General features: G+C 36.7%; 1 pseudogene; it reads right to left on the bottom strand.

Moving 5' to 3' along the window:
- Nucleotides 1-996: 996 nt before the first annotated feature.
- On the bottom strand, nt 997-19,088 carry LOC104877788 (uncharacterized; annotated as a pseudogene).
- Nucleotides 19,089-60,948: the final 41,860 nt, after the last annotated feature.

Here is a 60,948-nt window from a genome sequence, read left to right as displayed (position 1 = left end):
TTATTTTGAATTTTGTAAAAGTTAGTCGAGTTTGCATGCGTGTACGCAGGGAGGGGGGGACCCCCTACGTAGGATGTGTGTGCGAATGCAACGTGCATTAAAAAACTCTGGCCCAACCAGCTTAAAGCCCACTCAAATGGGCGTGGGCCCCATGGGCACGCAAGGCTCTCCTACACCTCTCCACAAGCCCATTAGGCTAAGAAAAGTGGATTAGATAATATACCCACTAAAGGGGTTACTATCTTTCCAATGTGGGACAAGTTAAAACACTTAAAACACAACTTCACATTTACACTCTTTCTACACAAGCTACTCAACTTCTTCTCCTAAACCCAAAATCTAGTTAGCTCCAACCTTTGCTTCTATTCGTTCTTCTCTGACAGCTCAGCTTACTCTCTCTCTCAACCTCTCAAACTCTTCTTACTTTCTCTCGTGAGTTCTCCAACTCTTCTTACTTTCTCTCATGAGTTCTCCAACTCTTCTTACTTTCTCTCCTAAGCTCTCCAACTCTTCTTACTTCCTCCCCCCAAGCTTTCCACCTCTATAACCGTCTTCCCTCTTGTTGCTGCTAGTCCCTCAAAATTGAGAATCTCTTAAAATGTATTACTTTGCTAAACATTTCCCTATTAGTCCACTATCCATAACCCACCTACTGCCAAAACCTCTTCCCACCAAGTGCCTTGACAGTCACCACACCAAAAATCCCCTAACAAACCTGTTTTTTTTTTATTATTTTAATGCTCTCCTACCAAAGTCTCCTAAAAGGTGATAAAAGGGTGGCCCCTAAAATATCCAAACCCTCTAGACCCAAAATGAGGGTCTACACTATGGCACAATATATGATCTTGCCATGAACTTCATCTTTTTCCATAAAATTATGTGTGACCAAATATCATTTTTAGTCATAAATTTACTTTTTGTCTTAAAATTATGACAAAAATAATTCCCACATAATATATGACATTCTACTTTGAACTTCATGTTTTAGTACAAGATTATTTATAATAAAAATCATATAAAAAAGACTTACAAACTTCATTTTTTATTCCAATTTTTTTCCATAATTTTTTTTTGCCATGATAATGTTTACAAATTTTTTGGTATTTTATTTAACTCACTCATTTATGAGATGCAGAAAGCTCCAAGAACTGGGGAACTAAGCTCCAAGAATTGGGAAACTAGTTATAATGAGGATAAAAGAAAAGAAGCCTTTTGTAGTGGTAAGAGTTGTCTTTGGTATGTATACTAGATTTGATTCAATATATAATGTCTGCACAAGTCCAAGCTTCAACTCCAATATGTCGCTAATAGTTTATATGCTAATGGACTTAATTTAATCAGTTTCAATGGATGGAAATAAACTATCTCATAAGGTATATTTCAAATTTGATCAGTGGAGCTACATTCATCCATGAGATAACAGTTACATAGAAGTAAGTTTGTCATCTTTGCTACCATCTTTGTTAAACTACAAGGATACAATTATTTAGGAATTGCTTGTATACATTCAATTTCCAAAGGTGGAATGGGCAAACATATAGTGTGTATATATAGGCCTTTTTTTTCCTATCATTTCTTCTTCCTATTTCTTTAAGCCCATTCTTTCTCTTTTAATGGCTATCAAGTATAATGTAATTATGGATTTGTGGACCCGCATTTTTCACGTGCGTCCCCACTCGATCGGCGAGACTCGCTTTTTATTTGTGAAAAATTAATTCTTGGAAAAAGTTGGAGTTGCCACTTATTTTATTTTTATTTTAAAGGGAAAATAAAACAAGAAAGAAAAACCCTAAAATGTGACTCCATAATTTTTGGAAAAAGCATGTCTTTGAAAAACCCGAGTCTAAATCCGGGGATCAAGTTACCTATTGGGAAGGTACCTTTAAAAGGTAGCACCCCTCTAAGCCCTGTAAAGGTCTCTACTAACTAACTTAAGGGGAATGTGGCAATTAATCGATTTAATTATGGATACCTAAGTAGGCTAGGTGGTTCCAAAAAAATAGCATGTCAAACAAGATCAAATCATAATAAAGGAAGGTTAGGATGCGTACCCGGACCGCTTCTCAAATGCTATCATAAAACATAAGAGATTAGTTTGGAAATACGACACATTATATGTATTTTATCAAAGATGATTAAACAAGCATCAAATCAATCAATCATGCCATCAAACAGGATCATAGCTCATGATAACGTACACATTCATAGAATTTTAGAGTTTGTAGGGTGGGAAGAGCATACCTGATTAGTGAGCATCCACACATCTTATAGGAACAAGGGCATCTCAACAATAAATATTAAGTGAATTCAAGTATTTCGTCAAGCAGAATCAAAAATCAACATATCAAGCAAACAATATTGAAGAAGGTATCATGAATGTCGGGCCCCCACCAAAGCCCTAATTAATTTCGCATGAGTTGATCCTATGAATTCCATTGTTTTGGAATCATGGAGTTTGTTCATGCTTGTTGAAAATCGAGAAAATCATGAAAATAGTTGAAAATAAAAGAAAATAGTGAAAATGCATGCCTAGAGGAAACTGGCAGCATATTTACTAAAATCTGGATTTAAGTGACTAGAAAGACTCTAAAGATGGATTTTTCAAAGCTGGAAATGTTTAGTTAAAAAAAATGATTTAAAAATTCAATTTAAAACAATAAATTCTCAATCAAAGAAGCAAAAGGAAGAAGAGGTGTGTGTAGCAAGGTAGATATGATGGAGTGGAGTCTGGGAGGTTTAGCTATATCTAGATTGCTGATGGTTGTGTGAAGAGACCTTTGTACATTGTTAGCATGTTTGGAGAAGAACTGACCATATTCATTTCAGAGCACGTGCTCACTTGCTGCCACTCATTCTCAAGCTTCAAATATTCTTTCAGATGTTCATCTGATTTATCAATTTTCTTATAGTTCACTTCCGGATTTTTCTGTAGTTCAGAATCTGAGTTTTCCAGCTCATCACAACTTCATCCTTTGCCTTTTCTGTAGTACTAATTGATCTTCTTTAGCTCGCATAGGGAAATTCACTGATGTAGCTTTTCGAATAAATACATGGACTGTTGCAACATCTCCAAGCTGTATGTGTGTGGTGCCCCTTTTGAATTTTGGCAAGTGCTTTAAAGCTCATTTTCTTTTAAGGCGAATTCCAATGCTAAGTGGTCCGAAGGTTGGATCAATTCTCTCTGTAAGGATGCAAGAGCGTGTCTTGAAGTTATATCTTCAACAGTTTGTACAAGTAAGAACAGATTCAAACCATCTCTTCCTCTGAAGGTTTGCTTGAAGATTCTTTTAGACAAGATTTTGAAGGAGTATCAAAGCAAATTTCTTGTTCTATACGATTCGAAGTATCGATTTGCGGAATCCGTTGAGAAATCAGTGGTGTAAAGCACAAGATTCTGGTCAGTATACAATATAATCATGGATCTTCCTCTCGAGTTATTCACCTCTGAGAAACGTGCAACAAGTTTACTGCCTTGATTCGGCATCTGATCAGATAGATAGTATTGTGTCTGTTGGAGGATTAAAACTCTGCCAGAAATAGGTGGGATCGCAGCCCGCAAGCATAAGATTGCCAATGTCCAGCATGGTAGCATAGGTGACTTCAGTACCATTCAAATCAGCCTTTGAACATGAGAGAGAGAGAGCATCATAAATTCTATTTTGATTTTCCCATTTCTAATAGCATTTGCCTCAGCTTTTGGAGAAGAGCTTCATCATTTGACCTGGCCGTTTGCAATGCTTCCAAGAAATTCTTGCAGCCTGCATCATCTTGATCGCCTGGTTCGCTTTCCACATCGTCAAAAATGACCTTCAATAAATTTAGAAGCTGCTCCAGATGAGCCATATTCCTCAAATAAAAGGGTTGTTTCAAGAGGATCAACAACAAAGCGATAGATAAGTATCCTTCATAATGCAGCCTTTTATCTACAACTTCATCCTCAAAGAATAAATAGCACTCATAAATCATTTTTTATGCTTCATTGAACCGTATTCTTCTCTCTTCGGGCGCATTGGAAATATGTATTCTGGTTGCTGGCATAGTAGAGTAATTCACCAAAATTTCTCATGAGCATGTTGGGCAAGATTCACAAAGGCGACCTTATTGAGAGGCTCTTTATGTTTCACCTTCAGAAAATTATCTATACTAGACATTAATTCAACACATTGGTAAGAGTTCAAGATGAATCTGCATGTCCACTTTTGAATGACTCAAAGATGACCCCGTCTGAAACTCAAAGCCAGTAGAATTCTCCAACAACATCTTCTAATAGCTTATCCTGCTCATTAGTTGCTTCTCTGCCACTCCTTGCATAGAGCTTCTTAATATTCCAGAGCCTATTCATGACTTATCTCAAACGCAAACAAAATAGAGAATCAGGACCTTCACTTGATGCCTGCGTTCAGAAGCTGTAACTGGGCATCAAAATCATCTAGGCATAGATCACAACCCTCAACATGATCAGTTGTAGGTGATCGAGCAGCCAATTCATCATTGAGCAAATCAATAAAAGCTTGGATATCATTGCCGGGTGGCCTAAAATCATTGGATAAATCATTAAAGTCATTAAGTATATTACTGATCTCCATGAAAACCCTTCTCCTTGCTTCTATAGAGCGAACACAAGCTGCCACTAAAATTGGTTAGCCCGGATTGCTAATTTATGCCTCCAATCACTATCGATTTTTCTTTTCCTTTTTAGAACTTCTGGAATATGGATGAAACATGTGAAGGATACGGTGGAATTGCAAGTTTTGGGTTCGAAATCCAGCAGAACTTTGTTACTTTTCCTGCAGCTGCTATGCGTACTTCAGCCTCATTGTCATGAAGCAACCAAACATATGCAGGAACCAAGTCTGACCTAGTAGACTCAGGACCAACAGCTTCACATAGCTCATATAATTGATTTGCAACCATATAGCGAACACGCCAGGACTTATCCTGAGAGAAATTCATAATTTATGGGAGGAATATGTGCTACACAATCTTGAGGTTCCAACAATTTTCCGAGAGCTGCACAACCCTTAACAGCCAATAACCTAACAGAATCTTGATCATCCTGTGTCAGATCCTCAAATATTGACATGATGTCAGCCTTTGAATGAGCAGCTTCAACAGTAGCAGCAAACTTTCCCAGATTTGATGCAGCAGATCTCTTTACCATTGGCATGTCATCTTGACAAAGCTGGCTATATATTGCTATTCTGAAGTAGATGACGTATTCTGGAAAACTGTGCTTGTCAACTGGAATAATTTTTCACGACATTTAGAGGAACCGTGTACTTTTTCATTTGAATCTTCCCACCAGGCATTTAATTGAATTCTGGATTCTTATATTACCAATAGGATAAACAAACCAATTCTTATAGCTTCACTTACAAAATCGTAAATACCTTGCTGCCATGTGTTCAATATTAGTCCTGTTTCTATCTTTTAGAGCATATATAGAGACATGCTTTAGGAAGTCCTGCATTATTTGCATTTCGCTTAGTTTCTTGCTCAGTAATTCAATCTGAATATGGGGTTGAGGCATCTAGGATGCAAAGATGACTATGGATTGTGCATTTGCTTGTTTGTCCTCTTATCGTTTTCTGAATCAAATCATCTGCTGCTGTGTCCTCTGAAGCTGTAGCCTCATCCAACAATCTCTCAAAAGCATAAACACCAGATTCTACAGTTGTGCTGTTCTCAGTTTGCATCAGCAATATAAGGGGTTTTATGCACTCAGAGGCCCTCGGCAAAGCTCGAATTTTTAGAATATTAAACAAAGCAAAGCAGAGTTGTGCAACATTTCCCTTTAGATCTGAGGATGAAGTAGAAGATGACAAAATTTTGCAAAGACTCTCAAGGGGGTTCCCATCCACGTCTGTCATCAAAGATGTTTTTTTTTTTTTATGAATTTCCCATAGTCAACTTGATTAAGACAACAAGAGTAGCTTGTTGCTCACTCTCTGATGCAGCATTAAGCACATTAATCAAGAGCTGAACCGCCTGCCTAGCTAACTCAAAATCTCTGACATTCTTAGCATCGAAAAAAACTCATGCAAAGCTCTAGCAGCATCGAATCTAGCATTTCTTGACTCCAAACGCAGCACGGCTATTAGTTGATTTAAGGAACTGATTGATGCTTCCTAACGAGGAAGATCAAGATTACTAAAAAGTATTCTCAACAGCTCAGACACTGTGGCCTCAGAAAAGTCTTGAGGGCTCAAAGACAAGTACTTGGTTAGAGCATCCAACGCTCCAGCTTCAGCCATGATCAGTTTGTTTGTATCACTTCCATCTGTAATACCAGTCAATTGTTGAGCAGCAATTGGAGGGGCACTTGATCTGTCTGGAATTGGTCTCAAAAGATCCATTAATAAAGGTATAAATTTGCGAGCAGTGGAACCAACTCTTATGTCTTCAATTTCAACAAGATTTTCAAGAACAACTTGAACAAGTTTCCGAACCAGACAAAACTCTTCAGATAAAGCAACAAGGTTTGGCATATCTGATTCTATCTTTTCTACCTGCAGATTATGATGGCATTTCTGCTCTCCAGATTCAAGGATAAACAACGATTGTACAGTCTCCCAAGCAGCTCTGTTCTCATTCATTAATGTCAGGCAACCAATGAGTGTACCTCACAAAGCTCTCCAATCTGCCAGTCCATCTCTTGCACAGATTATATTATCTGTAGTGGGCAAATACATCCCCATCTCTCTTGTTGTACGCATGAGCCATTGACATAGTATTGCTATCTGCCCTGGTGTAGGCATGTCCCATTGATACGGACATAATACTCTCAAACTCCTTCACTTGACTGACTTTAACCTTCCTGACCTCACCATAACTAAGACCTGACCTAGGATCTTCCAGTGAATGAGATATTAAATAGAGGTTCATTCCTAAAGGGATCCTCAATAACTCTTCTCGCCATGTTCATATTTCCTGCACCAACTGATAGAATGTTCCTGTCATCCGAAACTGCAGCATCTTGATTGTGAATTAAAAATGAAATAAACTAAGAAAGGCAATACAGAATGCTTCTGGTTCACTGATCTCGAAGTCTGGTTGATCATTATAGGCTCTCAAGCACACGTTACCGACATAAGGTTCTTTCAATAATGCTCTCTATACAAAGGAATTTGAATCTTTCACTTCATATGAACCATCTGGACCTTGGCTTGCTCACTATTGGTCTACAAATCTTAGCAATTTTGCTGGAGTGGAAGAGTTCCAAATAATTTCTAGTGACTCCAAGTTTGCATTTAACTTGGATAATAAGTCTTTGGGTAACTGATCTTTTATCATTCTGAAAATTTTTTTTGGAGATATCGAAGCTTTGAATGTATTAGCTGCAGCCTGATCAAGTTTTCCTGATGATTATGCATTATGATCCCATTATTCACAAGGAACCGCAATGCTAAAGCCTCCTCCACTTCTTTTCATCCTCACTCCATATAACTTTGATGATCCAGCAATATGCTGCACCCACATAATAGCAGCACACTGCTCCAATACTTTATTAACAACCTGTTCACTAGTTTGCAGCCACTCAAAGGAACCTTGTCAATAGTTCGTCAAAACCACCAATGCAGGGCAGTTCCAGTCATTCTCTGATAATAACCGTAAGAACCTTAGAAATCCTGATATCTGAGAGCAAGGCACATAAAATGGTAAAGGCTTCAAAAAGAGATATGCAACCAATAGCTCAACTGCCACCTCGACCAAGCAAGATGAAAAGAGATGTGAAGCAACTCATCGCTTTGCTAGCCGAATAACTGACCCATATATTGGGTAACAACCTTGTAGACCATTAATCATGCTAGAATGCTGGCCATGGGTAAAAAGTTCCTTGTCAACAGAAGAAATATGCTTCAGTTGGTTACTCCTATTTTGCCTATTCAACAAGCTCAGGCCTCTTTCATGCAAAATTCTAAGACGAAATGCATATCCAGACATAAAAAAAAAAAAAACATCCACATTTTCCTCAATAGTAGTGCAGATCATACCCCAATTGTTCTGGAGACTTTCTCCAATTCTTAGAAGGAAAGCAGATTTAGTCTTCTCAATAGCTACATCATCCATTGGCCAGTTGCCTGAACCTTCCAACTGAATCATAACTTCCAATGGTTGAATATAGGTTGAAGTGAGCTTATTTAATCTAGGAACAACACTCTTTTCATTGGCTAGGGGATGAGGTTCAGGAGGGAAGACAGATGTAAACCTGAGAGCTGAATCTAAAGGTTGCACACTAGACACCTTCAAAGGAATGTCTATGAGAAGATGTAATCTCTTTGACAACACTTCAAATGCCTCAAGCAAACTTCCAGAAAATGATATAGAATCTCCAACACCATGAACCAGAGAGAGATCAAGTTGATCTACAATATGCACGATATTTCTTTCTGATAAGGAAAGGTGCCGCAAAAGGAGATATTCGGTAATCCTTTTTTATGATGGTAGGCCTTTCCCATTGCTTGCTTTCCCATACTGTGCTTTCCGCAAACATCCCATCTTTAAATCTTAGAAGCTCTGCTTTCTCTCCCCCAAAATTCCGGAATTTAAGAGCCTCATCTTTATGCTCAGCATTTGGACCAACATCGACCACTCTAAAAGCTTTCTCTAAAGAGCTGACTAAAATCCCAATGAGCAATGGCTCTCGATCAAAGATTGATAAACCATTTTCCACATTGCATTCTGAAGTGGCATTTTTCCAGCTAACACGGATGAACTTTGTTCTAAGAGAACCAACACTTCATCATAAAACCCAAATGATCCAAAACAGGAAACCAAGGAATTAATCAAATCTTCTCTCTGGACATTTCTTCAAACACACCGTAAGCACCTCAAATAGATTCAAATACCGTACAGGAAGAGGGATAGAGAACAAATAAAAAAAGAAAAGATATAAAACCCGGAGACGAAGAGAGTGGAAGACATTGATCAATAAACATAAATAGCTCTACTTCAAATATTAATCCGTGGGCTGGGGACAGAGGGATACAACCGAGAAAACAAAGTATAAAGAATGAAAACAACACAAAAAAGGTAAAATTGAGGAACCCATGAAAGCCCTATTTCGAAATTCATTCAACGGGCTCAGATAAGTGGGAGGATGATCAGGAACAGATTCGTGGCACACACATAAATAACCAATATCAACAAAGCAAATTGTGGCCCTTTTCGTCCACACAAAAATCAACAAAACAATTAAATATTCAGGAATCGAACACACGGAAAAATCAAATATAAGTAAGAATTCCAAAAGCAACGAGGTGCATACCTGGACAGCTTTGGTTGCAATGGCTTGGCTTCTGGCTATCTTTCCTCTTCCTTCTGAAGACAATTCCCAGATAAAAATCCTCTTTTTGCTTGTTCTTTCTTCCTCCTCCTCCCTCTCTAGACTCCAATACGTGCTTTTCACCAAAAAAGAATCTCCTCCCACAATAAAAAAAAAAGCTCTTTTTCTTTTCTTCTTTTCAACAAGCTTTCACGTATATATATCAGCCCCCTCAAGGACCCAAATCTGTTCCCTCTAAAAAAAGCAAAATCTCCTATCTCCTTTCTTCTTTTCTGCTTATCCTTTTTAAATCTTCCAATTCAAAAACAATCTTCCCAATTTCAAATTCCTCTCTAAAACCTTCCAAGGAGAGTCCCACCTTCCTTAAACTCCAATCGTAAGTTTCCTTGCAAAACATGGAATTTTGAAGTTAAATAATTGATCGAATAGTTAAGTAGGTAAATAAATTAGGAAACTGTAAAAATAAATAAATAAAATAATAATAAATAATAATAATAATAATAAATAAAAATAAACCAATAAACAAAAGCAGAGCCCAAAAGCCATGTAAGCATGCAAGTCATACAAGTCACACTAAAAATGTCCAAATGGGCCAAGTGTGCCTAAACGGCCTATGATGAGACTAAGTGGGCCTAGGGTGGTGCCTAATGGGCCAAGTGTATCTAAAAGCTATTCTAAAAAAAAAAAAAAAAATGCCTAAGTCTAAATTAGGGCTGCCAAGGGTCACAATAAGAGATCAAATAATCCCTCAACCAAAGTCTCTGAGGTGACTCAAAAAAAAGTAAGTGGTATGAGTAGCAATGAGCCACTAAAGAACTATTGTGGAGCATTGAAAACGAATTTCGAAGACATGTGCTAAAGGGACAAAATTGAGGGTTTACAAGATTATATACGTACAATGAGCATAAGAAAACTAATAAGGGGAAACTAGTAAGTAAATTGTTGGGAACTCATTAAGAGCTAAAATTCACAAAATGTGCTATCATCATCATGAAAGTTTTAAAGATTAACTATTTTGAAATTACACTTTTTTCAAGGTTTTAGATAAAGTTGAAGGTAGTAGGATCTATGCAATGAATGAAAATTTTATTTAAAAATATTTTTTAAAAAAAGTATTAAAGACTCAACACCTACAGTACTAAGCAAGGAGAAGTAACATCCATACTAGGCTATGCAGTAGCGGAAAATAACATCCCATGTTTATAACATCATAATTTTAAAAATAGTATCGTATACCTGCAAACACCAGTAACTGCAACTATACATTACCTTTAGTCTTGAAACAAGTGTGGGTACGATTATAGTCTCACACCTTCAGTAGCACTTGTACACATAACCACAACTATATGATTTATCTACACCCTCTATGGTCACACTTTGATGCAATCAACTTTATTTACATCTAAATGTTATGATCACATTTTTTCCTATATTTAGCCTTTGGGATTTGGATGTAACTATAAATTTGTTTTCTTATAGTGTAGTTTTTTTTTTTTTTTTTTTAAGTATTCACAGGCATGATTAACAACACTTGTAATTACCTTTTTCAATAGTGGGCATAATGTTACATCATTATTTAAAATAAAATCTAAAACATTCTTGAATTATATATATATTTTTTTAAAGATGAATGAAATCAAAGTTCTAAAATTTATTTTGCATTTTCAAAAATGAAAAGGCAACCCAATGCTTTTTCCAATTCCATGACTATAAAAAAAAACTTAAGATAATGACACCTATGCCTTGGAGCTTCCAAAAAAGTTTCACTAAATAATGAGACAAGCATGGATGTTATAATTTAGAAGGAAATGGGGCTAAAATTGACACTTTGGAGGGGGAATGTTGACATGTATATCCTAAGATGCTTTTAGGAAGTGACTTTGTAATGGTTTTTGAACCCTTGGATTCAAGATAAGTGTCATGAGATAATTAATTTGGGAAAACTTGGCTCTCTTAGCTAGAAAGTTCCATCTTCTAGCACATATTTTAAAACTTTGGAACTTGTATTAAGTGTAGTATTCTAATATCCCTATATGTTACCCAATTTCATTCCCACTAGATAATGCATTTTCTCTTCTCTCAAACCTCAATACTCTCCTCTCTTTCTCATCAGAATCTATAATTATTTGAGCCTTAAATTATAAAACTTTTGGATTCAACCAAATTGATCATGCTATCAATAGGAGAGTTATCAGAGATCCTAAGGTGAGTTTTGAGAAAACCTCAATGAGATATCAATGAAAGCTTTCCACCATTGATGGGTCCTCCTAACCTTTCTTCTTAAACAAAATTGACAACATCTATTTTATCCTTTGATAAGAACAAAGAGCTTTTACTCTTCAACAAAATCTTGTACGCAATTAGGATGTTTTAGCATATGAATAAACATATGTTCATGCAATTTTCTTGCCCATTCTTCTTCATTTCGATTTTCCTTTGTTTTTGTTTTTTAGGTTCTATTCTTTGATGTTTCTATTTTTCAATTATTATAGTAAATGTTTGTAAGGTTATGTCTTCTAAGATGATTTAAGAGAGTTTGTATTTCAAAAGTGTCTAAAAGGTGTGTGACGCATCACAGGTCTACTTATTTTCCTTTGGCCCTCATCAACATTTTTTTTTTTTTTTTTTGGACTTCATTCACCTAATTCTGATAATTTATTGGCTACCCATTTCTTGTTTTTAATGTTATCTACAAATTTATTTAATTTTTTTTTCTTGTAAAATTATGCCCCAATTTTGATAGTAGTGAATTGGAGCAATGTTTTATTAAGCAATTTTTATTTTTATTTTTTGTCAATGATTTGATGGAATTGATTTGGCTAGCAAAGTTTAATTTATGAATTTTATTTATATTTTTTATTTTATGATTCTCTCATGAATTTGGCAAACTTAAAGAAATTACTTTTAAAAAGATCAATTTAGATGACCTTCTAATTTTTTTGTCATTTTTTTTTGGCAATTATTCTCCTATATATATTGTTTTAACTTTTTTAAAGGACAAATTTCGATGACTTGTCAGAACCAATCGCTTGTAAATATGACATTTGTTAATTTCTAGGTGTTTTGTTTTGCTACATTTGTTTTGTTTTTCGTTTTAGGGTTGTCAACCTATTTTTAGTTGTTTTGTTTTGCTACGTCTATTTTGTTTTTTGTTTTGGGATTGTTAACCTGTTTTTCTTATGACATATTTGTTGATTTCAATTAACGATATTTTGTGCATCTTTTAGTGTAGTGAATTTTTGGGCTCCCTTGTGTGTGAGGGAGTGGGCCCCATCTGCTTAGGGCCCAAGTTAGTTACATTAAAAAAAAAAAAAAGATCTAGGAAAAGAAAAATAGAGAGAAGAGAAGAAAGAGAAAAAAAACACATCTACCCATATTTCATCAACAAGTCGATCCTGCTTCATCTGTGGTCCGATCAAGTTGAAATTTGGAGGAGAGGTTCAAAACTCGAGTAGCTACACTCTGAACGGTGAAGATTAGATTTTGAGCTTGGGAACTAGTCTTACTACCCATGAACAGTAACAACATTTGTTTTGGTATTCTTTCTCTAATTTTTCTTTGTTTCTTTTGCCAAGAGAGATTATATAATTCAAGGCTATATATGCTCTTGATATATTTGGTATGAAAAGGTGAATCTCAATAATGAACTACACCTAGGGGGGGAATAGGTGTTGTAGAACAATTTAAAAAATCTCCTAACAAATATTACCTAACCTTAGACTTTCTCAATGTCAAGAAACTTCTCTTCCAATAACTTTTCAACAAAGCACAAAATTCACAAGCAAGAAGGTATGCACCAACACTCTCCCAATAATTTATAAATGCAATACACATGCAAATGCTTCACCAATCCTCAAAAATAAATCAAACGAACAATTATCTCCTCAACTCATATCAATTTACTTCATAATATCATTAATCAAAATGAGTACAAAAATTATTAAGGATATTTCATGGATCATCACACTTATATCACCTCATATTTCTTCCATTCAACATGTATGCTCAAGTAATCAATGATATCAAAAACAGAAAATAAATCAAAGTGTAGAGTGAGAGAAAGAGACAATTAACACCATATTTTTAATGTGGAAAACCTTCGAAGAGATCAAAAACCACGAGCCTACCACCAATTGAAAAACTTCACTTTGAAGAATAAAAATCGAGTACAAGGTTTTACCTAGCTCAAGCCAACCAATCCTTCCGGGACCACTTGACTAGTACGTTCACTTTCAACTTCTCACCTTTATCTTCCAGAGTACACTTGGAGTTCGCACCAAGCTCAATCTCGGCCTCTTCTTGAATCTATAAAAGAAGAAAATGGGTTTGTACCCAAACCCAAATAGAATGAGGGATTGAGATATGAATGAAGGAATGAATCAACTCTTTTATTGCTCAAGAAAATCCATTAAAAACTAGTTTGGAAAACATTAAGAGAATTGGATTTTCTTTGCAATAAAAAACCCCCAAATTAGTAAAAAAAGATGAGAAAATGAAGAACACATGGAGTGGTTGCAACTCTCTCCACGTTTTCTGCCATCTCTACCCAAAAAATGAGAGAAAATTACTTTTTGAAGTGTAAAAAGAAGCCCTTAATCTAATGGTTGAGATTTGATCTTAAAAACAAGTTAGTTGGATTGATCTGCCCCTGCACCTGGATTGATCCAAAAATAAGGGAATAAAAGCCTTGCACCAAAAATCATTTCTCCCAACTTTCTAACACATTTAAAGATTAAAAATAGGGTTGATTCACATTCAATCACCACACACTCGGCTACATACATCGGCCTCTTAGCAAAGTCTTAGTCTTCAAAGTCAAGTAGTCTGAAGAGGAATTGGAAAACCGAGTTAGGGGACACTTAGGAATTTTGTCCAGAATTGCCAACCTAGCTAAACACTTACAATCTCCCCCTTTGGCAATTCTAGGACAAAACCCTTTACAACATGAATGAGTACAAGTAAGTAAGCCCCACCCAACTCTCATACAAGGTCACTCACTCACTCAAAACCACAACCTAGGTACTACAAAACCTTTAATTGCAGCTCACAAACAAAACAATTAGTAGCACTTGTGTAAAGCAACTGAATATACATAATATATCAACAAGTATATCCAAAAATTCTAATGTATATTCAAATCCAAATGAGACAAGATCACATATCAACATGTATCTTAAAATATCCAATATCCAAAATAACCATCAACATGTGGATATCCCAAAATAATAACTACAATGTCTCTCCCCATTTTAGTCCCAAAAAGAGACAAAGGGCCACAATCTCTCCTTTTCTATCCAAGAAAAAAAAAACAAATGAATGAAAATTCAATAGCAGAATATCTCACATCCAAATCAACTAACATCCACATTTCAATAAAAAAACAAATACCCAAAAATCAAGTATTCACATATCACCAAGTATCCATATCAACTTCCAAAAAAAATATAGGATACAAGAATATTTCCCTGACTGCCATCACATGGTTTCAATTAAAAACTTTTAGAAAATGCTTTATCACCATGAAAATAGATTCCAATCATGAAAATGTATGGAGATCACTCAAAATGAACAACCAAACCCTAGGATTAGCATTCCTAGAAACCAACAACAATCCAAGGCAAAAATGAAACTCCAAATACAAAATCTCCTGTGAGAGGATTCCACATAAAGAAATTAAGCATCCAAATGAAGCTAATGGTGGAGAGAAAAATGGACAAAACGAACACCCAAGGTTCCCGAAGATAGCTTAAGCTAAGAAACTTGTGGATGAGCCACCTTGGAGAAAAAATGGCGCCCAATGAAACATTGATGTAGAGATTTTCAACATTGAAAAAAATGATGACAGAAGAGGAATTCATCAGAAATAAATTTCAGCAACCATGGCGATGGAAGCTTATGCAATGAAGAAGAGAAGAATAAGAAGATGAAAACCCTTTTTGAAAGATTTTGAAATTAGAGCTCAATTGAGAATGGAAGAGGGGTTTTTAAAGAGTGGGTATTTTGATTTTTTTTTTTAAACACGGAATGACAATTTTACCCCTCAGACCCTCTTTTAAAAAACTCACAAGACCAAAGACAAAACAAGAATTTTATTCACTAAGAGATAAGTGGTATCAATCTTGGTGGATTGATCTAGGTTTCGTTCAAGAGCTCTCAATGGAAAAAAAACTGTGTAACTTAATTGTAGAAAACTTTTCACAAAAAAATTCTAAGTGTTGGAGCCAAGTGGTATCGATCTTGGTGGATTGATCCACATTTCGTTCAAGGGCTCTCGATCACAAGACTATGTACACAATGGATCGATCCACAAATTCAGCAGATTGATTGACACCCTACTAAAAAATGACTTAGGCAAAAACTGACGAAAAATCACAAGAAACACACCAACAAGCTTTCTAAAAATTGAAAATTTGATTCACCAAAGCTAAGATACAATAGAATGACATACTTATCTTTCAATCAAGAAGTTAGAATTGATTCAAATTGAACAAGAATGCTACCAAGAGCTTAACTTTAGACAAAATTAATAAACATAAAGATCGAAGAACCTTCCAAATTTATCAAATGAATAGGTAAAAAACAAATGATTATCAACACTCTAATAAGGAAGCTTAAGCTCAAAGAAGACTTACTCATGACACCATAAAATAGTGAGAATGTTAATTTCTTTCCACTTATAAACCTATATTCACTCATAAAGCAAAAAAAAAAAATTTCAAGACACTTTCTTCCTTGAGAAATTCAAGATAATGTTCCAAGAAGTCAATTTGCACCTCTCTTAGGCGGATTTTTGTTTAACATGACCTATTCACATCCCAAAAAAAATTCATACATCATTTTTTTTCCACATTGAGCATTGAAATGATTACACAAACATGAGCTTCACCCTTAGGATCATTTTTTTTTTTTTTACTTGAGGATCACTAAGGTGACCTTTACAACATAACAACATAAGGGATGTCCCACTCTTGCAATGGAGGCTTTTTAACTCTTGAAACATTGCCAAGAAGCCATAACCGTTTCGAGAAGCTTAATATTTCTTTTTTTCTTTTATTTTCCCTTTTCATTTTTTTTAATTTCAAAGAAAGGGCAAACAATCAAGGAAGAATAATCTTAAACATTCAAGGATATTCTGAGTGACTTTACTCATTTTTTAATGCTCATTAGATAAACATAAGTTTGCATTTAGACTATAAAAACATTACTCACCATTTATGTAATCATAAGGTTCAACCATGAGTTGTTACTCACTTAAAAGAAGTGAAGCTAACCTTTTGTGGTTTATCTAATCAAATCAAAATAGTAAGGATTCAATATCATCTTTATCAATCAAGCCATGGAGATAAAAACATCTTGAAGCTTTTAAGATCATTATGAGTCAATTTAACTTTTAAACAAAATTGTAAGCATGTCACTCTCATGAACTCAACAAATGTTGAAAATTTATGAAAAATGAAGAAAATATTGGACCAAAACAAAAAGAACACCACCACAAGGACACTTCGGAACTTGAGAAGACACCTAGGACTCAAAGATATGTAGGAAGAAAGTCTTAGACAAGTTCTAAAGGCAGTTAACAAAGAGTGTATAAACCTATGGGGCTCCTAAGTGATTCAAACCTAGAAACATCCAAAGGTTTAGTAACATTGTTAGAAATTTGACCCTCTATAGGGAAAAACTCTAGTGAAACAACCTTGTCTTCTACCAAGTCTTGAATGAAGTGATGCTTAATGTCCACATGTTTTGATCTAGAATGAAGAGCATGGTTCTTTAACCTATCAACAACATTGGCATCATCAAATTTTCTCCCCTTATCAATCCTAACTTTTACAATGGGATGTTCTTTTTCATTTTGCAACAATCTATGTTGCAACAAGTGATTAACACATGCAATTTTAGAACTTCCACACACAAGAGAAGATGATGGAGATTTTTTACTAACAACATAACAATTATCACAAGTTCTCAAGCCAATCATCACACATGCATCATTCAAGTCAAACACCTTGCAAAGATTTTGTGAAAATTGGACATTGATCTCATTCTCACACTTTTGGCTTATGCTAATTAAGTTAGCCTTCAAACCTTCAACATATAAGACCTCTTCAAGATTAGGAATGTTGGGGGCACAAATGGTACCTTTGCCTTTCACTTTAGCCACATTACCATCTCCAAATGTCACATTTCCTCCATCAAATTCAATGAATGAAGTGAACAAAGATTTATTTCCAGTCATATGATGTGAACATCCACTATTAAGATACCATGCGTGTGACTCACTAGCTCTAAGTGCGGTATGGACAACAAAACACTTCAACTCATTCTTTTTCACCAAAATTTGTTTGACATTTGAGACTTTTGTCTTTTCATTTAAAGTGCTTCCTTTCAACTCACCATTATGAGAGATCTTTGAGCTCTTCTTGGACACTCTTATTCTTATTCAACAACCTATTCTTCAAAGCATGACATTCATTCATTAGGTTGGTCAACTTCCTTTGAAAATTATCAAACAATCTTGCATAACATCTATCAAAAGTGTGCCCCATTTTTCCACAATGATTGCAATGAAACTTAATTTGAGACTGAGTTTTCTTAGGAAATTGTTTTTTCACAAGGCTTAAAAAAACTGTTTTACTACTACTTAAAGTAGCATTTCCACCAAGAAATCCTAATTCTCTTTTATCAAAATATTTATGCCCTAAATTAATCAACTCATTAAGTCTTTAGAGTTAGGATGTAACTCTTCCTTCCTAAGACTTAACTCATCCTTGAACATTTGATTTTCACTTTTCAACACATCACATTTTTCCTTCACTTCCAAATGTTCATTTTCAAGAAATGCAATTTTATCAAGCAAGGCTTTCTTTTTTCCCTTTAAAACATCAACCTCATTGGTTAAAATCTTCTTAGAAGCCTTCCACTTGACTTGTTCTTATTTAAGGCTCAAACACTCCTTATACAAAGTGTCATATGTTGTGTCAAAACTCATGTCATCATCATTGGAGTCACTTGACTCAATTAACTCACTAGAAGCTTCTTTTAAAAGAGGTTCCTCATTGACACATGCAATAAAGGCTATGAAGTTAGTGCATTCCTCACTTCCATTGGATTCTTTTTCACTTGATTGATTAGACTCGGAGTCACTCCAAGTAACTTGCATGGTCTTCTTATCTTTTTTTCTTTGAGAGACATTCAAATGCATAGTGACTCTTTCCCCCACATTTAAAGCACTCAATTTTCAACTTCTTTTTCACACCTTCTCCATTTTTTTCTCTTTTCCAATTGAGTTCCTCCATTTTTTACCATCATTTGATTCTTTCTTGGCTTTTCTGAATTTCATGTACTTCTTGAATTTTTTAGAAAACTTAGTAAGCTATCCCTCTGACATTTTCTCATCATCCTCACTTTCGGAACTTAGGGACTCTTCTTTAATAGCTTTTAAAGCAATTCCCTTAGCTTTCCTAGGTGATACAAGAGTCATTTCAAAGGTTTGGAGGGAACCTACAAGTTCATCTATCTTCAAGGAATCCACATCCTTAGACTCTTCAATGGCGGTGACCTTAGCTCTAAATCTCTCCGGAAGAGATCTTAAAATTTTTCTAACCACCTTAGAGTTAGAGATGGGTTCACCTAGATTGAAGCTAGAATTCACAATGTCCATTAGTTTTGCATGAAATTCTCCAAAAGTTTCATGATCATCCATCCTAATGGTCTCAAACCTAGATGTCAACATTTGAAGCTTGGATACTTTCACGGCATTAGTTCCTTCATGAGTCACTTGGAGGATATCCCAAGCCTCCATAGTCGAAGTACATGTAGCAATCCTACGGAATTCATATGTACTAATTGTAGACCCTCGATTTTGTCAATTTATCACATGTCTTTAAAATTCGTTTTCAATGCTCCACAATAGTTCCTTGGTGGCCCATGGCTACTCATACCACTTACCTTTTTCTAAGTCACCTCGGAGATTTTGGTTGAGGGATTATTTGATCCCTTATTGTGACCCTTGGCAGCCCTAACTTAGACTTAGGCTTTTCTTGTTTTTTTTAGGATAGCTTTTAGATACACTTGGCCCATTAGGCACCACCCTAGGCCTACTTAGTCTCACCTTAGGCCCGTTTAGGCACACTAGGCCTACGAAGACTTTTATTTTATTTTATTTTATTTTATTTATTTATTTATTTATTTTGTTTTTAGTTTTAATTTTATGATTATCATTCACTTTTTATTGGTTATCTTCCTCTTTATATTATTTTCCTTAACTTATTTATTTATTTATTATTTTTACCATTTTCTAATTTATTTACTTATTTATCTATTCATGCAATTATTTGACTTAAAAAATTTCATGTTTTTGCAAGGAAACTTACCATTGGAGTTTAAGGAAGGCGGGACTCTCCTTGGAAGGTTTTGGAGGGGAATTTGAAATTGGGAAGATTGCTTTTGATTGGAAGATTTAAAAAAAGAGAAGAGAAGAAGAAAGGAAATAGGAGAATTCTCATTTTTTGGAAACAAATTTAGGTCTTGAGGGGTGATATATATAGGTGAGAAAAGGAAAAGAAGAAAAGGGGAGTACGTATTGGAGTCTTGGGGGAGAAATTCTGAGGATTTTTGGGGTGAAGGATAGGGAAAACGGAAAAAGAGCAATTGCAACCAAGGTTATCCAGGTATGCTTTTCGTTACTCTTGGAATTTTTACCCATATTCGATTTTTCAGCGTGTTTGTTTTTGAATATTTATTATATTGTTGATTTTGTGTGGACGGAAAGGGCCACAAACTGTTTTGGTTGATATTGGTTGCTTATTTGTTTGCCTCAAACCTGTTGTGATCTTTCCCACTAGCCTGAGCCCATCTAAAAATGTGGCTTTATCGGCTTCCTTCTATTTTTATCATTATGCCTATTGGTTCTCTCCTCGTTTTCTCTGTTTTGGATCATTCCTCCAAGTTTCCTGGTGATTGTCTATTAAGCATTCCATATAAGCCGATTCTTTTGGGAAGATAAAAATAGAGAGGACTCTGTGTTCCATCTAGCAGAAATCATTTCGAAAACGCCTTTTATAATAACTAGAAATTGATACTGAAATTGAAGCACCGTGGTGGAATAGAGTGGGAAAATCAGAGCCGAAGACGCCTCCCTTCATTTTAATCTCAGGGTTTTCTTATGAGAAAAGGAGGAACAAGAGTGGCAGAAAAAAATCTACGGAGCATTTTGAAAGATCAGCCAAATTAAATCTGCAGAAAGGGAACACTTTTAGATATTTGGGACATTATTATGCAAGGATATCCGTTAATACCCAGAGAGCTTTCAAGTGTTACTAGAGATCGATCACCCTCAATCCCAATTATTCCGATTCTGGGCAAACAAATGCTGAAACTCCCATGCCTACTCCGTTTGCGTTGTTCTCTTGATGTCTACTCATCTAATGTTCTGGCTCTGTTTGTGGTTTTGTCACCGATTCTTGATGTAGAGGGATCAATCTCTTGAAGCATTTGCCTCTAACAAAGATCTGGTTTGTTTTCTTTTAATCTTTTAGAGTTTTGATATCTTTGAGCATCAGAAAAGTGTACTGAGCATATGAAAATATTTGGGACGTTTGGGTCAGTGTGTGCTGCCAAGTTCTTATTTGTGCTTTGTATAGTGGTGATTTTTCATGACATTGATGTTGGGTTTTTTTTTTTCTCGTTTCTCCATGAATGGTCTGGTTCGAATTTGCTGATTGAAAGCCCAACAACCCTTTAGCTGAGTTTGCATGAATTTTTAGATTACAGTGATTGAAGGCCGCGTTTTGTTCACTGCATTAAGCTTTGCAATTTCACTTCACTGAGTCCATTAGGGTTAATGATGGAGCTCTGTACGCTTTTGTTGGTGTCCCTACTGTTTGTATTTGCAATGGGGCAGCTTCCATCACAGGACATTGTGGCACTGCTCGAATTCAAGAAGGGAATCAAGCATTATCCAGCTGGTTATGTGCTTAATTCATTAGAATGAGGAGTCTATAGATTTCAATGGGTCCCCTTCCCCTTGGAATGGCGTTGTTGGTAATAGTGTCAATGTTGCTCGGGTGTTTCTTGATCACCGAGTTCTTTCTACTGATGTTGATTTGAGTGTATCTTTGAATCTCATAATACTGGTGGTGCAGCAAACCCAGCATATGCTAGTGTCTCAGTTCCGAAGCCAAACAACAAAATGCTGTCTCATGATGGTGCTGATACTATACTTGAGCCTCAAATGCTCCCTCCATCTCTATGTGGATATATGGAAAGGGCCTTGGTTCATTGCAAAGGTGAAACGCAAATGGCAGCTTGTCAAATTGTCCTGAAGGAAGTAATTATTAATACAATTGCTGATGGTACACTCTACACAAGAGATTGAGACATTGAGCCTCTTTTTCTCACTGCCAGATGCGGATGCTGTCAATAACAACATAGAGAATAAGGGACTACGGGTACTGAATGAACCTTCTCAGATTAGTTTAGAAGGAACTTCTGAAAAGGTGCTCTAGTTCTGTGTAGAAAGTGCAGATCATAATATCTAAAGCTCTCAGGTATTGGAAACAATTCCAGTAAATTCATTGGGAACATAGTTTGGAAGTGAAGATCTGCTTATTGACATTCATGATTGGGTGTCAAAGGAAGTCGTGCTTTGGCTTCTAACCAACCTGCCCTTCCTGTCTACCTATTTACACCTCTCTCAGATTCACTCAAGTTTCCTTTGATCTGAATTTCAATTGTATTCATCCAGATTCGAATCAATTTTCCCTTCACTGAGACTGGCGTCTATTCGACTCCTACGTTTAGGGAGATTCCAGTCTAATAATTGAATTTCCCATAAATCAGCAGCATGGTATGAGAGAGTTGTGTAATTGACATAGGCATGCATACTCCACTAGTAGATGCTATGCTTGCACTTCGAGAATGCCCAGATTCTAAGGATATATTCGGAGTTCTCTCCTACCCTTCTCCTACTGGAAGAAGATCTGGAGTAGCTCAAAGTCTTTGAGAATGAGTATAAAATAGAGATGATTGAAGATATGATGAAGTCGAGTACAGTAAAGTTGATGTTAATCGGTCACCGAGTTTGCATTCCACTGATCAGGATCCTAGGGGTTCATCAACAACCTCATCGACACCATGTTCAGACCAAGGATGCGGTCTAAGAGCACAGTCTTCAAGTGCTGGCTGTTCAAGTCAGTGGCAGGCTGACATACACCTCGACCTTAAGGTCAATGGAGAAAAGGCTCTTGTACTATACAATGTTAGCCTTATACAATACTACGAAACTCAGTGCTGTTCGAAACTTGCTGCTAGACACTACTTGATGCCTAAAAAGGGGGTTAAAACCTGTTAGCACTGATGATAATGGTGATGAACCTGCTGTGGATGCGCACTCCAATACCGAATCCCCTTCATCATGACTTAAGGTAGATCCGGAAATAGAATATCTTGCTGAAATTCATATTAATCAACCTGCGCAGAAGTGGAAATATGTTGACAACATTTAATAACAAGGAGACTCAAATGTGGGATTCTGGTTGGAATTGTGAGGCTTTCAGATATAACAGGGAGAAGACAAGCATGGAAGAGTTCTCTCCCATTTTACTCAAAAAGAATAATGAAGTGATTTTTGAAGAAATAATTGAAGAGGAGAAAGTAGGGATCTCTATGAAGCTTTGCAAGAGCTGAACGGGCAGCTTCTCGATGAATTAAGGGTTCACATAAGCACCAAACCCACACCAGAAACTGGAGAGAAAATTCAGCTACAGCAGCTTCAAGAAATACTCTGCGCAATCAACACCTTTTTAAACTCCATATTGAAATCCCATTCAAAGGACATATCATTAAATATTGCAAGATCACTCAATAAAGCAGGGGATGCTCTTGATGCTGTTCAAGAATGAGAAAATTTGAATAAAGAAGGTCTAACTAAAGGCTGAGTATGAAAAGTAGGGTTCATGGTATTCTCCATGATGTGATATGATCAAATTCTCATAATCCTGTTCTGGCAAATGGCTTATATGGACAAGGAATGGTTTAATCAGTTTTGATTTTATTTACAGACACCAGAAAACTATTTTTGCAATTAATCCGGCCCTTGTTTCACTCTTGAAGTTTGACGATGGGAATTCAAAGCAAAGTGGGAGGAATGAAGACTGGCATCTAAGGGCGAACTGGCAGTGGTAAATTAACCCTCATACAGACCCTCTTTCGAATTGTCGAACCTGCTACTGGCCAGATTATGATAGACGGTTCCAGCATCTCTTCCATTGGATTACATGATTTGCGGTCCAGACTAAGCATTATCCTTCAGGATCCAACCATGTTTGAAGGGGCCGTACGAAGCAATCTTGACCCATTTGAAGAGTACTCAGATTTAGGTTTTGGGAGGCTCCGGACAAGTGCCAGCTTTGGGATAAAGTCAGGAAGAAATAAGGAAGGCCAGATTCTGCATCTACTGAGAATGGAGAGAATTGGAGCATGGGTCAGAGGCAGCTAGTTTGTATTGGTTGAGTGCTACTCAAGAAAAGCAAGGTTGTGGTGCTTAATGAAACATAGATGAAGAATGAAGAAATCGGTGAAGACATTATGGGATTGAAAGAAAAACAATTCTGACAGGTTTTTCGAGAAGAAACAGATGGGCAGAATACTGAAGACATTATGAAGAAATTTAAGGTCATTCACGTTTGATGGGGAAATAGAGCTAGACAGAATCGCAGAGTTTATGCCAATTCAGTTACTCCTACTTCCAAGAGCTTCCTAGCTAATACTGCAAAATCCATTTAGTAACTGCTTCAGTCTGAGCCCATAGATCCAAGGAAAACATAGATATGGAAAGCTGATTACGCCAGAATCCGTATCTCTCAAGAGAAACTTAAATTTACTGGAACTCTTCACCCCTCACTGGAAGTTACCAAAGCTTGGAACAACAGGGAGCCACAGAAAGTGCTAAAAAGGGGGAGAACGTATTTTGGGATTCAATACCAACATTGCAGTTTCAATCACATCTCCAAGCTCCACCCATAGAATTGCCACCTTGCCATATGTCATACTCCCCCTAATGTTTCTTTTCCTTTATTTTGTGATTTTATACATCTTAAATCTGGATTTCGAAACCCTTTTTTTTTTATCAAAATAACTTTGGTTTTCTTTAAAGTTCCTTAGGAGCTTCTAGGTATAAAATCCCAATTTTAACATGCTATTTGCTACCACTTTCCTTCGGGTATGCGCTTTCATTATTTTATTTGATTCTTAACTATTTTATTGATTTTTCTTGATTTTCAACAAGCATGAATAAACTTCATGATTCCAAATAATGGAATTCATAGAATCAACTCATGCGAGATTAATTAGGGCTTTGGTGGGGGCCCGACATTTATGATACCTTCTTCAATATTGTTTGCTTGATATGTTGATTTTTGGTTCTTCTTGATAAAATATTTGAATTCACTTAATATTTATTGTTGAGATACCCTTGTCCCCATAAGACGTGTGGATGTTCGCTAATCAGGTACGCTCTTCTCACCTTACAACTCTAAAATTCCATGAATGTGTACGTTATCATGAACTATGATCCTGTTTGATGGCGTGATTGATTGCCTTGATGCTTGTTTGATCATCTTTGACAAAACACATATTATGTGTCATATTTCCAAACTAATCTTTGATGTTTTGTGTTAGCGCTCGAGAAGTGATCCGGGTACGCATCCTAACCCTCTTTTATTGTAATTAAATCTTGTTTGGCATGCTATATATATTTGAAATCACTTTGCCTATTTAGGTATCTATAATTAACTGATTATTTGCCACACTTCCCTTAACCTTGTCAGTAGAGACCTTTTTAGAGGGCTTAGAGGGGTGCTACCTTTTAAAGGTACCTTCCCAATAGGTAACCTGATCCCCGGACTTAGACTCGGGTTTTTCAAAGACATGTTTTTTTCCAAAAATTATGGAGTCACATTTTAGGGTTTTTCTTTCTTGTTTTATTTTCCCTTTAAAATAAAAATAAAATAAGTGGCGACTCCAGCTTTTTCCAAAAATTAATTTTTCACAAATAAAAAGCAAGTCTCGCCGATCGAGTGGGGACGCGATCGAGTGGAGTCGCCAATTTGTGGACCCGCATTTTTCACGTGCGTCCCCACTCGATCGGCGAGACTTGCTTTTTATTTGTGAAAAATTAATTTTTGGAAAAAGCTGGAGTCGCCACTTATTTTATTTTTATTTTAAAGGGAAAATAAAACAAGAAAGAAAAACCCTAAAATGTGACTCCATAATTTTTGGAAAAAAGCATGTCTTTGAAAAACCCCGAGTCTAAGTCCGGGGATCAGGTTACCTATTGGGAAGGTACCTTTAAAAGGTAGCACCCCTCTAAGCCCTCTAAAAAGGTCTCTACTTACAAGGTTAAGGGAAGTGTGGCAAATAATCAGTTAATTATAGATACCTAAATAGGCAAAGTGATTTCAAATATATATAGCATGCCAAACAAGATTTAATTACAATAAAAGAGGGTTAGGATGCGTACCCGGATCACTTCTCGAGCGCTAACACAAGACATCAAAGATTAGTTTGGAAATATGACACATAATATGTGTTTTGTCAAAGATGATCAAACAAGCATCAAGGCAATCAATCACGCCATCAAATAGGATCATAGTTCATGATAACGTACACATTCATGGAATTTTAGAGTTGTAAGGTGAGAAGAGCGTACCTGATTAGCGAACATCCACACGTCTTATGGGGACAAGGGTATCTCAACAATAAATATTAAGTGAATTCAAATATTTTATCAAGAAGAACCAAAAATCAACATATCAAGCAAACAATATTGAAGAAGGTATCATAAATGTCGGGCCCCCACCAAAGCCCTAATTAATCTCGCATGAGTTGATTCTATGAATTCCATTATTTGGAATCATGAAGTTTATTCATGCTTGTTGAAAATCAAGAAAAATCAATAAAATAGTTAAGAATCAAATAAAATAATGAAAGCGCATACCCGAAGGAAAGTGGTAGCAAATAGCATGTTAAAATTGGGATTTTATACCTAGAAGCTCCTAAGGAACTTTAAAGAAAACCAAAGTTATTTTGATAAAAAAAAAAGGGTTTCGAAATCCAGATTTAAGATGTATAAAATCACAAAATAAAGGAAAAGAAACATTAGGGGGAGTATGACATATGGCAAGGTGGCAATTCTATGGGTGGAGCTTGGAGATGTGATTGAAACTGCAATGTTGGTATTGAATCCCAAAATACGTTCTCCCCCTTTTTAGCACTTTCTGTGGCTCCCTGTTGTTCCAAGCTTTGGTAACTTCCAGTGAGGGGTGAAGAGTTCCAGTAAATTTAAGTTTCTCTTGAGAGATACGGATTCTGGCGTAATCAACTTTCCATATCTATGTTTTCCTTGGATCTATGGGCTCAGACTGAAGTAGTTACTAAATGGATTTTGCAGTATTAGCTAGGAAGCTCTTGGAAGTAGGAGTAACTGAATTGGCATAAACTCTGCGATTCTGTCTAGCTCTATTTCCCCATCAAACGTGAATGACCTTAAATTTCTTCATAATGTCTTCAGTATTCTGCCCATCTGTTTCTTCTCGAAAAACCTGTTAGAATTGTTTTTCTTTCAATCCCATAATGTCTTCACCGATTTCTTCATTCTTCATCTATGTTTCATTAAGCACCACAACCTTGCTTTTCTTGAGTAGCACTCAACCAATACAAACTAGCTGCCTCTGACCCATGCTCCAATTCTCTCCATTCTCAGTAGATGCAGAATCTGGCCTTCCTTATTTCTTCCTGACTTTATCCCAAAGCTGGCACTTGTCCGGAGCCTCCCAAAACCTAAATCTGAGTACTCTTCAAATGGGGCAAGATTGCTTCGTACGGCCCCTTCAAACATGGTTGGATCCTGAAGGATAATGCTTAGTCTGGACCGCAAATCATGTAATCCAATGGAAGAGATGCTGGAACCGTCTATCATAATCTGGCCAGTAGCAGGTTCGACAATTCGAAAGAGGGTCTGTATGAGGGTTAATTTACCACTGCCAGTTCGCCCTTAGATGCCAGTCTTCATTCCTCCCACTTTGCTTTGAATTCCCATCGTCAAACTTCAAGAGTGAAACAAGGGCCGGATTAATTGCAAAAATAGTTTTCTGGTGTCTATAAATAAAATCAAAACTGATTAAACCATTCCTTGTCCATATAAGCCATTTGCCAGAACAGGATTATGAGAATCTGATCATATCACATCATGGAGAATACCATGAACCCCACTTTTCATACTTAGCCTTTAGTTAGACCTTCTTTATTCAAATTTTCTCATTCTTGAACAGCATCAAGAGCATCCCCTGCTTTATTGAGTGATCTTGCAATATTTAATGATATGTCCTTTGAATGGGATTTCAATATGGAGTTTAAAAAGGTGTTGATTGCGCAGAGTATTTCTTGAAGCTGCTGTAGCTGAATTTTCTCTCCAGTTTCTGGTGTGGGTTTGGTGCTTATGTGAACCCTTAATTCATCGAGAAGCTGCCCGTTCAGCTCTTGCAAAGCTTCATAGAGATCCCTACTTTCTCCTCTTCAATTATTTCTTCAAAAATCACTTCATTATTCTTTTTGAGTAAAATGGGAGAGAACTCTTCCATGCTTGTCTTCTCCCTGTTATATCTGAAAGCCTCACAATTCCAACCAGAATCTCACATTTGAGTCTCCTTGTTATTAAATGTTGTCAACATATTTCCACTTCTGCGCAGGTTGATTAATATGAATTTCAGCAAGATATTCTATTTCCGGATCTACCTTAAGTCATGATGAAGGGGATTCGGTATTGGAGTGCGCATCCACAGCAGGTTCATCACCATTATCATCAGTGCTAACAGGTTTTAACCCCCTTTTTAGGCATCAAGTAGTGTCTAGCAGCAAGTTTCGAACAGCACTGAGTTTCGTAGTATTGTATAAGGCTAACATTGTATAGTACAAGAGCCTTTTCTCCATTGACCTTAAGGTCGAGGTGTATGTCAGCCTGCCACTGACTTGAACAGCCAACACTTGAAGACTGTGCTCTTAGACCGCATCCTTGGTCTGAACATGGTGTCGATGAGGTTGTTGATGAACCCCTAGGATCCTGATCAGTGGAATGCAAACTCGGTGACCGATTAACATCAACTTTACTGTACTCGACTTCATCATATCTTCAATCATCTCTATTTTATACTCATTCTCAAAGACTTTGAGCTACTCCAGATCTTCTTCCAGTAGGAGAAGGGTAGGAGAGAACTCCGAATATATCCTTAGAATCTGGGCATTCTCGAAGTGCAAGCATAGCATCTACTAGTGGAGTATGCATGCCTATGTCAATTACACAACTCTCTCATACCATGCTGCTGATTTATGGGAAATTCAATTATTAGACTGGAATCTCCCTAAACGTAGGAGTCGAATAGACGCCAGTCTCAGTGAAGGGAAAATTGATTCGAATCTGGATGAATACAATTGAAATTCAGATCAAAGGAAACTTGAGTGAATCTGAGAGAGGTGTAAATAGGTAGACAGGAAGGGCAGGTTGGTTAGAAGCCAAAGCACGACTTCCTTTGATACCCAATCATGAATGTCAATAAGCAGATCTTCACTTCCAAACTATGTTCCCAATGAATTTACTGGAATTGTTTCCAATACCTGAGAGCTTTAGATATTATGATCTGCACTTTCTACACAGAACTAGAGCACCTTTTCAGAAGTTCCTTCTAAACTAATCTGAGAAGGTTCATTCAGTACCCGTAGTCCCTTATTCTCTATGTTGTTATTGACAGCATCCGCATCTGGCAGTGAGAAAAAGAGGCTCAATGTCTCAATCTCTTGTGTAGAGTGTACCATCAGCAATTGTATTAATAATTACTTCCTTCAGGACAATTTGACAAGCTGCCATTTGCGTTTCACCTTTGCAATGAACCAAGGCCCTTTCCATATATCCACATAGAGATGGAGGGAGCATTTGAGGCTCAAGTATAGTATCAGCACCATCATGAGACAACATTTTGTTGCTTGGCTTCGGAACTGAGACACTAGCATATGCTGGGTTTGCTGCACCACCAGTATTATGAGATTCAAAGATACACTCAAATCAACATCAGTAGAAAGAACTCGGTGATCAAGAAACACCTGAGCAACATTGACACTATTACCAACAACGCCATTCCAAGGGGAAGGGGACCCATTGAAATCTATAGACTCCTCATTCTAATGAATTAAGCACATAACCAGCTGGATCATGCTTGATTCCCTTCTTGAATTCGAGCAGTGCCACAATGTCCTGTGATGGAAGCTGCCCCATTGCAAATACAAACAGTAGGGACACCAACAAAAGCGTACAGAGCTCCATCATTAACCCTAATGGACTCAGTGAAGTGAAATTGCAAAGCTTAATGCAGTGAACAAAACGCGGCCTTCAATCACTGTAATCTAAAAATTCATGCAAACTCAGCTAAAGGGTTGTTGGGCTTTCAATCAGCAAATTCGAACCAGACCATTCATGGAGAAACGAGAAAAAAAAAAACCCAACATCAATGTCATGAAAAATCACCACTATACAAAGCACAAATAAGAACTTGGCAGCACACACTGACCCAAACGTCCCAAATATTTTCATATGCTCAGTACACTTTTCTGATGCTCAAAGATATCAAAACTCTAAAAGATTAAAAGAAAACAAACCAGATCTTTGTTGGAGGCAAATGCTTCAAGAGATTGATCCCTCTACATCAAGAATCGGTGACAGAACCACAAACAGAGCCAGAACATTAGATGAGTAGACATCAAGAGAACAACGCAAACGGAGTAGGCATGGGAGTTTCAACATTTGTTTGCCCAGAATCGGAATAATTGGGATTGAGGGTGATCGATCTCCAGTAACACTTGAAAGCTCTCTGGGTATTAACGGATATCCTTGCATAATAATGTCCCAAATATCTAAAAGTGTTCCCTTTCTGCAGATTTAATTTGGCTGATCTTTCAAAATGCTCCGTAGATTTTTTTCTGCCACTCTTGTTCCTCCTTTTCTCATAAGAAAACCCTAAGATTAAAATGAAGGGAGGCGTCTTCGGCTCTGATTTTCCCACTCTATTCCACCACGGTGCTTCAATTTCAGTATCAATTTCTAGTTATTATAAAAGGCGTTTTCGAAATGATTTCTGCTAGATGGAACACAGAGTCCTCTCTATTTTTATCTTCCCAAAAGAATCGGCTTATATGGAATGCTTAATAGACAATCACCAGGAAACTTGGAGGAATGATCCAAAACAGAGAAAACGAGGAGAGAACCAATAGGCATAATGATAAAAATAGAAGGAAGCCGATAAAGCCACATTTTTAGATGGGCTCAGGCTAGTGGGAAAGATCACAACAGGTTTGAGGCAAACAAATAAGCAACCAATATCAACCAAAACAGTTTGTGGCCCTTTCCGTCCACACAAAATCAACAATACAATAAATATTCAAAAACAAACACGCTGAAAAATCGAATATGGGTAAAAATTCCAAGAGTAACGAAAAGCATACCTGGATAACCTTGGTTGCAATTGCTCTTTTTCCGTTTTCCCTATCCTTCACCCCAAAAATCCTCAGAATTTCTCCCCCAAGACTCCAATACGTACTCCCCTTTTCTTCTTTTCCTTTTCTCACCTATATATATCACCCCTCAAGACCTAAATTTGTTTCCAAAAAATGAGAATTCTCCTATTTCCTTTCTTCTTCTCTTCTCTTTTTTTAAATCTTCCAATCAAAAGCAATCTTCCCAATTTCAAATTCCCCTCCAAAACCTTCCAAGGAGAGTCCCGCCTTCCTTAAACTCCAATGGTAAGTTTCCTTGCAAAAACATGAAATTTTTTAAGTTAAATAATTGCATGAATAGATAAATAAGTAAATAAATTAGAAAATGGTAAAAATAATAAATAAATAAATAAGTTAAGGAAATAATATAAAGAGGAAGATAACCAATAAAAAGTGAATGATAATCATAAAATTAAAACTAAAAACAAAATAAATAAATAAATAAATAAAATAAAATAAAATAAAATAAAAGTCTTCGTAGGCCTAGTGTGCCTAAACGGGCCTAAGGTGAGACTAAGTAGGCCTAGGGTGGTGCCTAATGGGCCAAGTGTATCTAAAAGCTATCCTAAAAAAAACAAGAAAAGCCTAAGTCTAAGTTAGGGCTGCCAAGGGTCATAATAAGGGATCAAATAATCCCTCAACCAAAATCTCCGAGGTGACTCAGAAAAAGGTAAGTGGTATGAGTAGCCATGGGCCACCAAGGAACTATTGTGGAGCATTGAAAACGAATTTTAAAGACATGTGATAAATTGACAAAATCGAGGGTCTACACTAATGGCATTGAAGATGGAGTACATGGCTCTAGCATTATTCTCACTTGCTTCATTTTCACTTCTATCCCATTCCAATTTAGGCTTGATAACATTAGTTGGTCTACCTTCTCTATCCAACACCTTAGGTGGAGATCAACCAAATTCAACGACATTCCAAACTTTTTCACTTTGCATTTTGAGAAAATATTGCATTCTCACTTTCCAATGAGAATAATTTTTGCCTGTTAAAAATGGTGGTCTCCCAATGGAAGCTCCCTCTTAATGAGGTTCCATGATTGAGATTCAAGGACCGAAAATAATTTTTTCTTTAAAAACCTACTCTAATACCAATTGAAAATGTGAATCTCAATAATGGACTACACCTAGAGGGAGGTGAATAGGTATTGTAGAACAATTTAAAAAAACTCCCAACAAAGATTACCTAACCTTAGACTTTCTCAATGTCAAGAAACTTCTCTTCCAACAACTTTTCAACAAAGCACAACATTCACAAGCAAGAATGTATGCACCAACACTCTCCCAACAATTTATAAATGCAATACACATGCAAATGCTTCACCAATCCTCAAAAATAAATCAAAAGAACAAGTATCTCCTCAACTCATATCAATTTACTTCATAATATCATTAATCAAAATGAGTACAAAAATTATTAAGGATATTCCATGGATCATCACACTTATATCACCTCATATTTCTCTCATTCAACATGTATGCCCAAGTAATCAATGATATCAAAAACAAAAAATAAATCAAAGTGTAGAGTGAGAGAAAGAGACAATTAACATGAGATTTTTAACGTGGAAAACCTCCGAAGATATAAAAAACCATGGGCCTACCACCGATTGAAAAACTCCACTATGAAGAATAAAAACCGAGTACAAGGTTTTATCTAGCTCCAGCCAACCAATCCTTTCCAGATCACTTGACTAGTACCTTCACTTTCAACTTCTCACCTTCATCTTCAGGAGCACACTTGGAGTCCGTACCAAGCTCAATCTCGGCCTCTTCTTGAATCCACAAAAGAAGAAAATGGGTTTGTACCCAAACCCAAATAGAATGAGAGCTTGAGATATGAATGAAGGAATGAATCAACTCTTTTATTGCTCAAGAAAATCCATTAAAAACTAGTTTGGAAAATATTAAGAGAATTGGATTTTATTTGCAATAAAAACCCCCAAATTAGGAAAAAATATGAGAAAATTAAGAACACATGGAGTGGTTACAACTCTCTCCACATTTTCTATCGTCTCTACCCAGAAAATGAGAGAAAATTGCTTTTTAAAGTGTAAAAAGAAGCCCTTAATTTAATGGTTGAGATTTGATCTTAAAAACAAGTTAATTGGATCGATCTGTCCTTGCACCTGGATTGATCCAAAAATAGGGGAATAAAAGCCTTGCACTAAAAACCATTGCTCCTAGCTTTCTAACACATTTAAAGATTAAAAATAGGGTTGATTCACATTCAATCACCACACACTCGGCTACATACATCGGCCTCTTAGTAAAATCTTAGTCTTCAAAGTCAAGTAGTTTGAAGAGGAATTGGAAAACCGAGTTAGGGGACACTTAAGAATTTTGTCCGAAATTGCCAACCTAGCTAAACACTCACATGGTAGCCTCTAGAGATTATTCTAGAGAAGACAGGTGTGACCCATTATTGTTGATAGTGGAAGTTTGAACTGGACTAGGTCTCGTGGTTTTTCCCTTTGCATTAAGAGGTTTTCCATGTAAAAATTCTTATTTTTCCGTTGCATCAGTTTATTTATTTATTGCTGCTAGTTGCTATTACCTATTTAATTTTACATAAAGAAATGGTAGAAAAATCCTAGTATTTGTTGGAATATTGTGAATTCACCCTAACATGAATAACTAATAAATTAGATATTACCAAAATGAGAAGAAACAAGCTATAAAATTAAATGAAATTATTAGTTAAGGTGATATGTCACTTTCAAAAATGGTCAAGTGTAACAAGTGACAGGGCCCATCCAACTCCTAAAATTCATAAATGACTTTGAGTCTATGGAACAACTTTGATGGTAATAGATAACCATAAGGAAGCAACAAAGAAATTTAGCATAAATAGAAAGGAACATATGGTGTTTTGTTTTGTCTTTTTTTTTTTTTTTTCTATAACTCGTGGTAAGAGGATAAACTTGGAGCTTTGACACTACTAGGAGTATGAAATTTAGGAATAATGGAATTGACTAGACTTATTGATTGATGCATCTGAACACTCTTACTCTTTCCCTAAGATAATTCCTTGTTGCAATATGTTATGAGAAATATAAAGTTGATTATCTAACTCAAATTTAGTTATGAGAAATATAAAGTTGCTTATGTAAATTAGTTTATACTATGTTAATTGGTAAATAACTTCTAATACATGTACTATTGCAGTTTCCATTGGGTCTTGGTGGCACCACATACAAGGACAATGACTGCTCACTACCTTGACCCAAAGCTACATCAACCCTATGATGATTTTAAGGAAATTATTAACCTGCAATTATATTTTTTTTTTCATACCTGAATGTAGTAAGTAGTGTACAATTAATTTTTTCTTTCATATAGGGCATTAGAAATTTATCCATTACAATATATATATACATACATTTGAAAAAGAGCCTACATGAGTAAAAGTTGTGGTAAGTCTAATTTAGAATAAGTTATGTCATTTAACTACTTAGATATTAATGAAATAAAGGAAGATACTATTAATTTGCTTATTATACCATAATTCATATTTATGCCTATAATTCATATGTTATGAGATACATGAAAGATAACAAAGGTTTGTACTCATTAATAAATTTCATAAGTTTACTTATTTTAGTATTTTTTGTAACTTAACCAATTACAATCTATTTGCATTTGTTTATTAATTTTAAGGGGGGGGGGGGGGGGGGGGGGATCATATATTGAAGTTGAGCATAATAAAGAGTTGGTGTCACTACCATGGAATGAAATCACTACAAAAAGGTATGCACCCTCAGCACTTGTCATGTACTTTAAATTGATTTTGACTACAACGGACAAGTGATTCGTTAACATTGAAACATATCATCTATAATATTTATTGAAAGATGTAAATGGGAAAGTTAAAGGTTTGCTTGAGATTTCTCATGTTTCTAAAATTGATGTTGTTCAACAATAAATGTCTCACTCAAAAAAGTACTTTTACCCTTTATTCGAGCATGTCATCTACAACATATGTCAAAAATGTAACCCTTTCTTTTTGGATGGACTTAATTTTATTATTTTATAATCAATCTTCTAATTATAGTATTTGACTTGTTTAAAGTTTTGTTTTCTTGATGCAAAAGTAGTTTACCATACATATAAAGGTCATAAAACACTTTCGTACCATGAAAAATCGTCTCCATGGCTATAAATTTTGATTTAATTTAATATTTTTTTTAATAAATATGCTTCTAATTATGTTTATAGACTACTTGTGCAAAATTAGCAATGTTATATTTGTCAACATTGTATGTCAAAATCATTAGTTTAGTTAATTTTAAAATTTATATCATGCTTGTAATCATCAATAGTCAAATATGATTAATAGATCCTAAGTAATGATAAAAATATCGATTTTGATAAATATATCGGTAACTTGATTTTACAGATTTATCGAGAAATATTAGCAAATGTTTTGATGCAAAATAACGATAAGATGAAAATTGGAAAAAAAATTATTAAAATATTGGAAAATATTTTTAAAATGATAGAAATATAATAATACATATATTGGAATTGTTTTAACAAAAAAAAAACTAATATGTCTTAAAGAATATAAAAAAAATAACGATATTTAAGTATTCTTTAATTTAAAAATATTGTTAATTTTATTTATGAATTCGAAGAACATAAAATATTTCCCAAGGTCAAAGTCATGGTCAAGAGTTTATTAATATAATATTAAGTCATTTACTAGAAATGTTGCATCATATATATATATATATGAGAAGTTGAAATCAAAGTTTTGGAAAAATAAGAATTATTTGAAATTTTCACTAAAATAGTAGCTCTTGAATGGGATGCTTCAAATCATAGGTCCGCAATGCTGATAATCAACTAGGTACATCTCCATGGAAGGAAAAATAAGGTCGGGTCTTTCATTTCTTACTATGTGGGACTTCCATCTATTTTGATGATTATAATTAACGATGAAGCAAATTTTACTTGAACAAATGAGACAACTGACGTTGTAGTTTTACTTGAACTAATAGATACATAGAAAAAATTATTCAGAAAATATGCAACGTCATTTCACTTGTTTTAGTAGTTTAGAATTATTAGGAGCCTATTTATAATGTTTCATTTTCTTTTTTCTAGATTTTTTTTTTTTATTATAGAATGGAGTATTGAATTATATTATGTTATTATATAAGTATATTTTTATTGGAATTTCTTTTACTTATCTCTATGGTTTTTTTAAGCCTTTATTTAGTTCTTTAATATCAGGGGAAAGGATGATTGAAATTTTGAATATTTCATACACATGTCAAGAAGCAAATTAGTCGTGGCAACTGCTCATGCAAAACCTTTTTCCTTGTAATAGAATTTTCTTTGACACACTAAGGTGGTGTTTGTTGTATTTTTTTTTACTTAATTTTAAATAGCACTTAATAATGTTAAGTATTAGGTTGATTTTTTTTTGAAATATTTTATTTTTATTAAGAATTAAAAATTAAAGAAAAATCCATTTATTATTTTTTCTTTTTAGTAAAAAAATTATAATAAATCATGAAAAAGTAAAAAAAAAAAACAATTTAAAATTTGAAAGTAAATTGTTTTTAGTAAAAAACTAAAAAAACAAACATGCACCTTCTAAATTTCAAAGCTATTTAAGCTAGTGTTTTAAAAATTGGACCGGATCGGCCGGTTCAACTCTGTTGACCGATGACTAAATCAATCTGATCCACTCTGTTGAACTGTTTTGCCCACGAACCATCGATGGAACCGACATGCAAACTGATGAAATTGGAAATCAAACCAATGAATTGGATGAACCGGGAGGTTCCCCATAAATTGAACAATTCATTGGTTATTTTTTTTTTCTTTTTTTAACTCCAAAACAATGTCGTTTTGATGCATTTTGCACCGAAACGACGTAGTTTTTTCCAAGTAAAAATCTCCCTTTGCAAGCCCTAAATGACTCCTTTGCCCCATGCCTAGCTGCCCCTTCCCCTCTCCAAGAGCCTCCCTGATTTGACTTCCAAACAAATACCTGATTTTATAATATATAAAAAAAAAATCTGATTCTTTAAATTTATGATATCATTTTTAATTTTTACTATTATTTTTTATGTTAATAATATATAAATTATATATTTATGAGGTCACAATCTCCATTATGGTTCAATTATCAGTCCGACCAATAAAGCATAAACTGGTAACTTTTTCGGTTTAATAATTGATTCGGTTTAGAAAACATTGATTTAAGCTAACCTTCATGCTTTCTCCCATTTGGAAATGACTTATTTGATATCTTCCAAAACTAGTTTATTTTTCATACTTTCATTTTTTAATCAAAACTATGTCATGGAATATATTGTGGATGTTATTTCCATTACCTTTTTTTTCCTTTCATGAAACTAGGAAACATCTTAGATACAATTCTCTTCCTTTTGCATTGTTAACATCTTACCATCTTATTCTTCATGAAAGGGAACGAATGGAGAGTGCTTAGAGCGAAAGAAGGGAAATTTATCCATGAAGACTCCATCGATTGGAGTTATGAAATTTAATTCATGTATACTTAAAACCAAAATCCATTTTAAATTTTCTTTTTCAAAATATGCATATCGAATAAAATTCGTTGCATGAATTTTTGGAAAATTGAATTTTCATAACTTAAGAATGTCTAAGATGAATTTGGAAAATTGAGAATTAATTTTTAGAAAGGTAGATTAATAAGAATTTTGAAATCGCTAACAAACATAAATAGTCCCATAAAGTCGCATAATTGAAAGAAGAGAGTTCTTAAGGAAACAAAGTGGTGTGTGCCGAGGGTGAGTGAAGCATGTTGACTTGTGTGTGATGAGAGTGAAAGTGTGGCTAGTGTGTGTGTGTTCATAGTAACAACCTGGTGGTCTACTTTTCTATGCAGCTATGTGTGCCTTCTTTATTAGTTCAATTAATGTATGTTCTCCAAAATTTAGCTGGCGGTGTTGTTCTTCACAAGCTTATGCAAATTCTCAAAATTCAGCAATTTGATGTGTGCTTAGGCTAGCAATCTGGTGGTTTCAATATCTGATGGTGTGATCATGTGTTTGTTGCTTCTCTGCTCACAACCATGCACTATCAACTTACCTCTCTACCATTAACAATCGTACACAATCAGTTTGCCTTCCCAATGTTCTAAAGACTTCTCTCTAAAATTTTTGATAATTATTTTATTCCCACCAAAATTCAAATCTATCCACTAACAGCTACCTCTCTAATACCTTCTCATCTTCTTCCCTTCAAGCCAAAACCCTGCACTAAATCTATGTGACTCTCTAGAACCTTCTGTCACTTTTTTTTTTCTTTTTTTACAAACCGTGCACCAAACAATATTCATTCTAGAAAAAATTAGTGTTCACACCAATCCCCACCATGTCCACAATCAACTCGAGCATTCCATGTGGTGTGTGTTTGGAGCCCTTTTCAAATGTACAAAATTGTTTCTCTTTTATGGCAACATGCCAACGTGAATAGAGATGCCCTCCAACAATCAACAAGAGAAGAGTTCCTAAGCCTTCCTGTTAAGAATTTTCTCAATCCACATAAATGGTAATTGTCTATTGATGTGTTGGTTTGCAAGTATACGAATTGTTCAAATAATATAACTGTACCTAAGTACAGATATCGAACCCACAAGGACTATGCTACTAATTACTAAAATTTATTATTTCTACTACTATTTGATCAACCGAATATTTAAAGTTGTAGAAGAAAGCAACTTAAACAATAAAGAAAATAAATTCAAACTCTTATGATTTATATGATCTAAGGCTTTTGATTTCACTACAAACATTTTTCATGCAATTGATTGCTTGACCTAATTCCTGTTATGCTTTATTTGGAGATTTAATTCCCTAAGCCAACCAATATTTTCTCTCGAAATATATCAGATTGCTCCTTAAATTACTAGCCCAACATATCTATATGTGAATTTAAGTCTAAAGGAGTAATTAAGATCTATGGAATTATTATAGATTTAACTATTAATCTCTTAGAACATGGTAATGTATCTCTACTATTCATTCATTCTAACATAATCTATTCTATGGATCTAATTTAGTTTCTAACTCTTGTTATCAACCTAAATCATAAAATCAGTCAAAACTTGGGCCCTTAAGAATTGAGAGCATTAAGCGCATAATAGATACACAAATAAATTGATGCAAAACAAAGAATTAATTTAAACCAATAAAAAACATAAATCGTGATTGAGCTACATCTTAGCCCTAGACAAAGGAAATTGGTTCATCTTAAGATGAAGAACAAACATCCTGAATTACAATCATAAAGAAAATGGAAGAATAAACCAGAAAAATAGAAGAAAATTTGCAAATCCCCTTCTTGTTCTCCAAGCTCTCTCTTCTTCTAGGTCTTCAAGATCCTCCTTCTCCTACGTCTCCAAGATCCCCAAATAAACCCTACTTTCATCTATTTATAGCCCTAGTATCGTAAATGGATCTGAAAAGAATGAGATAAGGATGAATAATTTTCAAATTTTAAATATCGGGCCGCGACGCTCAGTGTCTCCCGCTACGACGCTTTAGTCTCGGGTTCCAAGGATTTCTGAAATTCCTTCGAGCGCTGTAGCGGACAAGCTCCTCCAATTGCGGCGGTTTTGTCTCGGGTCCCCAACTATGATTTTTCACATGCGTACGCCGCGAAGCTTAACTCCTTCCTGCAGCGGCGCTTTCCTCTCGGGTGAGTTACGCAAATTGTCACATAAGAGGCCGCCGCAGCACATGAGAGCCCCCACCGTGGTAGTTTTCACATTTTCGCCAAACTTCATATTTTTCTTCCAATTTTGCCTCATATTCCTCCCTTTTCGTACTCTTGGCTATTTGAGACCTAAAACAATAAAAATAATGATTGTTGAGATAAAATTACTCTTAAACTAATGAAATATCAAGTTAAATCATAGATAATAAATCGCTTTAAATTGACTTATCATCTACACTAATTTTTAAATACTCAACCCCTTTGATCATGGGTTGATGAACACCTATTTGAACATAACGATCACTTCTCCTACCTCACGTACAATTTTGCAGTTCCTTTTCTCTATGAATACTAGATTTGGACTAGATGTGACACTTGGCAGGCCCAAGGGCATGGACCAGAAGCAAATGAAAGCAATAAAAATATGGCATGAATAGGTAAAATAAAATGAACTAACAAAAACCACATTTCATGCCTAATCAACAAAACAAGAATAGGTAATATAAACTGAGAAAAATAATATGATTATCAAAAACCAAACCTAAAGATAAATCCATCTATTTAAAAATGGAAATCAAAGAATCCAAAATGTGACCAGAACAGAGCATGTTTGCAAATAATTAGATTCAGTTAAAGCAACCAAATAACTCCTGATGTCCACACCAAATCAACAAGATAGCACTCATAAATTTGCAAAAAATAAAATAAAATAGTATTGAAAACAAGGAAGAAATGAAATTCATGGTGATCTTACTTGGAAGGCTTCCCCCTTGATTTTATGCATGAAGCTATTGCATGTTGAAAATCTTAGAGTGTAGACCCTCAATTTTGTTCCTTTAGCACGTCTTTAAATTCGTTTTCAGTGCTCCACAGCAGTTCCTCGGTGGCCCATTACTACTCATACGACTTACCTTTTTCTGAGTCACCTCGGAGACTTTGGTTGAGGGATTATCTGACCCCTTATTGTGATCCTTGGCAACCCTAATTTGGATTAGGCTTCACTTAGATACACTTAGCCCATTTAGGCACCTTAGGCCCACTTAGGCATGTTAGGCCCGTTTAGATACACTTGGCCCACTTAGGCTCACTTAGACCCACTTAGGTCACCTTTTAAATATTTTTTTTACATATTTGCATGATTGCATTTTTTTGTATGACTTGCACGGTTGCATGGCTCGTGGGGCCTAATTTTTGTTAATTCGTTTGTTTTATTTTTAGTTTTAGTTTTATCATTATCAATCACTCGTTTATTTATTTATTTGTTATCTCATTCTTTATATTATTTTCCATAATTTATTTATTTATTATTGTTTTATTGTTTTCTAATTTGTTTGCTTATTTAGTTATTCATTCAATTATATAATTTCAAAAATTTCATGTTTTTGCAAGGAAACTTACTATTGGAGACTAAGGAAAGCGGGACTCTCCTTGGAAGGTTTTGGAGGGGAATTTGAAGTTGGGAAGATTGCTTTTGAATTGGAAGATTTAGAAAAAGGAAAAAAGGAAGAAGAGAAGGAAGGAAATAGGAGAATTTTCCTTTTTAGGAACAGATTTAGGCCTTTGGGGGGTGATATATATGTGTGAGAAAAGAAATTCTGGGAAGTGGGGGGATTCTTTGGATTGCTTTGGGTGAGAAGAACAGGGGCTGATATACACGAGTTTCTAAAGGATTTGGGAGGAGAATCATATCTAGAAGAAAGGAATTGAGTCAAAGCTTCCGGGTATGCTTCTTGCTACTTTTTTTTATTCCCGTTTACATTCAATACTCCATGATCCTCTGACCATTTTTGAATATTCAATCTCTGCTGATTGGTGTGGACGGTAGGGCCACAATTAGTTCTATTGAAATTGGTTGTTTCTTTGTTTATTTAAGACTTTCGTTCTTTTCAATGTCATTAATTTCTTATGAGAATAATATGCATTTGGGTCAGTCCTTGATTCTGATGATGGAAATCCTACCTTGTTCATGTTGAAAATCTGTTTTAAATCACTCCCCTATTCTAAGCCAATGGATTGAAATATGAAATTGTGGCTTTTCTTGGTTATTTTCCTCTTCTTTCTGTGTTTCTTTTTTTTGTTATTTTCTTCTATTTCTGGCCCACACCTCAACCAGCCCTATTCCCAATCTTCAAGATTTATTAACGTTGATTCAGAAATTTTTGGAACTATGGAAGAGAATTTAGGAAATAAAGAGGTTCTTGAGAACTGTTCTAGTGAGCTCGCTTTCTGCTAGCCGTCTGCATGGGAATGTTGTAAGTGGGGAGCTTTTGGCTAAATGGCTTCTGAAACTTCAGCCTGTGACTACTTCTCCTTATGCGTTATTATCAAACTTGTATGCTTCAGATAGGAAGTGGGCAAATTTAAAGAACCTATCATTAGCAGGCAACAATTTCTTTGGCCCAACTACAGACTCAACTTCGAGGTTAGAATCAATCCAGTCTTTAGATTTCAGTTGCAACTCCTTTTCTGGTGATATGGCAGCATCATTGACTGTTGAGTCTGATATGGAATACAATTGGAATGCCAACATTGAGATATTTGGAAGAAGAGGTCCTGCTCCCGGAGTTAGACTTTGTGGGGTGCTTGGCGACTCACTTACCAGAGTTGCAAGAAAGCAAGCAGATGCACTTTTGTTTGCAGAGGCCAGAAAACAGAGTCTAGATTCTTTGAAAAGAGAAGATGACATTTTTGCTATAGAAGAGAAAAGATATGATGCTACTGGTGACAATGACAGGATTGTGGTGAATGATGGCAATATCCTATGGTGGGCACAGGTTCTGGAACCTGTTAGGGAGCTACCTACGAATGGGGAAATCAAAATTAGAAAGTGTATTTATGAGGTTCTGGAGAAGGATCCATCAGAATGGGTAAAGAAAATATTGGCGCGTTCAATCGGCAAGGAGAATGGATACTCAGACCAATGTTCTCCGCATGTACCTACAAGATGGCCAGATTATTCAGGTCATTGTTTTTTTGGTTAGTTTCAGGCTTAAATGCATGACTATTGCGTGAAGACTATGATTCTAGTTCCTACGCATGAAAAGAATGTTGATCGGAAGGAATTCAATTATTTATATCATTGTTAGGCCATGAGTTCAGAATTATAGAAAATTCATAGTTGGCATTGAAATACAATTAGTGGAACAAATCCCTGAAACTAGGCAGAATCTTTAACTTCTTCTAAGCAGACTTTGCACATGGAGCCTACCTCAGTACAGAGGCATTCAGATGTTCTTAATTGTTTACTGACATGTGCCACTTTCAGACTATGGTTATTCACGTGGATGGTTTAATAGCTAAAATTCATAAATACAAGAAAACTTGGTGCATACAAGGTGTTTAGGCAGCATGGAGGCTTAGCAAGTGGGAATTGATGGATGAGTACCTTGATGGGACTGACAAGGAAGGTTTACTTTGCAGCAGCTCTGAGAATAATGCTTCCTTTGACATGGATGTTGTGAAAATTCCTCAGGCCCTGATAAAGAAAGACCAATTCTCAGTTGCTGAGAAAATTGCTCTGTCCAAACGAGCTCTGATTGCTCTTCTAGCTGTTGCTGAAATCAATTCATTTGGCTGATCTGAGATTTACAAAAATGATGGAAAATTGGGGAGATCGGCTCAGATTTACACAGCCATCCCTTTGGGCAAGAGAGTCACTTCTGGCTTTACAAAGATTGGTTCTTGGTGCAAGTGGTCTTGGTGCTCAAGTTGGTGATTGCTGGCTTCAATATGCAAAGCTCTGCCGCTCAGCTGGTTATTATGAGACAGCTAACCAAGCAATTCTGGAAGCTCAGGCTTCAGGTCCACCTAAAGCTCACATGGAGAAAGCTTTGCTGGGTTGTTAAAAACCTAAGCGAAGGTCCCGTTTCACTGCTAATCTCAGCAAGTGATTCAAAGCTCAAGCTATTCGACGTTCCAATGAGGAGAAGTTTAGAGTAGCAGTTCTAGTTTCATAGGCCGCACTTCAGTTTATTCATGGTTTGTCCAGTGACTACATTGCACCTGAGGAAGTAACAGCTGCAGGTTTTCAAATTTGTGCTGATGAGTTGGGATCAATTGTGGAAAGTCATGACTAAAAGGCTTAAAATTCATGGTAAGGTTCAGGGTATTGCAGAGAAGCTCTCCACGTCAACCACCGATGGTATTCCTATGGCTGATGATCTGTTGAATAAAAGAAAGGAAATTTATGGAATTAATGAATTCACTTAAACCAAAGTCCTTGGTTTCTAGGTTTTTTGTGTGGGAAGTCCTCCATGATATGACCATTATGATACTTGCTATTTGTGCCTTTGTGTCTTTTCTTATTAGCATAATGATGAAGGGATGGCCAAAGGGTGCACAGAATGGACTTGGAATCGTTGCAAGTGTTCTGCTTGTTGTATGTGTCACCGCTATAAGTGATTATAGACAATCTTTGCAGTTCAAAGATTTGGACACAGAGAAGGAAAAGATTACAGCTCAAGTTACTAGAAGTGGACAGAGGCAAAAGATATCAGTATATGATCTAATTCCAGGTGATATTATTCATCTTTCCATTGGAGATCAGGTCCCAGCTGATAGACTTTTTGTTTTAGGATTTTTCTTTGTCGATAAATGAGTCCAGTTTGACAGGAGAAAGTGAGACGGTTCATGTGAATTCTGAGAATCCTTTTTCTCTTGTTCGGAACTAAAATTCAGGATGGGTCATGCAAAATGCTTGTGACCACTGTTGGGATGAGAAGAGGATACAAATAGGTTTCTCATCATTACCAGATTCGACTTTACCACTGGTGAAATACCCTGCTGCATTTAATAATTATCCAATGTCACCTTCAGCCAAAATAGAGCAGCAGCCTTTGCAGACAGTTGTGAAGAGTAATGAACTGACTTTGAATGGTAAATCAGTTTTCCTAACAAGGGATATGAGTAGCAGCAATGGGGTCATGCAATTTTAGATGAATGACGCTGAATTCGGAATCCAAATGCTGAAGTTACCATACTTCATAAACAGTAGTAGGCTGTTCATCGTATAATAAAGACTGGTGCACAAATTCAGAACAAGCTGGCTGAGCTGTGGTCTTTGTTCGATCTTGTCTTCCCTAGGAAGTTGGGAGTGTTGCTTGTATTTGAAGCAGAATTTGCAATTCCCATATATGCTGATGGCTATGCCAATACTTCTCCATTCCGAGCATCCATTGCCTATAGGTGTGCAGTAGTCTTACGTGAAAGCTGATGTGAATCCTCAGCTTCCAAACAAGACTGAACATGTCCTATTTTGCAGCCACTTACCTTGATTTGAGGTGTTGAAGTGTCCTTAATTCAAGCACTTCAAGCATAATGTTCTCAACTATTCACTACTAGCGGAATGCTAAATGAAATCCCTGCAATTGAGAGGAAGCAGAACATTCTGATCTCTTTTCTTCTTTTTTTTAGTATTGAAGTGTTGCTGGAAGATTCACTCATTTGGATCACGAATATCCAACTCTTGAAATATTCAAGGTGGATCAAAGAAGAAGAATGCTGGAAAAATGGATTACAACTTCATTTTATGAACTCCAATTTCAGAAACATGGTTATGGATGTCAATCTGATTCCATTTATGGTGTTCGTCCTAAGAGCAGTTTGGGGTATTTATTCAAGGTGTCAGGAATGTTATACATACACATCGGCGTGAAGGCTCTGAAATTACAGGCAGCTTAGAAGGGATTCATACTTGAACAGAATATTTGGCGGAACACGAATCAGCCGCTGGAGACCCCCTGCCATTGGAGTCATTATTAAAAAGAAAGATGAAAAATAGTGATCCTAATATTCTCCTTGCCACAATATGATTGGATTCCCATAATCTCGTTTTGCCATCAATAAACTGCTCTTACAGTTAACAAGGCTCATGCTTCACTTGTGGTTCCTATTAATACCATAGAAAATGGTCCAATTGACAGACACGGTTCTCCAAAGCAGGTATTTCACTTCAAAATAGCACCATATGCCACCACCTAGTAATGGACAGTTCGTCACTTCATCGGTAATGTTTGAAAAGCTTGCATCAGAGTCAAGACATCCACCGTACAGATTACCAGATGACTAGTACAAATTGAGGAACTAAATGTAAAAAGGAACAACCCATCTTTAAGAGACGGCTTCCTAGGATGGAGAACCTTCTGCATATGCGCTTGGGATCCCTAGTTGTTTCAAATCACTTCCAGGAAGTCGAATTGAACCGACAGTGTCGTCCAGTTGATGAGCCAGTTGCGAAGCCTCGGGTTGCCGTCCAAACTTCTGGTGAGGCTGTTTATGTGGATGACATCCCCTCTCCAACAAATTGCCTACACGGGGCTTTCATTTATGAGACAAAGCCTTTGGCTTGAGTAGACGATACCAAACTTAACCCCCAAATCAGTGGCAGCTGGAGTCAGTACACTTATTTCTTTTAGAGATATCCCAAAATCCCTTGCAGCTTTAAACCAATAAATGCAGAATTGTCAAACCAGAATATTAATAACCAAGCCAATTCTGGAAAGCATGGACGTCCTCTCCAACGCTAAGGCAGGCCATACAATTCTGAAAAGCTTCTCGAAGTTGATATAGTAGAGCAATGAAAGATGAAGGAGTTAATGGCTCTACTTGATCCAAAGCTCCAGATGACATAGAGGAGCCTAAACTATCACAATTGGAAGTCTTCTTCTCAAGCTGGCAATCATCCTTCATACAGTTCGTCTAAAGAGGAAGTTGCTTCCAGGTTTCAGACCGAATCTTATCCAGTTTAGGGAGGATGTCGACATTAATTATTAAACGAGATATACAATGAAAGAGGTAACAGAGGGGATGGTGATCTTTGTCATGATAAGGGTTTTGAAGGTCACGATTCATGCCCCAAATGCTCAAAAAGTTAAATTTGCAGAATTAGGAAGAGTGTCTTTGATGCTTTAGACAATGATCCATCAGAATGGGCAAAGAAGATATTGAAGCACTCTTGGGTTTTCTTGATGGACGTGAAACTCAGAATTGCAAAGTGCTGGTTCAGAATCTGAACCTAGTTTGATCTTGGAGGCTCTAAGTACAAGAATAGTCAGTACAACGGTTTGTTTCTTTGAGATGAAGAAGGACCCTAATTTCAACCTTTGGAAGCATTTGAAGAGAACCAGATTTATCAAGAGATGACATAGGAGGCAGACATGACTAAGTTCTCTGGAACACTTAGAAGTTTCAAGGCCAAGGTCTAGCTTAATTCTTTAAGGCCAAGGTCTGGGTTAATTCTTTAAGGCCAAGGAGTATCCGATCTTGGACTGATTTGCAAGCTGAATTCCTCAAGAAATTTTTCTCGATTCACAGGACCAACGACTTGAAAAGGCAAATCTCAAACTTCTCAGCTAAGGAGAATAAGAAATTTTATGAATGTTGGGAGAGATACATGGAAGCTATCAATACTTGTCCTCACCATGGCTTTGATACATAGCTATTGGTGAGCTATTTTTACGATGGTATGTCTTCCTTAATGAAGCAACTCTTAGAGTGCGGAGGAGACTTCTTGAGTAAGAATCCGAAGAAAGCCATGGACTTCTTGAGTTATGTAGCTGAATTTTCAAGAGAATGGGATGAGCCCAATGCCAGAGAAGTGGGAAGAATGAATTCTCAACCAAATGTTTCTAATGCTAAGGCTGGGATGTATATTTTGAATGAAGATACCGATACGAAAGCAAAATTTGCAGCTATGGCTAGAAGATTGGAGGAACTTGAAGTGACAAGGATATGCGAAGTGTAGGCCATTTCAAACACACCAATGCAAGCTAAGCTGTGTTCAATTTGTCAATCTTTCGAGTACTTGGTGGAAGAGTGTCCTACGATGCCAGCTGTGAGAGAAATGTTTGGGGATCAATCAAATGTTATTGGACAATTTAAGCCTAATAACAATGCTTCATATGGCAACACCTACAATTCAAATTGGAGGAACCATCCGAATTTCTCTTGGAAGCCAAGGGCACCTCAGTACATGCAACCTGGCCAAGCACCCCCGCAAGCCTTAAGTCTTAAACAAGTCATTGTGAATCTTAGCAAGGTCATGGGAGATTTTATTGAAGACCAAAAATCCATCAATGATCAATTCAGGCAAGAAATTGACAGTCGAGACAGAAGGATGGATGAGAGGGTGAATGATCTATCTCAGAAGATAGATAATCTCCAGTACCAGATCTCAAGGCTTACTAATCTCAACACAGTGCAAGAGAAAGGAAAATTTCCTTCTCAACCTCATCAAAATCCTAAGGGTATCCATGAAGTGGAGGCTTAGGAGGGAGAATCTCAGATAAGGGAAGTCAAAGCAATGATCACTCTAAGGAGTGGTAAAGAGGTTGATCTGTCTACATCCAAGCTAGAGCATGAATCAGAGAGTGAAGCAGAGAAAAAGAATAGTGAGGAAATCAAAGGAAAGAGGAAATGGAACAGTACAAAGAATGAAGACCTTGAAGCTACTATGAATGAAAATCGAAGAGGACCATCAACCAAGAAGAAATGATAAAGAAGCACATGCCTCCACCATTCCCACAAGCTTTGCATGGAAAAAAGGGAATCAACAACGCATTAGAAATTCTTGAAGTGTTAAGGCAACTAAAAGTTAATATCCCATTGCTAGACATGATCAAACATGTTCTGACTTATGCAAAATTCTTAAAGGACTTATGCACTATAAAAAAAAAGTTTGAATGTGAGTAAGAAGGCCTTCTTAACTGAGCAAGTAAGTTCCATTATACAATGCAAGTCTCCAATGAAATACAAAGATCCAAGTTATCCTACCATATCAGTGATGATTGGAGAGACATGTGTGGAGAAAGCTTTGTTGGACTTGGGAGCAAGTGTGAATTTGCTACCCTACTCTGTTTATAAGCAATTGGGACTGGGAGAGTTGAAGCTAACATCAATCACTCTATCTCTAACAGATAGATCTATGAAAATTCCAAGAGGTATGATTGAAGATGTTCTAGTCCAAGTTGACAAGTTCTACTATCCAGTAGATTTTATTGTTCTTGATACGGACCTGGTTGCCAAATGAACTAATTGTATTCCTATCATACTTGGAAGACCATTCCTAGCTACATCAAATGCTATCGTCAATTGTAGGAATGGAGTCATGTAGCTTACATTTGGCAACATGACGTTGGAGCTCAATATCTTCTATATGTGCAATAAAAAATTCCATCCGGGAGAAAAAGAAGGACCAGAAGAGGTGTGTATGATTGATAACTTAGTGGAGGAGCATTGTGATTAGAAGATGCTAGAAGATTTGAACAAGAGTGTTGGGGATCTTGATGAAGGGTTACCTGAACCCTTTGATTTGGTTGCTACTCTGCCTCATTTGAAGTTGAGGGAAGAAATTCTTCCTTTATTCAATGAGGAGAAGACACAAGAAGCCATTAAGGAGAAGCCCCCAAAGCTTATTCTGAAGCCATTGCCCATGGAGTTGAAGTATGCATACCTGGAGGAGAATAAGTAGAGCCCTGTTGTTATTTCTTCATTTCTTACCACTACTCAGGAGGATTGTCTACTTGAAATCCTCAGCAGATGCAAGAAGGCGATAGGGTGGAAAATTTCTGATCTGAAAGGGATCAACCCTTTAGTCTGTACTCATCATATATACATGGAAGAAGAAGTTAAGCCAGTTCGTCAACCCCAACGAAGGTTGAACCCTCACATACAAGAGGTGGTGCAAGCTGAAGTGCTTAAGCTACTTCAGGCTGGTATCATCTACCCTATATCAGATAGCCCATGGGTGAGTCCTACGCAAGTCATGCCAAAGAAATCAGGGATCATAGTGGTGCAAAATGATAAGGGAGAGGAAGTTTCTACACGTCTCACTTCAAGTTGGAGGGTGTGTATTGATTATAGAAAGTTGAATGCTGTAACAAGGAATGACCATTTCCCGTTGTCATTTATTGATCAAGTGCTTGAGAGGGTCTCAAGCCATCCATTCTACTGTTTCTTGGATGGCTACTCTGGGTATTTTCAAATTGAAATTGCTGTTGAAGATAAGGAGAAAACCACTTTCACTTGTCCATTCGGAACTTATACATACAGAAGAATGTCTTTTGGCTTATGCAATGCACTGACAACATTCCAAAGATGCATGTTAAGCATTTTAAGTGATATGGTGGAGTGCATTATGGAAGTCTTTATGGACGAACTTGGTGCTTAACTGGGAAAACTGCCATTTCATGGTATCCTAAGGGATCGTCCTTGGGCATATTATCTCCAGCCAAGGCATTGAGGTGGACAAAGCAAAAGTTGAACTGATTGTCAAGTTGCCATCGCCAATAACTATCAAAGGAGTAAGGCAATTCCTTGGCCACGTTGGGTTCTATAGGAGGTTTATCAAAGATTTCTCTAAACTTGCAAGACCTCTCTATGAGCTATTGGTAAAGGATGCTAAATTTGTATGGGATGATCGATGTCAACAGATTTTTGAAGAATTGAAGTTATTGCTAACAATCGCTCCAATAGTAAGAGCTCCCAACTGGCAATTGCCCTTTGAAGTGATGTGCGATGCCAGTGACTTTGCTATAGGAGTTGTTCTTGGGCAAAGAGAAGATGGAAAGCCCTATGTGATCTACTATGTAAGCAAAATGTTGAATGAAGCGCAAAGAAACTACACAACCACAAAGAAAGAATTGTTAGCTATAGTTTTTGCTTTAGACAAATTCTGCGCTTACTTAGTAGGGTCTTTCATTGTGGTTTTCACTGACCACTCGACCTTGAAATATTTTTTGACCAAACAAGATGCAAAAGCGAGGCTGATTAGATGGATTCTCTTGCTTCAAGAATTCAATCTTCAGATCAAAGACAATAAAGGAGTGGAGAATGTGGCAGCCGACCATCTTTCGAGGATAGCCATTGCACATAATTCCCATAGTTTTCCAATTAATGATGATTTTCTAGAGGAGTCACTCATGTTGATAGAAGCCGCTCCTTGGTACTCTCATATTGCTAACTATCTAGTTACCAGAGAAGTTCCAAGTGGGTGGAAAGCACAAGATAAGAAGCGCTTCTTTGCAAAAATTCATGCTTACTATTGGGAAGAGTCGTTCTTATTCAAATATTGTGCGGATCAAATAATATAAAAGTGCATCCCTAAGCCAAAGCAACAGGGGATCCTCAGTCATTGCCACGAAAGCGCATGTGGAGGCCACTTTGCTTATTAGAAGACAGCCATGAAGGTGTTGCAATCGGGTTTTTGATGGCCATCACTTTTCAAAGACGCCTTACCATGTGTAGGAGCTGTGACAGATGCCAGAGGCTTGGGAAATTAACATGTAAGAACATGATGCCTTTGAACCCCATTTTAATAGTTGATCTTTTTTATGTATGGGGCATTGACTTCATGAGACCTTTTCCTATGTCTTTTGGCTATTCCTACATCTTGGTGGGAGTGGATTATGTTTCCAAATGGGTTGAAGCAATCCAGTGCAAGCAAAATGATCACAAAGTTATTCTCAAATTTCTCAAAGATAACATATTCTCCATATTTGGAGTACCCAAAGCCATAATCAGTTATAGGGGTACTCATTTTTGTAACAAGCCGTTCGAAATTCTCTTAGCCAAGTATGGGGTGAAGCATAAGGTAGCTATACCTTACCACCCTCAGACTTCTGGGCAAGTTGAGTTAGCCAACCGGGAGATCAAAAACATATTGATGAAGGTGGTGAATACGAGCAGAAGAGATTGGTCTATTAAGCTTCATGATTCACTATGGGCTTACAGAACAGCTTACAAGACCATTCTTGGAATGTCTCCTTATCGCCTAGTCTATGGCAAAGCATGTCATATCCTCGTTGAAGGGCAATACAAAGCTTGGTGGGCAATCAAGACGCTCAACATGGACTTGAACAGAGTCGGCATGAAGAGATTTCTAGACCTTAATGAGATGGAGGAATTAAGAAATGACGCCTATATCAATTCAAACATTGCAAAACATAGATTGAAAGTGTGGCATGATCAATTAGTCTCCCGCAAAGAATTCCAAAAGGGACAAAGAGTCTTGCTTTATGACTCTAAGCTCCACATCTTCCCAAGAAAGTTGAAGTCAAGATGGATAGGTCCATTTACTATCCAAGAAGTATATTCAAATGGAGTAGTAGAGCTACTCAACAGTACCGGGACTTTCAAAGTCAATGGCCAACGTCTCAAGCCATTCTTGGAGCCATTTTCTAAAGACAAGGAGGAAATCAACCTCCTTGAACCACATCATCTTGAAAGACAAATGGTTAGATGGACTTAATATGTCAGAAGACACTAAGTCCATTTTTTTTTTGTTTGTTGTTTTGTTATAAATTTTAAATTCAAGTTTTATTGATTTAGTATATGTTTTAAATTGAAATTTCTCACTTTAATTTTATTTTATTATGAATTAATTTAATTTTTGATGATCAAATACAAGGGAATTCCAAAATAGAGGAAAAATAGAGCATTTCGCAGGACAAAAATCCAAATGCGAAAATTTCGCACCAGCCAAATCCAAATGCGAAAATTTTGCACTAGCCAAATGCAAATGCGAAAATTTCGCAGCACCAAATTCACTTGTGAAAATATTCGCAAGGCCTGCCAGCAATTTCGCAACCCATTTTTGCTTTGCGAAACCCATGCGAAATGCCAACAGTCACTTGTGCAAACTTCCAACAGTCAAGAGGGAAATTAAAGTTCACTTAAAATTCCTATTTAAAGACCTCCATAGCTTCTGTTTATTTTGCACAACCCATCCTCTGTTGCGAGAAGATTACCGCCACCTTGCGAAGCAATTTCCTCGCCATTCCACACCCCGCGGCCACCAAAAAGAAGAAGAGACCTTCGTTTCTCACCTATTTCAGCCATGGCGCGCATCAGAGGGGACCATACAAACCCGTCTGCATCTCGCGAGGCTCGGCCAAGAGCCTCCACCCCTTAGGATTCATCTCAGGCCTCTTAGGCCTCAACCGTTCCATCTTCGGAGGGTGGGGTGCCCTCTAGCCCTCCTTAGCACCAATACTCGACACGGAGACCACCAACTCTCCACCCCCAGAGCCATCAGTACACCGCATTCCGCCAAAGAGAGCCAAGACCTCAGGCCCTGGAGAGACATCTAGGCATGCGCAGCCTGATTCTCAAGGCCCAATGGATTCTCAACATCCTTCCGGCATTGCTCCAGAAGCCATCATCAAGAGGCCTATGGTTACAGCACCGCCCATTGAGGGCAATTCAGATTGTAGAGCTAGGCCATTTCATTCTGAACTCTACTTCGACAATGAGGCTATGCGACAACAACTAGACCTTAGGGATTCATTTGGACTGCTCCAGAGGTACCATCTCGAGCACTTGATGACTCCAAGGGAGTTTTTCTACTCTAGAGTGGCGATGGATTTCTATCAGTCCATGACTACTCAGGGCGCCCAGAGTCCCACAACCATTCGTTTTAGCATAGACGGGCACCAGGGTATCTTAGAGGATAGGCACATTGCTGAGGCTCTCCATATTCCATTTCAGCCAAAGGATCTAACACATTTCAGACAATGGTCCCCTATATCTCAGCGAGACATAGTCCGTATTCTATCGAGATGGACTTTTGGAGATTCATTCCTTCTACGTAAGGAGCTTCCATCTGGGATGCTCCTGGTAGATGTATTGTTGCAGTCCAATATTTTTCCTCTTCAACATTCAGTGCAGAGGTGAGGACCCATCCTAGACGTGTTACTCAGGATATCTGAGGGCTTCTATTTTGGGCCACATCACCTGATTATGGCCGATCTCCTATACTTTGAGGAGAAAGTTCACAGGAAGAAGCTACAACAAGCCGACACTATCCTATTGCTGTTTGCGAGGCTGCTCTACCATATATTGGAGCATATGGGCTATCCTACTGAGCCCCATCTTGAGCGTCGCCACCATTGTCGAGAGCATTTCACTTTCGACCAATGGACACAGCTAGCAGGTAAGAATCCAATGGAATCAGCACCTGAAGTAGCCCTACCCAGGCTAGCATCTCCAATACCAGCACAGGTTGACTAGGCACAACAAGACGAGCGTTCCACAGGTTCTATACCATCCGCCCCTGCTACACCATCTATGCCTCAAGCCACCTCTACTGATCCTCCTGCTACACCTCCTGTTCCACCAGCTGCACCTCATACATCAGAGGACTTTATCACCGTATCTAGCACGGAGTTTTGTGTAACTGCTACTCACAATGCTCTATTTCGGCAAATGGCAAACATACGTGCTCAGCAGGACCAGCATACTGCTATCCTTCGTCAGATATAGCAGCATCTGGGACTGCCACTACCTCATACTGATATTCCTGGACCATCCAAGCCTATAGCTTCAACTGAGGAGACCATTAGAGCAGATGTCCCACCCCAGGCCACTCACGAGACAGCCACTGAGCCATCATCTCCACCAAAAAACCCCGCTCCTTGATCATTTCTTTATTTTGTATTTACTTAGTATATATTAGTAAACATTATTACTTGTGTTAATATTTTATATTCTAGGATTGGATGTATTACATGATCATTTCATTGTACTTTCTTAGAGTAATATATACATATCATTTTGGTTTATACTTGACATTTTCTTTTCTATCTCCCTTACTCATTAATCTTTTGTTTTTTTTTTTAATCATGTGGTTTCTTCTATATGACTCAAACTCCATGTCATTCAGGAGGTACCACTTTCTCCCTTTATTTACAATCATTTTTGCCACATTGAGGGCAATGTTGATCTTGGTTGGGGGGAGAGTAAAGGGAAGAAGTTGTTAATAATACTAAGTTGTTTTGTTAAAATAGTACTTTTCGCTTAATTTTAAAAAGTTTTTACTCTACTCTCCGTGGTTATTAAGGAAAAATTCTCAAAATGAAATGGGAGAAATTGAATTCTTACATTTTTATTTAAATATTAGAATTTGTATTATGCTTATTAAAGTTGATGAATTATTGAAACTCCTATTGAATTCAACCTTATTTCTTCCACTTTAATCTTACGACACACTGTACACATTAGGTTTCGATTATAAGATGAAAAACTATCTCACCTCCTGAACTTAGGAAAATGTAGACTTGGTACCTTTGACCTCGTTTTAATAGTGTTGAGACACTTGATAAAAGGCCAATGAGCCTTTGAAAAAAAAAAAAGAACAAAGTGTTATACTTGCTTTGAAACCCAAGCAAAGTTCGAGGGGTATATGATGAAAATCTTTAAATCCGAGTGCCCTAAGCCTTTATTGGTTGGGAGTCACCGACCTCAATGCTCGTTACAAGGGTAAAAAAAGTGGAGTTTAACATATTATAGGTGCTTGGGTATTAAATTCCAATCTCAAAAGTCCGGGGTAAAATCCGAGGAGTTAGTGGTTGAAAGATCCTTAAAGCTTGATGCCCTAAACCTTTATTGGTTGGGAGTCATCGATGGATCCCCGTTACATGGACACTTTAGAAAACAATACCTTAAGCATTGCACTAATACAAGAAAAAAATTGTGAAATAAAAGAGGTGCGTTCTTAGCCTATTGGAAGTCGTCAGTTTGCTAAAGTCTGAGAAAGAACTAGGTTGGGGGGGATAGATTAGTTCAGAGTACTATATTCGGAAACTAATAAGCTTAACACATAGATCTTTGTGGAAGAGTAATGATTGAGCCTCGGAGAGTGGAAATCCTCTCATTGCTTAAATTTGTATAATGCCTACTCTGTATGAATTATGATCAGGTAAGATTTTTTATATCCTCTTATTGAAGGATGAGTTTTGCTTCTTTAATGTTCCATGTAAGAGTATGCTTTACAATCATGCCACTTATGATTTTTTGGAGTGATCAACATGATTTTGTAAATTATTTTACTGTTTTTATTTTTGTTTTCGTCTCCTTCATTGCTAATGGACTAGCAATATGTCGGTTGGGGGGAGTGATTACTACTCAAAAAGTGCTCTTTTATAGCTTCTTATAAACTCTTTTAAACACTTTTGAGTACTATTTATTACCTTTTAACTCAATTGGCACATTAAGGACCCTTGCAAGTGTTGCTAATCAGTTTTTGGCAAGTTTTGATGTTTTTGATAGCTTTTTTATAATTAAAATAAGCCAAGAATGATGGAGAACTTGGTATAATCCATGGCAAAGCAAGATTGAAGCTAAATTACATGAAGAATCCAAGTTTTGGAGAGCTTCAAAGCCTTTGCCAAATCAATCAAGTGTGCAAGGAAGAAAATCAGAGAAGGAATCTAACACTGAAGAATTTCGCAACCACTTGTGACATTTTCGCAAGACAGAAGGAAATTTCGCAGCCACTTTTTACCACTTGCGAAATTTTCGCATCTCCTTTTCAGCATTGCGAAATTTTCGCATCTCCTTTTCCTCTTGCGAAATTTTTGCAGCTCCATATCTCAATTGGTAAATCTTCATGTAATCTTCAGATATTTTTGCATCGACTCCGTTAGATTTTTACCTTAAGATATTTTGTGTAATTATCTATTCTCTCATTGTAATCAATTGAAGATCTTTTTAGATATTTAGGATATCTAATTGAGGGATTGAAAATATCTCTCTTTATATATCTTAAGATATCTATTTGTAATATCATCTCAGAATCTCGGAAGACATTCTTGGAGATCACTTGTACATTTTTTAGTAGGAAATATACAGAGCTTTGCTCTACCTTACCTACTCAATTTGATTGTATTTTTCTTTCTAGCCAAACAACCTATGAGGATGTTTTCTCAGAGGATGAGTGGCTAGACTTTTTGTTTCTTGGACGGAAAGAAGTTAGGTAAGGAACCCGAATACAAAAGTGGAAGTTTTCCTTGTTTCAGTTTTTAATGAAGAGGAAGTTGTGACCCGGTAATGGTTTTTATATTTTTAGTTAACTTAAAATCCCCTATAATCGCCTGGGCCAACACTTGGTAAGCTTTTCGGACTCAATCCATAGAGATCCATTAGTTATCTCTTGCGAGCCTCTAAGAGGTGGTTTAAAGGTAGGATTACTTAGAATAGCCAACACTTGGTAAGCTTTTGGACTCCCTAGAGACATCCATTAGTTATCTCCTACGAGCTTTTGAAGGGTAATCCAAGGTTAAGAATCACCTTGAATTGATAAATACTAGGTGAGAGGTACGAGCCATTGCAAGATGATTCAGTGAGAGGGATTTAGCGTTGAAACCATTAATGGGAAGCAGCTGTAACACACCGGTTGGGAGGATAACTATAGGTTAAATCCCCAATACGAGGAAAAGATCCGAAATCTTCCCTTTTGTATAAGGAACTTGAATCTAATGACCTGAAAATCCAAGAAACCTTTTCTTTGTAATTAAAATCAGTTACTATTTTTTGTTAACTTAAAACCAACCTTTTTTAACCAAAGATTATGTTTTCTTTTAAAGCTAACTTGTAAAAGAAAAAACACCAATCCAATTCTTTAAATTAATATCATGTGTGAAATGAAACCCATATCTGTGGACGATCCTAGAACCACTATGCTATGCTAGCTATGCTACCCTAGTATATGGTGAATTAGGTTTATAAATTTTGTTGATAACTCCCGTCTGAGGACTGAATCAAAGGTACACCAATTGGGGACGAATCACTCGTGCTTTCAGGAAACGAGTTAAGCCTAGACCATTTCAGAAAAGGGATTTGGTTTTGAGGATTCTTAGAGGCTTAGTTGGAGACTCTAGATGGAAGTTCAGACCTAGTTGGAGTGGGCCTTATGTTATTTGAGAGTTGACTCCAAAAGGGGTTGCATGGTTGACCGACTTAAATGGAAACCAGTTTTCAAAGACTACCAATGTGGATCAATTGAAGAAGTATTACGTTAGAGATTATGGTCGTAGGATGGGTAGCCATCATTTTGGTTAGCCTTACACCTTATTACTTTTATTGATATATTAGACCGTTGCAAGCCCATTGAGCCTCACATGGTATGCTATAGCCTTTTCTTTTCTATAACATTGCTTATCATTTCTATACCTGGGTTGGGGCCCTTTGATCTATAGTTATGCTTTTCTAGGAAAGTCTCATGAGCTTTGGCCTTATAGGCTTATTTTCCTCATCCTTGCTATCATCACCTCACCACTCTGCCTGTTACATTATGTTATTTTCTCATTTTCATCTCAATCCTGGCTTTTTATCATTGGTTGCCACATTTCATATTTTCTTTACTTGGAGTGATGATTCTTCACATATTTATGCATATAGGGCAGTTGTATCACTCCCTTCATTTCATAATTTGGCATTGATTCAGAGATTTTAGCTTGAGAAGTTTTCTCGTGGGATGGGGTTTCATGTGTTCGTTAGTTATTTGAGAGAGTTTATTCATTCCTTGCAATGTCTCATTGGAGTATGATGTATTGATGATCGGGATATGCAAAAAAAAAAAAAAAAAAAACGCAATGAAATGTTTGTACTTGACATCCTACTCTATTGAGCATGTGTTGTTATTTAAGGGTTTATTAGGTTTATCATTGAGAGTTTGTGCGAGTTTTCCATGAGGACTTTTTGTTCCTTGAGTCACTCTTGTTATGCATTTGGAGTGTCAAGAGTTTATTCACTCTTGTACGGATATGGGTTGATCATCATTCATTCCACTTTCTCATTGCCTTCTTTTATGTGTCACCACATTTTTCTAGATTTTCGTCCTACCTTTTATCTATTGCCTACATATTGATACACATTTCTTATTTGATACCTTCTTCACATCATTCACATGTTTCATTGATGATTTGACCACTTATCCTTTCTCTTGTTTCTTCATTGACATTTCCTCTGGTTACCTTTAGGTCCATGGCTCATGAGATTTTTGCTATCCATTACATCTTGTACACGAGGGTATGAGTTTGATCATTGGGTATTTGAACCTAGTTTTCCCTCGTTTCTTTCACCTTATCACCCTGGCCTACGTTACGTCCCGTGTCTTAAGATCACCCTGAGGCCACAAGATCAGATGTTATCTTTGACAGTTTTCATTTGGAAGGGCTTATGTAGATTGGTTGAAGTAAATTCGTTACTATGCTTTCTCTTTGGGAGATACTTTTGGAAGCATTTGGTTGCTCTCTCTTGCTGGGCATATCGATGTTTGATAGATTTTCGAGTTTGGGGACAATCCATTGATGATATTGGATTCATCATTTGGTTGTGCATTAGATATCCACACTGGGGCATATCTCCTCCTTTCTCCGAGATTCCTAGTCATCATTGGGTTGTGTGGCTATCTTATTCATGGTTATAGAGATGTTTGATGGATTTTGATAGATTCTTTATTCTACATCAAATATCCATACTGGGTCATATTCCCCTCTTCTTGATGAGATTGTGTTTGGGCAACGGTACACAGATGGATGATTAGCAGTGGTTATTTACCTCATGACTTTAGCATCAAATCTTATACTGGGGCATATTTCTCCATTTTCTTTGAGTATCCTTGAGACTGGGACAACGGCCAGCTTGGTTTTAGATTGAGTACTAGTATAGGGCTTCCAACGATTGACTGTATCGGGACCTCCCTACATGGATTTGTTGAGATAGAGATGAATTGCATCAGGTTTCACTCGAGGAGCATAGATGGATTCTTTAGCTAGAGGCTCATGAGATAGATTGTTTTCATCATTGTTACATTACAAATTAGATTATCTAGATGAGCAGTATTTTTTGTGCACTTCGAGATATGCTTTTAGATGAGTTGTGATACACATTCTGAGGTTTACCTTTTGAGATTCGTCAACAAAGTAGCTCTTGAGACATAGAGAGTTCTTTCAGTTCAAAATTTTTAGAGGTTCGTCATGATGCATCAGTTTTTGACCCATTTATTTCAGCGGTTGATTGGTTTATTGGTTGTTTTAGTAGTGTGAGCACCTTGGATATTGGGGCATATTTCCTTTCCTAAGCCTAGTAGTCCGACCCTCGACATTTTGAGTATATGGATTTGTACCCATTTGCTTCCTATCCACTTTCGAGTTGGTCTTCTTTATCTTTTCCATTTAAAGCCCAGAGCTCTCGACCCCGAGTCATTTTTCCTTTATGACCCAAAGTCATATATTTTCCATTTAGAGCCTAGAGCTCTCGACCCAAAGTTGTTTTTCATTTATGACCCAGAGCCATCTCTTTTCCATGTAGAGCCTAGAGCTCTCGACTTAGAGTCATTTTTCATTTATGACATAGAGTCATTTCTTTTCCATTTAGAGCTCGGAGCTCTTGACCTAGAGTCGTTTTTCATTTATGACCGAGAGTCATATCTTTTCCATTTAGAGCCCAGAGCACTCAACCCAAAGTCGTTTTTCATTTATGACCCAAAGTCATCTTTTCCAAACAAACAATCTCTACCACATTTTGATGTCTAACACTATCAGGGAAGTACTTCTTGTAGAAAGCCTCCCTAAATAGTATCCATGCTATAGGTCCCTGATCCTCTAAAAGCCTCTTGGTCATACGCCACCAATGATTTGCCTCTTTGTCTAACATAAATGCTGCATAAGAGACCTTTTGCTTCTCAGATCAATCTATGACATCAAAGAATTTCTCCATCTTAAGAATCTAAGCCTCTACTTTTGTTGGACCTGAAGTGCTAAAAAAATAAAAAGGACCTAGCTTCTTAAAGTCATCAAATTAGTTATCCCTAGAAGATGAGGATCGTCCTTGACCATTAGTTTGGGCAACTCTAGCTTGACACTCAACAAAACCAGTTAAAGTTTCAAGATACCTATAAAGTCCTTTTGCAATCATGGGAGGCAAACCCTCAAGTGGATAAGGTACATGATTCGACTCATGGTAGCTTAGCTTTAAAGGCATATCAACAAAATTTATACCTTAAATACTATTACTAAAGTAGCCAAGCTACTATAGCATAGTGGTTCTAGGATCGTTCACTGGGAAGGGTTTTCGCAAACACTAGTGATATTCAAATTAGGAAAATAGGTGATTTTCTTATGGATGTTAACTTTAAAAGAAGATGTAAATGTTTTAGAAAGATTTAAACTAATCTAAGCTAACATTAAAGATTAAAATGAAAGGGTGTAAAAACAAGTTTCTCAAAGATAGGATAGCTATGCTCTGGCTCTTATGCAAATTGGAAATCTCAGGATAGGCTCCTCGCGTTGGGGTTGCAACTATGGTGATGCTTGCTTCCCGAACCGGTATGGATTTAGCAAATCAAGTTTTAATCCTTTAAAATGGAAAAACAGATGGTAGTGAATTTCATCAATGGTTATTCACCTTAGACTTCCTTTGAATGGCTCGTAAGAGATAACTAATGGTCTAAAGCCAAAAGCTTACCAAATATTGGCAACTCAAAGTCATTCCAGGTGATAAACTCGTCTTTCAATGGTCATTGAAATTGGTTCTAACAGATTAATGCAAAACTTGGAATTGAAA

The sequence above is a fragment of the Vitis vinifera genome, chromosome 19 (genome assembly GCF_030704535.1).
Source record: "Vitis vinifera cultivar Pinot Noir 40024 chromosome 19, ASM3070453v1".
Classification (NCBI taxonomy): Eukaryota; Viridiplantae; Streptophyta; class Magnoliopsida; order Vitales; family Vitaceae; genus Vitis; species Vitis vinifera.
This window is presented reverse-complemented; position numbering and strand designations above follow the sequence as displayed.